Genomic DNA, 54,607 nt, shown 5'->3' on the forward strand with positions numbered 1-54,607 from the left:
CCCTGCAGGAGCAGGAGGCGGAGGAGGCGGCAGCGCGGCGCGGGAGCGGAGAGGTGCCCCTCGGGGTGTCTCCGCGGGGGAGTCCGGAGGCGCTTCTTCCCGCGCCGCCGCTCCGGCCTGAGCAAAAGTGAAGGAGGCGAGGCTGCTGCCGCAGCCCTCGGTCGGACTCGGCTTGGCGCCGGGGCTCCTCCGCCACAGGGAACGTGCCGCCCGCTTCTGCTGCGGAGAGCCGGGAAGTCTCTCTCTCTCTCCCCCTGCGCGCGTGTGTGTGGCGAGGCCGCGTTGCGTCGTGGAAAAAGAGAAGGCGGGCGGTGATTTCGAGCCCCAGCTCCAGATCTTGCTCGGGTATCTTTCTGTGTATGCACATTTGGAACACACACATCGGATCCCTCGGATCGACTCGTCACCCCTTCTCCGCCGCGCGCGCGCGCGCGCGAAAACACCCCGACAGATCACGCCGACGGCCGGGTCCTGGGAAGGCGCCCTGCCACAGGTAGCCGCGGCGGCCCCGCGCCTTCGCCGGCACGCTTGGAGGGAGAGCCGCGACGCGCGTCCACACCCGGAATCGCGCGTGTCCCCCCTCCCCTTCCCCAAAAGGGTGCGGAAGCTTCTGGCTGAGGACCCCCGCCCCGCGCGCCCACTCCCGCCGCATCGTGCGCCCCCCCCCCCGTGCTCTTCCTCGCATCCCAGGATGAATCGTCCTCCTCGCGCGCTGGGGAGGCCGGCGGAGCGAGCGGCGGCGCAGGCGAGGAGCCGATCTGCTCCCGGGTGGGCTCTTCTGCAAGGAGGAGAGCGCGCCGCCGCGAGGGTTTCGCCTGACCAACGGCGCCCAAGTGCTCGCAGGAACGGGCGCAGCGCCTGCTGAATCGCCGAGGAGCTGAAAGGCCCGGAGGAAGTCCAGAACCGAACTGTAGGGCGGTCGGGACTTGCGCCGGCACCCGGGAAAGGGGCGGCTCCCTCCGGCTGCGACCCCGGGGATACTTTTCAAGCGACTCAGTGGGTGCCCGTCGGGTTTTGGAGCGCCCTCTTTCCCAGGACGAGCGGGGAGGCTGGAGTTTGGGAGAGGGCACGTGAAAAAGAAGACATTTCTCTCCATCGCCACCCCCCACCTCGGGATCCTGTGAGAAATAAGACTTATGGCGCTTCTGGACTTCGGGATGAGAAGCGCCGGATCCTAAAAGGAGCTCGTCGGGGCCTCTGTAAAGTAGTAGTTTGAAGCTGCCCCCCCCCCCCTTCAGAAGCCTGATGCTGCTACTGCCTGTCGCTTGGCTCTGCTGTGAAGGGAATGCAGCTGTGCTCCAGGCACAGCTGGAGCCCCTCTGTGCCAGGAAAACACCCCCCTGGTAGTTGGATTGTGTGAAAGTCTGGATTTAGGGGGCGGAGAGGGGGCACCACCCTCTTTGGCCCATCTGCTGGCCCATCTGGGAAAACCTCTATAAGGATGCTGGCCGGATGGAGAGAGCTGTCTACAGGGATAAGTGCTACACTTTGTTGCCTCCTCTTCTTCTGGCTCCTGTATTCTCATCCACCCAAGGAAGGTACGTTCATACACCACTTCGCCACTTCACCTTTGCAGAGAGTGCAGGGAAGGAGCTTCCCTATTCCGCCTTCAAGGCTATGCACAAATCGGAACCCTGCAATGAGGCTGGGGTAATCTAAATAGGGATCATTGCCGCTGTCTAAGGTCCTGAGGGTTATCCTGGGGTTGCTTGGCGAGGAGAACATGTTAAAACAAATCTAAATGCCTGCCCATTTGGCCATGATCACCCCTCCTTTATTTAGGTTGGAAAGAGCAAGCAGAACCAGAAAGGCACATAGGGATTTGGACAGAAAGGCCTTTCAGGCACCCAAGACTCCTCGGATTTTATAAAAGCACCTGGTAAGCTTCAGGCCAGTTGGTATGTTGAAGCAGGGAAGATGTAGGCCACCCCACCTACCCACCCTGGCAGAATTGCTTTAAGCACATTACATATTCTACTCCCTCCCCCCTCCCCTGCCCAAAAAACCCCAGCCCAAGTATGGGCATAGAAAACAAAAGCAAGCAATTGGAAGCTAGCTGAAATGCTGTGCCATAGTGGCACCCAGGTTATCCAAGGAACACGGCCTGGGTTACCTTTTCACAGATGAGTTAGAGAGTCCTTTCAAATTAAAATCAGGACTCAAGACTCCAAGAACACATTTGGTCATTCCACTAACCTCTCCTTTTATAAAAGGCTACAAAGGCAAGAATGAGGAACTGTTGACCTCACTTCCAACCCATCCCAGGTTTTCCTTCCCTGGTTTCTGTGGGTCATTTGAAGAATTTAAATTTCAAAGGCATAAGACACAATCTATACATTTCCTACAGTTTTTCCATATAGGAGGCAGCAGGGTTGAATAAAAGAGCAAACAGCGAATTTTAAGGCTTTACTTCTGTGCAAAGTTGTGTGGGAAGAAGGCCCATTGAATAATGAGGGCCTTCAAGCTACATGTACAATAACAATCCTCCTGGAAGGAGATTTAAGTAGCAAATTTCTCATATCTGTAAACTGCTTTGAGGTGGTTTTTTGTTTTTTTTTACAATTGAGCAGTTTATAAATTTTATGAAATAATAAAATAAATATCTAAGAAGGATTCAGAACTTGAAGAGCCAATGACCAGGGCAGAAGAATGGTGGTTCTAGCCAGGAGAGAGACATTTGCACTTGACAAACACACACATGAAGGGAAACCTTCATGAAAGTAAAGATCTGGAGGACTTCAGGAAGGCTGTTTAAATCTTTATCTGAGGCTGCAACCTTTTATATCAGGGATGGGGAACCTGTGGCCCTTTAGTTGTTGGAATATCAACTCTCATTATCCCTGATATTTGGCCATGCAACAACTTTTGGAAGGCCCAATGTTTCCCATCGCAGCTCTAGATGCACAAATCTGGGAGTAAGTCCCACTTAGTTCAGTGGACTCATTTCTGAAGATCTGAGCATGGGCATGCACAATGGGCTGGATTCAACTCAGTGGCCCTCCCAAGCAGAAACTTCCTCTAGCACAATCCGACTTTCCACTCCTCCTCATGGATGCCTCCTGTGACCCTCCCCAAAATGGTTTGAGGCAGGAGAACCCCCAGAACAGGGAAAGGAGAAGGCAGATCATTCCACGAAGCAAGCAGAAATGTTTTCACTAATGGAGCCATCTGCCTAGGACTGCACTGAATTCCTCCCTGTGACTTCACATTCTCTCTGCATCAAACTCATTTTCTGTGCCCACCTTGTTTAATGGGGGCAGTTCATGGCTGCTGTGTTGCTCTTAGCACACTGGGTAATCTCCCACTGACCCTTTCTAGTGGGCTGAACAATTTTGCATAGCAAACCTTTACTGGAAGGGCTCAGGTCTGTTGGCTGCTAGCTACTTTGAGCAGTACTGTTGTGGGCGGCAAGTGACATGACCATGTTTACTGCATGGAGTTTGAAGACTGATTTAATCTGATACTTGCAGTCCAGTTGGAGAAAGTTTTAAAATTTAGGCCGAGTAGCCCAAGTAGCAAGCCTTGCATGGGAGAGAAAGCACCTCAGTCTAAGGAAGAGGGGTTTTTTTTGCATTGTTGGTTTTGATTTAGACATTTGATTTAGACATTGGCTTATTTCTAGGATTCCATTTCACTTTCACGATTAAGTACTTCAACATGCTCAACATGCACTTAATTGAGATGCTTTTGGAGAGAGAAGGAGATGAACAGAGAAAGGAGCTTCTTTGTGTAGAAAACATTAAGGATATGTGACCTTCAGGACATGCTATCTTAATATATCAACCCAGTTTCATTGAGATTTGGTTGCTGAGATGCATCATGGAGCTTGATCAGGTGATGGGAAAAGCTTCTGCTTGAGCCCATAGGGAGCCAATGCCAATTGCAGTAGACAATACTAGACCGGCAAATGGTCTGGTCTCCTTTAAGATCAGGTTCCAATCCTGTCACTAGCTTTCACTTGTGATACTGAACACATTACTTTGCCACAACTGGGTCTCTTTCTGCAGCCTAAACACAGTGACCCTCAAACTTGCCATTCTTAGCTTTCAGCAGAGCTTATTTTTTCTGGTCCTAAGACTCTTCAGTCACAGGTAGCCAATGTGGTACTACCCCCTACTTTAAGCAAAAACTACCAGTGGGGAAAGGAAGGAGGTCTGTGATGAGTGAGGTCTCCTTGAAGGTCCCAGAGTCCATTAAATTTGCAGTTTTGTTCCTGAAAGAGATTATTTTCCAAAGGCAAGAGCCACCTAGGCCTGTGTGTGGTTGGGTTGTTAATGAGAAACTAGTTGCTATGATTTTCTGCACTCAAGAGAATGATATATCACCTCTTTGACTTCCCAGCCCACTTGATTTGGTATTTGTTTACAGAAGAGTGCCCTGGAGGCAACTGGTTTCTAAAACTCTTTACAAGGCGCAAGCCCACAACTTTGGGAGAGGAAGACAAATGCTTTGTTCATTTGGCTGTCCTCCCAATGGGGAAAAGACCCACCCATGTTCACCATTAATAACTCTGTGGTTCAGTTTTGGTTCGCTCAGGGTCCCATTTTCAGATGATAGCTTCTAAGGGGAGTTCAGTTTTCCAGGTTGGCAGACATCTACCAGAAGAGGAACCCAATGTCTTTCTATTTTCTATTTTCATTTTGACTTACCACAGAAAATCCTAGCCATGTTTGTGTCTGAAACACTCCACATGAAGCACCACTGAGTGATGAATAGGAATTACACAAGGAGTAGACTATTAGAAGCAGTTGGCAATTTGCATGGGTAGCTGCTAGCCAACATTTCCTGGGTCCCCCCCCCCTCCTGTGTGTGCAAGATCCACTGAGCCCTGTTAAGTAACTGATTTGTTGCCCTTGGTTTTCCCCAACTTCCTTTCCCCCAATTTACGCTGTGTAACAAACAGCTCTGCAAGCCCAGAAGCTGCAGAAGAAATCCTGTGCTGATGTTTGCTCACCCAGAAACATAAAGAGCACTGTCAGCGTAAACGTTCCACCGAGAGCTCCCAAGACAGGCTTCCTGCAAACCAGGATGTGAGGGGCACTTTTCAGATCCATGTGGATCCATAAATAATGTCACAATTAGCAACTGCAACCAAACATTTATGCAATAATTCAGTTGATGCAGCCTCAGCCAGTCGAGCAGGAGCTATGAGTTCAGTGCTGATCACAGGCATGCAAGAGGCAAGACACTGCCAAATTACCAGCCTCCATGCCAGAGCCCTAGGTGTGTTATAGGCCACAAGGCTGGTTGCTGCACAGCTTCTTTCACTGGACAGTTTGTAAAGCAGCTAAGGTGGAGATTGCTTGCAGTTCATTGCTATGCCTCCATGGCAAGGAAAGCCAAGTGCTGGGATGTGTGAGTGTGTGTACATATCACACACACCCCAAACAGACTTGCTTTTAGATGTGCTGTATAGCGAAAATTCTAAGAAGAATCTCATAAATCCAAAACTAGCTATGTGATTTTTGCCTGGAATTCAGCAATAAATAAAACAGATGGAAGCAGCATTGATCTATAAGAAAGATTCTGAAATCCACAGTTGGGCAATAGCTTTAGGCGGACCGAGGAAAACGTCACAAAACAGAGCAAGTGTTTTGAGTTCTTCAGAACTCTTCGTTGGCTGGATGTTAAGCAAAATGGACGGAAGAGTAAAAGCAATAAGGAACCCAACTGGCTCAATGTTGTAGTTGTAAAGTCTGCATTTAGACTCAGTGGCAAGCTGAAGATTGTGGACTGTATTACATCCCATATAAAACAGTATCACAGCACATTAAACAGGGATGGCTTCTCACAAAAAATCCTGAGAATTATCATTTTTTAAGTGTGCTGAGAGACCCCTATTCCTCTCACAGAGTTACCATTCGCAGAGCGGTTTCTCCAGCAGTCCCTTTCCCCAGGGAACTCTGGGAAATTATAGGTCTGTGAAGAGAATAAGGGGACTCCTAACAACTCTCAGCACCCTTAACAAACTGCAGTTCCCAGGATGCTTTGGGTGAAGCCATGGCTGTTTAAAGTGGAATGATACTGCTTTAAATGCATAGTGCAGTTTGGGCTTTACCTGCTAGGTCATGAGAGGGGAACTGGATCTGGCGGGTGGGCTAGATTCTTCCTTGCCCCACCCCATGACCCTTCTATGACTGGTGGGCAGGGCCACCCAACTGTCAGTCACCTGACCTCATTATTATGCCAGGTATCAAGTTGAAAGGGCCTTGTCGTTGATGGACGTCAGAGGCACTGTCATTCTGTACCTCTCGATTGACGGGTGCTGAGAGATATATTTGTGAAGTCTCTGAGTGGTTTCAATACAAACCTCTTGCAAACAGGCTTCAAAGTACAGTCGTACATCGGAAGTCGAACAGAATCCGTTCCGGAAGTCCTTCCGACTTCTAAAATGTTTGACTTCCAAAATGCAGCTTCTGATTGGCTGCAGGAAGCGCCTGCAGCCAATCGGAAGCTGCAGAAGCCCTGTTGGACGTTCGGCTTCCGAAAGAACGTTTGAAAACCAGAACAACAACTTCTAGTTTTTGGTCATTTGGGAGACAAAATGTTCGACCCCAAGGCATTCGGGAGCAGAGGTACGACTGTAATGGCAGCCAGTCATGCATTTACCTCCCTTACACCTGATGTCACGTAAGATGACAGGCAAGTGGGCACTGTTTGGGGAAAATGGCTTTGTGGGCCAAATTAGGACCCCTTTGGGGCCTCATTAGGCATGTGGACAGAAAGTGTCCCACTCCTGTTTTAGGCTAAACTTAATATACTGTGACAAAGAATCAACGGCTTTGGAAACAAAATCAGGAAGAGTGACAATGACTGCTCATTTCCCTCTAATACAGTCTTGTTCAATATGTGCCATGGTTGTGTTTTTCAGGGCTTTTGAAAGTGCGCAAGACCAGGAATGCCTCCATTGCAAAAGAGGTTTGCTCTCGTAAAGTGAAATGTATGCTGTGTAAATGCTTAACTCTGCTCCAGTTTCAGTCAAGACTAAAGTTTATTAGTTTATTCCAGGAATTTATCCCCCACATTTCAGTAGCTGTCTCAAAGCAGCTCATGTACAATGTGTAACATGGAAAACGTGTATTGAAACATCAGAAAATGGAAACATTAGAACAATATTCATACTACAAAGGTCTCCTGAAATAAAACCATTTTAGCCCAGCTTTTGAAACTTAAGCAGGGATGGTGCCTGCCTGATTTCTAATGGGAGGGAATTCCACAGATGTGAAATTTAGAAGAAGAAAAAAGCAGAAAGTTCCAGTAGAATTGTCGTACATGACAAACTACACAGGGATTTAATGTCGTTTCAGCATGGTGCGGCAATGTGTGAATTAAAGCTCCTGCTTAATGCCTTTTTGCTTTGAGCAAACCATACTTCATATGTTGTTCGAGCTTCTCTTTGATCAGCCAAATAGGTGGTGGGTGGAGAGATGCCAATAAAATCTCTGAGTCAAGTGTAGACCCAAAGCTAAAATTTGCTATTTTTGGCTTGCCATTTTACCCAAGGGAGATAATAAATATTTCATGCTTGCTTTAGATGAGTTGCATGAGGGTTTGTGAGTCCAGTTTAATGCCATACTCTGCAGATGCAGAGAGATATACACAAGTGCTAACTGTTGATTATGCTTACAAATAGGGGGAAAAATATATATCCAGAGATGGAGAAATGCAGCCTCCCTTTCCCCCAGAGCTAGCACAGAGGAGGAAAACCATGAAGTGAAGAGATATTATTCCCTTCACCTCTATAAAGGATCAAGGCTTGCTTTTGTGGCCAATATGAGATCCGAACCAGGGCCTCGGAAACTCTTAACCTCTTTATCAAATCAGTACTAAACTAGTATTGAAACTCTGCAAAGCATCTTCCATAAAATGAGCAGTTCTCCACTTTCAGTTCTCCACTTGCATTATAGATTAAGTAAAGGGTGGGCAGACTTTAGGTTTGTGGGATCTGATTTCTTTTTTAATAGACCCAGAAAGCTGTCCACCAATCAGAGCCAGGTGCAAAATACCAGGAAGGCGGAGCCAGCTACAAAAGGGTGGCTCAGGCAGTGGAGCCAGTGACCTATTGCCTCCCCATGAGCCATCCAGTGGGATGATCCATGTGTCGAAGTCTGCATCTGAAATACTACAGATCAGGGATTCCTAACAAGCTAATAGGGGGGAGTCTTTTTGTTCCTTCTATTACTAAACAGCTGGAAGCCAGAAAACCTTGATCTGCCTCAAAATGGCAAATAATCTAGCAGAGCCCATCACTTGAAGCCTATGTGGTGGGACAGTACCTGACTTCTACTTTCCTGGAGCGTAGGTAAGGTTGGGCCTGCAGGTTGCATTGATGGGAGCCAATCCAGCAGTCCTGATGATGCAGCCCTGTTGCTTAACCTCACCGCCACCCCAGCCAGGTGGGCAGCAGTAACACCTGTTGCTACTGTTGCCCACCGCTGCTTTAGATGATCTGCTACTCTCTTTGGGGGCTCACGTGTGATGTGGCTGAGGGTTGGTGCATTAAGGCTCCTTTAGGACAAAGGGTTTCTATAGAACATTTTCAGATCCCTTCCAGCCCCACGATGCCAAATCAATTCATGTGAAGATAAAGAAGGATGTAAAAATGAAACGCATTAGTAGAGCGATGGTGCTGAGACTCCGAGGTGACAAAGCATTCCATTGATATTAAGCAAATTGGGAGAAAAGAGCGTTCAGCAATTAGCGTACCCAGAAAACTAGGGAACCGGGTGTTAAAAAGCAACCATTTTTATTCCAGAAAGAATTAGCTTGGAATAAATTGTACCGTCTGTTTCTACTTTTGCAATCACTGACATGGATGATAATTGCCTTTCTACACTTTAGGGCATATTTCTGAGATCACAGAACATGGCAGCTATCCCTTAATGTGCTTTAATCACCTCTTTGCTCAGGCAGTTAAAGAAGTTGAAGCGTTTCCCCCTCTTTCTTCCTTCCAATCAATATTTTCCAGAGCGGTGCCTTTCCCCTGTTTTATTTCCATTTTGATTTGTCCCTCCTCTCCCACTGTCCCTCTTTCCTCCCTCCCCCCCTTCCTTTTCTTGATTATAATACATGCCAGGGACAAATTCACTACTTCATGGATGAAGAACCTCAGGCCCACATGCAGCTCTCCACACTTAGCTTCCTGGCCTCTGAGATTCTTCCCAGGCCACATGCCCTCTTCAGCCACACCCCTCACCAGCCCTGCCATACACACTCCATGAGTGTTTCTGCCAGGCAGAGCTCTTACCTTCCTTGCCTGGACTGATGATGGATAGAGATGCATATGTGTCAAGGAACAGGTCCACGGTACAAAGGTAAAACTAGCATTTATTGATGCATCTACTTTTGCCTGTCACCCTGCCCACCACTGGCCCCCTGGAAGGCTGTCCAGAAGGCAATCTGGCCCTTAGGCCAATCTAACCCCACCCCTGCACTGCTTGAAAGATAGCAGATAGCAGGCTGGGGTGCCTAATCACAAGTAAACGTACTTTCCTGTAGGCATGCCTCCTTGTTGCTTCAAGTGGCAGTCTTAAAGGGGGCAGCATTCCTTGCAATGCCTGCATAGATATTGCAGGACACATTGCTGGTAGCTGAAGCAGCTTGCCAAGTGGGGCAGGGCTGCAACAGTAGCCTCCTGGCAGCAGCATGGCTGGGAGGCAGAGTGAGACCAGGGCTGTCTGGATGAAGTGGTGTAGCCAACCCAGCGCTCCTGCTGGCAAGCCTACCTCATTCACAATGTTACAAACAGGACGCAAACTGAAACTCAGCCATCCTTCAAAATCTGCACTTCTTTATATTTTGCCAGGCTGTTCTCCAGCCAAGTAAGGTGTACAAAAAAACCCAACAGTATGCATTAGAATAAAGTGCGGATAAAAATGCATGCATATGTGAAAATAGCATACAAAAATTATAATGTCAGGAAAAATTGTGTGCATTGCAAGGCAAATTTGCCTACATACATTAGAATTTTGCTCTGAAATTGCGCTGAAATTGCTGCATTCTCATGAGGACTTGTTTTTAAAAGATTATTCAGAAACTGATGCAGGAATATGAGGAACTGAATATGGAAAAACTGGAAACTGGGGGAAAACAAACCCTGAAATTGAGAGATTTCCCCTTCTCTATCAAGGAGACTCTCCAGCATCTGTTTGAAAAGTTGCTTAAAAGCAAACTTGTAAGATGTGATGGGCAGGTGCAGACTCCTTAAGACTTTGGGATGTCTACTGTGGGTCCATGACTGGCTGCGATACTTGGCACATACCTGCTCTGCAATCAGGAGCCTGTGTTTTGTCCATCACACTTTACATTCAGTTGGGCTGTGAGAAACACAACCGCTGTGTGAAACGGCTCCCCCAGCCACACTGGGTCACGGAAACATCCCAGTGTGAGTAACTTGTGGCACTTGGATATGCTGACGATAAGGAGTTATTTAAAGCAAAGTTACTATGAGTCTGTTCCCTGCTGATGTCAGTAGCACTGAGCAAGCCAGGCAGGATCCGTCCCCAAGTCATCATAAGCAGGAAAAGGTATAACAGAGCATGCAGCAAGGTAAATCATACCCAGTGAATGCAGTTCTAATAGAAACGTCTCAGCCGCTCACATCTACTTATTCAGATAACAAATAACTCTCTCTAGGAGAGTGAGAGAAAAGGGAGCTGGAGATTGAATGTATATATTACAGTCCAAATAAATATGAAAAGGCTGTTGCATGTGCCGGTATAAATCCCAGTGATCGCATGCACTTCCGTCACATGAATGCCACTGAAGAAGATGTGAGGAAATGAGAAAGTGGTGTTGCCCATCTAATAGGGAAGCAGAGGGGCTTTTGAACTTATTCAAAGGGGCAGGCTATAGATACAGATATGTGGAGATACATATCTTGAGTATATTATACTCAAGGCTCAGGGAGAATGTAAAAGGAATTCGGACAGACAGTAACACAAGAAGTAACAATAAGGGGCTTATGAGCCAGCAGGCCCAGTATTTGTAGATCTGCATTCTGCTTCCCTGCTCTGGATAACAGCTGATAGCGCAGCAAGCAGCAAGAAGAGTATATAGAGATTGAAGGAAATGGTTGGAACATACTGTTATCAGGGTGGCCAGGCAGGCAGGTAGGAAGGCCAGCCTGCCGGCCTGCCCAGGTAGATAGGTGGCAAAGACAAAGTGGAATCCATAGGAGCAATCTCTTGCATGCTTGCTACACAAGCAGCGAGTCTGTGTGAGGCCAACCCATTTAAATGGGAAAAGGTGAATGTGAGGCTGTTTTCCTGCTGCCCAGCCCCTGCATGGCATTCCCCGAGCTGAAAAGTGGAGAGAAGAGCAAAAGGGCTTTGGGAAGCCCCGTGCTGGCTAGAGGTGGCTCTCCAGGTAAAACACTTGGATGCATGGCTGGCGGTAGTCCCTGCTTTGAGATCTCAAGCACTTTACAGCATTTGTAAAGAAGGTAAAACCTTCTGTTGAATGTCCGGGTTCAGCTTCTCATCTGAATTTCACCCCCTGGACTGTTGGCTCGTCGTGTGTGTGATTCTTCCAAACTTCCAGATTCCATCCCCAGGGGGACTAGTGAGAGGAGGAATGGATTCAGCATATTGAGAATCTAGTGGCAGGTCACAAAGCTTAGCTATGCAGAATGGCTGAATTTGGTCCAGTGACTTGGGGCATTGCTAGCTATCCTATGGAGATAGGCTGGGTTCCTCGCAGCATCAGGATAACCAGGCTGCTGGAACTGTACAGGCCTGGTGTAATTTTTTTTAAAGCAAACAAACAATTTTTTATTGGTTTCTAAAAAAAAATACAAGAACCACTTGTAAACACTTATCCAGCAGTACATCTAATGGTGTTCATTCTGTCCATTGGCTCTAGACGTAAACATATTCAACATTGAAACATAATGCTTAACATAACCTCTTCATTGAAAATATTGGGTGACTGGTATAACTGGTCATTAACATACTTAAAGAAAGGGATTCACATTTCTTGGAAGGTGTCTCTATTCTCGGCATGATTTTTATCCTCTTTTATCCTATCCGCTGATTGCCAAAATTGGAAGATGCAAAACCAGTAGAATCATTTTTGTTTTCAGTGAAAAAAGGTCTACACATATGCACAAAAGTGTTTCACGGGGAGTGGTTGCATTTGAAATGTAGTGTGTGTGTGTGCATACTCAATTGGCGCTGAGTCATTTTAGGCTGCCTCTTTAACCCAAGAGGCCTGACTCCTCGTGTCCTGCTCTGGCAAACAGGCTGCGTGCTTCTCCTGTTCTGCTGGGATTAAGTCTGTCTCATTTCCCAATCTCTCACTGCAGGAAAGGAGCTGGAGGTGGGGACGTGTGAAATCACAGCATTGGACAGAGATATGAGCCATCCCAAGAGGATGATTGCCAGGCAGACAGCGCGGTGTGCTTGTCGGAGGGGTCAAGTGGCTGGAACAACGAAAGCAAAACCTGCATGTGTGGATGGTAAGAGAGCAAGGTCTCCTTCTCCCTCAGTTGATTGTTCCAAATATCTGTGGATCAGGTCCAACAAGGAATAAGAACATCTTTAAACGTGGAGAGAAATGTTGAGGCTTCTTGGTGCTCTCCTACTGATATTCATCACAGTCTCTGTGAACTCTCCAATGCTAGCAGGGACTGCTGTCTTTCCCCCCACTCTAAATCTATAGGTCTCTGCCAGGGGTGCTGAAACTAACCAGCTGAGGTTTTTCTAGTCAAAACTAAGATCCAATAGAGTTATAAAAAGAATAAAGTTATTACATTCAGTTTTGGTGAGGAACCTCAAGCCTGGGGGACAAATGTGGCCCCCAAGCCTCTCTGTCTGGCCTCAGGGACTCTTCCTAGGCTACAACCCATCACCAGCCGCATCTCCTACTGACCTTGCTTTGCAACCCCCTTGAGTGTTTTTGCCTGGCTGGAATGTGTCCTTGATAATGCCTCATGCTTCCCACTTTTGCTTTTGGCCCCACCCACAACTAGCCTGCTGCCTCAGGAAATTTGCCCAGAAGGGAAAGTGGGTCTCAGGCTGGAAAAGGCTCCTTACCCTTGGGTTTGGACTGATGTGCAGTGCCGCTCCATCTGCGTGCTTCAAGAGCCCCCTCTCACTCTGAGGAGATACATAAGCCCTCTTCTGATAAGCATGTTGTTGTAAAGCAGTTATCGGTGCTTAGCATTTCTAGGTGCCCGCCTGAAGAGGAAGCCCATCTCTTTAAAAAGCTCTGCAACTAAAGAAGAGTGTGCAGCTTCTCTGCTTCTCATTCTGTTGCTCCGCTTGTTCACTGTTCCCTTCTTTTCCATCCACCACTAGCAGAGTTTGGATTTGATATCCTGCTTTATCACTACCCGAAGGAGTCTCAAAGCAGCTAACATTCTCCTTTTCCCTTCCTCCCCCACAACAAACACTCTGTGAGGTGAGTGGGGCTGAGAGACTTCAGAGAAGTGTGACTGGCCCAAGGTCACCCAGCAGCTGCATGTGGAGGAGCGGAGACTCGAACCCGGTTCACCAGATTAAGAGTCTACCGCTCTTAACCACTACACCACACTGGCTAGGTAACCTCGTGGGCTGTGTGCTATAGCGGGTGGTATATCAGATTGTTTGAGCGGTTGCATTGCTTCTTCTTCTCTACTGTGAGCATCTGAGGAGACAGAGGCAATCTCTGGGAGAAGGGCCACTCTCTATCTGTGTGGAGGCTTTATTGTGACTTAAAACACTGGATGACAAAAGTTCCGAAGGAGAGAGTAAGAGAGAGGGGAGCAGAGTTTATCCACACTTACCTTTTGCCCTGCCCTTTCCAGGCGGAAGTCTGCACCTTAAGGCTCTGTGCTGAGCAAACATCAACTTGGATTGAAGTTTGCTCCAATTGAACTTTAAAGAGTGGGTTTCCATGGGGAAAGCTCTGGAGCAAAAAGAAAAGAAAAGAAGAAAGGGGGGGTGCTTGGACACAGGGCTTTAAATTGCGGGCTGTGCCTAGAAACTAGAAAGAGCAGAGGAAAGGTAAATGTGGATAAGCTGGGAGAGGGAGAGGGAAAGAGAGAGAGAGAGAGAGAGAGAGAGAGAGAGAGAGAGAGAGAGAATAGGACCTAGTGGGCAGGTCCTGAGAATACACTTGCTGTTGCTGATATCCATTAACTAGAGTGATCAGGAAAGCTTTGGCCTGTCTGGGGAGAAACAAGAAAACCTCAGGGAAATAGCCATGTGTTTTGGATTCTGAGACTGAGGGTAGCCTGGTCTTGAGCTGCACGGAAATGGTTTGGCTCCACAAAATCATTACTTTCCCATTCTAGGAATCTACTTGATCATATTTTGGGAGCTACTGTGTAAAAACAAAACAAAAATGCACTGGATTCTCTCTTGGACCTTAAGGCCTTACAAGAAGCTTCCCTGAGGCTTTGGCGTGTGGGCATGTGTTACCTTGTGTTGTAATGTCCTGAGATTGTGCAACAGTGACATGCTACCTAGTGTTGCTATGTGTGTGTGGGAAGGTGTCCCCCGCCTGTGGGTGGGTGTTTGGTACATGTGGCGAATATGAGGCTATTCTGAGCTCACAGGTGGCCTGTTTTCTCACGTTAGGGGGTGTTATGACCACATCATAAAGCTTCATAGATTTGATCCACTCTCCCCTTTCCCCTTCCCTCTTCCTTTGCTTTCATTTCCACTCTGTTCCCCCCTTTTCCTCTTCCAGTACTCTGTTTCAAAGGGCCTTTCTCTATGATGAGCAAAATATGTCTTAACAGTGCCACGTTATGTGTGCTTATATAGAAGTAAGCCTCACTCTATTTAAGTAAGTAGTTAGTATGTGCAGGCGTGCTCACCTGTTTTGTGGAATCCCACTCCCATGAAATGGAGGGGGTGGTCTCGCTGGTGGGGAGAAAACAGACTCATTTAGGAGGGCAGTTGGTTAACTGCACCTTTATCGTGGTGCAGTGTAGCACAATGGTTAGAGTGTTGGACTGCAACATGGAAGAGCAGCACCTGAATCCCCACTCAGCCATGAAGCTCATGTGTCATAATCTCTCAGCCAAACAGCAATGTGGGGAGGATAAAAATAGAGAGGGAACACCCCTTTGAGCTCCTTGGAGAAAAGGTTGGATATACCGTATTTTTCGCTCTATAACACGCACCCGACCATAACATGCACGTAGTTTTTAGAGGAGGAAAATCCATAGGCATGCCACCCGTAGGCATTCCCTCCATAACACGCACAGACATTTCCCCTTACTTTTTAGGAGGAAAAAAGTGAATGTTATGGTGCAAAAAATACGGTAAATATAAAAATAAGTAAAGATTTACACTATGAATTTGACATAGGAAAAAGCCCAAAACTCACATTTTATCTGTGGTTCTTGTTAAAACCTGTGCTTAATTTTTGTCCCTTTTTGCCTCTCTCTCTCTCTCGCCATACTTTCCTTCCTCCTTAACCTCCCTGGCTACGTTCGGCAGCCCAGATCATTGTCAACAAACAGTGGTGCGGAATGGAGCCTTGCGATGATGGGGAGCAGTGCACTTTGTTAATAAACCGTTCAGGCTGGAGCTGCACTCGGCAACTGGGGCGAATAAAAACAGTCACGGTAAGCAAACTTCCCTGGGAGTCGCCGAGCAAAAACAACTTCCTCTTTTGGGGACTGAGCTGTGGGAAGGGAGGGAGGGAAGGAGGGAGGAAGTTGCCCATAGCAGGGGCAGGATTCTTGCTAGAGGGCATCTTGTGAAAAGAGAGAAGCAGCTTGTGAGCCAAAAAAGTTCTTTTCGGACCATGGCAGATCTGTACTGGCTGCAGCAACCGTGTTCTGCCTAGAGCAATTCTGTAGGTACCAGCTGTGCAGAAATACCACAAGGCGAGGTCTGTTCCTGTTCTTTGTATCCAGACCCTGTAGTGTAGCCCTTTTCTGTCATTCTAAGATTGCATGGAGAATAGGGATGTAATCTGATTCTTGGTACCAAGGTATGGGGAAATCCTGCACGCAAGGCTACAGGCCAGTTAGAACATGGGTAGGCAAACTAAGGCCTTCTCAATCCAGCCCGCAGATGGTCCGGGAATCAGCCTGTTTTTACATGAGTAGAATATGTCCTTTTATTTAAAATGCATCTCTGGGTTATTTGTGGGGCATAGGAATTCGTTCTTCTTTCTCCCCCAAAATATAGTCTGGCCCCCCACAAGGTCTGAGAGACAATGGATCGGCCCCCTGCTGAAAAAGTTTGCTGACCCCTGAGTTAGAGGCTTGGCCAGCTCATAGCAAATTTCACCAGCACTCCTGGTAGGGAATAAATAGTGGAGGGGATATTTGACTGGCCTGCCCACAACATCTCCTTTTCTTCCCACATTGTCTGAAGGAAGACTACATATGTGTCTGGCTGAAGATGCTCAGAAGGTTTCTGTGATCCAGAACCATGCCCAGCCAGGGTTCCCAGCCACAAGGAGGGTTTATAAGCACATCCTGGCAAATAGATGAAGAATCTCCATCCATCTTGTCTTGGGTGTGGCTGGCAGGGACGAGATGTCAGAGGCGAGGCTGGGGTGCATTTATTCCCACCTGCATTCTTTGAACTAGTTAAAAAATGGGATGTGGCCTACCATCTAGATTTTTGAGAATATTAGCCTTCAAAACACCATATCCAGAGGGCTCTTTTGGAGGGAGGGGGGTCACTATATGCACAGTGGAGCAAGGGAGGAAATGCTGGGAAGCAGAGGATGCCTGAAGTGACGCTCAGCTTTGGCAGAATATGCGGTGCCATTTCTTCCCGTTTATCCTGTGAGCACAGGGAGGCATCGCCTGCCCCTTCTGCCTGTGGGGAATCAGCCTTGCTAATAGAGTTGGTACATGGGCCACGCACGAGGGCTTTGCCAGCTATTAATATAACTCACTTGCAGGGACCCACATCAAGCAATTTGTTTTGTTGACTTCACCGCAGGCGCAGGAGGGATCGTGCTCTCTGAGGGCCTTTTAAAACGACTGCTGCCTAGACAGGTAGAGATGGATTTGGGTGGATCTTAAACAAAGCTCTTGGCGGTGCAGAGAGGGAGTAATAAGGCCTGCAAAACAAAGGAGCTCCATTTTTTCCTCCATGCAAGTTGACAGCAGAATAGTAAGAGTCCCGGATTACTGCCTTGGCTTTGTGCTGGGTGTGCTGCAGTGTGGCTTCAGCAAAAATGAATGTGCATCATAGTTAAAGCCAGTTCTTCTTTATTCCTAAGGGAAACTCCAGCCACTCTCCCTCTGTTCAGTTTTCCAGGCTTCAGCCTGAAGACCGCGCCCATGCTTTAGAGTGCTTTAAGGCACCTCCCATGCCGTTGCTTTCCTGGTCTCTCTCATTAATCTCTTTCTCCGCCTGCTGGTCTAACAGGTGGGGGAAGAAGATGAAAGAAGGAGCGGGCTGTGAGTGCAACTGCTGCATCCCTCCTTCCACCTGTCTGTGTTTTATGGTGGCTGTTCCTGCTATTGCCCATGTTCAGACTGTGAGTGCTGTTCTGAATGTAGCTGCAATGGGATCAGTCATACACAAGAGGGAAAGAATAAACAGGTTCAGGGGAATAGCAGAGTTTGCAGATGTGCAAAAAAACATGGGGGGGGGGGCCTTAAGTGTGAAGGGCATTCCCCCACCTCAACAACCTAATGAAGACTAAGCATGCTAAGGTTGTGGAAGAATGACTGACCATTAGCAGGGGGGGGGGCGTGAAGGGAGGGGCAGCCAATGGAAAACCATGTGGGATGGGAGTAGAAAAAGAATGGAGTATGAGGAGGAGGCCATGACTGAAATGTGGAAAAGATTGTTCTGCACAGCAGTATCCTGTTGTAGGTCCCATCGAGGTGGATGTTAGGATTTTGTGTTGCCATTGCTTCAAGATGCATAGGGTGGCATCCATGTCTTGCTCCCTTCCACATTTTATCTTCACAACAACCTTGCAAAGGTAAGACCTAATGAGAGGGACTAGCCCAAGGTCACCCATGAAATTTGGCAACCTCTGTAGATCAGGAATGGCAGGTTTGTTTGTTTGTTTTGTAAAATTTATATACCACTTGATTGTAGAAAAAAACTCAAAGCGGTTTACAGAAAAGATAAAACAATAAAAAACTTTTAAAACTTGCAACCTTAATTTAAAGGAGACAGTGAAAGTGAGAATAGACTCAAATTAAAAACTCACACAAACTTTCTAAACATCTGGGTAGATTTGTCTAAATAAGAATGCCTTGAGCAGGCACCAAGACGAAATCAGGGATGGGTGGTTATCTTAACTGAGTTGCACAAATGTCGGTACAGACCGCCTTCTACTTCTTATTTCAGTTCATGGCAATTCAGAGCATGTCACTTCTATATCAGAAATGACACAGGAAGTGGTTCCTCCCCACCCCCACCCCATGGGGATTCAGTGCTGATGGGGAACAATGACGTGGTCAAGCCCAGGGTTGCTGCCCTTCAGAAATCTGGGGAAGCGGAGGTGTGGTGATGCTGGAGAACCTCTTCTTCATACGCCACATTCACAAAGGTGGCTTAAAGCTTAAAAACATTTTTCCTGGAACATCTGAAGCCACCCTGTTAACTACAGGAGAGTGTGTGGATTGTAATTTGGGTTATTCACCCTTTTCTAGTAGTTTTGGGGAACAGGCACATCAGAACAGCATAGCAATGCTTTTTGCGGATGTTGGGTAGTGGAGAAACTTGACGTTTCACTTGAAAACCTGTTTCCCCCCTGCTACCATTCTAGAGCTGAGGATTATCTTTGGCCTGCCAAGAAACTTGTGATGCCTCCAGGTCCACTTTCCTGCGTTTGGGGCCTTTGCAGCCATGGCTGGCCTATTTCATGCTCTCCCAGCCTCTCTGGAGCTGGCTTTTGAGCAGAGCTGCTTGGCTGTCTTCCACCACCTGACGTGGGAAGGGACGTAGGGTCAAGAGTGCACCCAGGAAGAAGAGGGGTGTGTGCCAGTTGATTTCTTATTCAAAAGGCATCGGAGCTGAATGCTCCTTTAGCAGCACCCTCCCAGATGATCACACGGATCCAGGAGCAGCTGGCAGGCTACTGGATGTGCGAGGCCCAGCAGCCCGTGCTGCAGTCAGCTCAGTAAGTGAATAACAATGAATGGGGAGCTGGAGGTTGCTTCAGAAGCGCACTGGGATTTTTATTAATGCCAGAGGCTTCGAGGTTTAGAGGGAGGTGAGCGATGCTCCCCACAGAAGAGCGGAGAAGGGCATTGCCAGGCCAAGCCCGTTTGCCTCCCATGTACGTTTTGCTCTGGGCATCAGTTGGGCTGCCAAGACCAGCTGCCAGGAGGGCCCCTGCACCTGTAAATAATGGCGCTGAAGAAATTGCACCAGATGCAACTTCCCCCGCTGGCCTCCCCCCGGCCACGTTTCACATCTGCTGAAATTCTTCCTTCCCCCAGTGCAACGCTTAGGGCAGAAGTTAGGCATCATACTTGATCCAGGGCTGCCATGGAAAATGGCAGCCCCACCTCAAGTTCTCACACACCCATATTATGATGCAAGCATGTTGTGCATTTCCCTGTTCCATGCTGCCACACACAGTGGGGGAGATGGGTGGAGAAATATATAGCACAATGATATTGCAATGTGGGTGCATGTGTCTGAACATTATGGAGATAAGAAAACAAGCTTTTGGGGTGGGGAGGGGCAAGGCTGATCGGTTGGGTCCTAAGCTGGCTCTGCTTCCATCATGTAATAATATTGGGGCTGATATGGGCCCAGTGATTTTGCCAGCTCCAGCCTAGGGCAGTGATTTGCCTGCACCCCTACCTTCCACCCTGGCTGACAAGCTGAGCAAGTCTGCAGACAGGGCAGTAAAGCCACATCGGTGCAATCAGTGCTAGGATTGCACTAAAGCCATCAGTAATGGGAGCCATTCTATGTTAAGTGTTGTATGAAGGCAGTGCATTCTTTTTGTCTGAATCGGCCACCAATCAATTCAGTTGGGTAACCTGGAGTTCTTCTATTATGTTCAATAAAGAAGAAACTCTCTCCACTTTTTCCTCCTCACACATAATTTTGTGAGCCTCTGCTGTCCCCAGACACCAGCTCCCTCAGCCTGAAAGTGGAGATGAGCGTTGCACACCATAGTCGAATTCGACTGGACTTAACCATCCAGGGGTCCTTTACCTTTTTACCTCTTACACCTCATTGCCTTTCTTCATCCTAAAAACAAAACAAAACATCGAAACACATTGCCATTTCTTTGAAGGAAATGTGCTCCAACCTGTTAATCATTTTCACTGCCTTTTGATACACTTTCCCCAGCAAATATAAAGAGACAGAGACAGAGAGAGGAAATGTGGTTTACCCCTCACAGAGCTACAGTCGCCAGTACCTATTACAAACCACATTGTCTTTGCACAGCCTAAGTATATGCAATTAAAATAATCAAATATTCCTCCTTGCCTACATGCCTGTTTTTCAATATAGTGCTTTCTTTACCCATTTCCTCTGCTGTCCCCATATATATCTCCCTTTCTAAATTTTAAGCCCGCTGGAAGCAGGGGCTTTTCAAAACCTGTTCTTGGTGAAGTGGCATGCACATTTATATTATGGTATTATATAAATAAGAACAATTATTTCACCTTTGAGGTATTTCAGAACTCTCTGGTGGATGCTGTCAATACTGTGTTTTTGATTTTGTTTAAAAAATAATGTGAATCAGCGGAAGGACTTAATCTCTTGTCGCTTCCTCTTTCCTGCCCAGGAAAAGTGTGTTTAGGTGTCTGTCCAACATCTTCCCATGAAGACCAACACAAAGAATGCATTCAGTTTCATCCTCCTCCAGTAATTCCTTTCACATCTTTGTCCTCTTAACGGCCTGACTGCCTCCTGGCTAGTTTCACGCTTCTGATGCGTTTAAAGATGTTTTAATCATTGACATATTGTTTTTAACAATATGGTGCACTAATACTTTTTTTTTTTTGCTTGCTTGCCTTATTGTCAACTTAAATTTGTTTTTTTCCAGAGAGTTTCTTTTATTCTCATTGGGCAAGACCCGCTTTTTAAAAGAAGCCTTCTTGTCTTTTAAAGCTTCCTTGACTCTGCTCATTAATTCTGCTGGCATTCTGTCGGACTTATTAGTCACTCTCATGTTCTGTGGTATACATTCTAACTGAGCTTCTATTGTTGTGGTTTTAAATAACTCCCTGAAGGGATTTGACCCTCTTGACTCTCTAATTCAACCTCCTCCTGTTTAATCTCCTTTTTTTAAAAAAAGTTTTCTCTTTTAAAATTAAATATAACTGTTGGATTTCCTGGACAACTTTCTCCTCATAACCATATCTGTTACATTTGATTGCACTGCGTTCAGTCTTCCCAGTCAGTCTGATATGCCCAGTGTCACCTCCCCTACAGTCCGTTCTATGACTAAGGCTCCTCAGGTTTGAGGAGGGAACTAAATACAATTTTGACTGCCTTAGGTCACATGACATCTGCACCGTCCATTTAAAGTACTGTCGTACTTTGGTTTTCGAACAGCTTAGTTCTCGAACGTTTTGGCTCCCAAACGCTGCAAACCTGGAAGTGACTGTTCTGTTTGCGAACTATTTTTGGAAGTCGAATGTCCGAAGGGGGTTCTGATTGGCGGCTGGAGCTTCCTGCAGCCAATCAGAAGCCGTGATTTGGTTTCCGAATGTTTTGGAAGTCGAACGGACTTCCGGAACAGATTCCGTTAGACTACTAAGGTACAACTGCAATCCACTTTTAGAGTCATATTTTCCCCCAAAGAATCCTAGGAACTGTGGCTTGTTAAGGGTGCTGAAAGGCCCCAGGAGACCTTAATAAGCTACAGTTTCCAGAAATCTCTGGGAGAAGCCACAACTCTTAAGTGATATAAGTGAGTTTTAAATGCATGGTGTGGATATAACCCCCTTCATGGATCACTGCCTTGCCGTGGCGAAGGGGCTTGAATAACTCGGAGAAGCTATGAGCTATGCCGTGCAGGGCCACCCAAGATGGACAGGTCATAGTGGAGAGTTTTGACCAAACGTGATCCACGTGGAGCAGGAACCGGCAAACCACTCCAGTATCCCTGCCAAGAAAACTCTATGGACAAAGACAAAAGGCATATAAAAGTTATAATGCTAGAAGATGTGCCCCTCAGGTCGGAAGGCGTCCAACATGCTACTGAGGAAGAGCGGAGGACAAGTACAAGTAGATTCAGAGCTGATGAAGCGGCTGGGCCAAAGCCGAAAGGACACTCAGTTGTGGATATGCCTGGAAGCGAAAGGAAAGTCCAATGCTGTAAAGAAAAATATTGCATAGGAACCTGGAATGTAAGAACCATGAACCTTGGTAAGTTGGATGTGGTCAAAAATGAGATGGCAAGAATAAATATTGACATCCTGGGCATCAGTGAACTAAAATGGACGGGAATGGGCGAATTCAGTTGTGATTACCATCATATCTACTACAGTGGGCAAGAATCCCATAAAAGAAATGGAGTGGCCCTCATAGTCAACAAAAGAGTGGCAAAAGCTGTATTGGGATGCAATCTCAAAAATGAGATACGAATCCAAGGCAGACCTTTTAACATCACAGTAATCCAAGTTTATGCACCAACCACTGGTGCTGAAGAAACTGAAATTGACCAATTCTATGAAGACTTACAACACCTTATAGAATTGACTCCAAAGAAGGGTGTTCTTCTCATTATAGGGGATTGGAATGCTAAAGTAGGGAGTCAAGAGATAAAAGGAACAACTGGCAAGTTTGGCCTTGGAGTTCAAAATGAAGCAGGGCAAAAGCTAATAGAGTTCTGCCAAGAGAACAAGCTGGTCATCACAAACACTCTTTTCCAACAACACAAGAGACGACTCTACACATGGACATCACCAGATGGGCAGCATCGAAATCAGATTGATTATATTCTCTGCAGCCAAAGATGGAGAAGCTCTATACAGTCAGCAAAAACAAGACCTGGAGCTGACTGTGGCTCAGATCATCAGCTTCTTATAGCAAAATTCAAGCCGGTAAGCCGGTAAGATACAATCTAAGTCAAATCCCTTATGAATACACAGTGGAAGTGAGGAACAGGTTTAAGGATTTAGATTTGGTGGACAGAGTGCCTGAAGAACTATGGATGGAGGCTCGTAACATTATACAGGAGGCAGCAACGAAAACCATCCCAATGAAAAGGAAATGCAAGAAAGCAAAGTGGCTGTCCAACGAGGCCTTACAAATAGCAGGGGAAAGAAGGCAAGCAAAATGCGAGGGAGATAGTGAAAGATACAGGAAATTGAATGCAGATTTCCAAAAAATAGCAAGGAGAGACAAGAAGGCCTTCTTAAACGAGCAATGCAAAGAAATAGAGGAAAACAACAGAATGGGAAGAACCAGAGATCTGTTCAAGAAAATTGGAGATATGAAAGGGACATTTTGTACAAAGATTACCATAATAAATGACAAAAGTGGTAAGGACCTAACAGACGCAGAAGACATCAAGAAGAGGTGGCAAGAATACACAGAGGAATTATACCAGAAAGATATGGATGGTGCGTACACTCCAGGTAGTGTGGTTGCTGACCTTGAGCCAGACATCCTGGAGAGTGAAGTCAAATGGGCCTTAGAAAGCACTGCAAATAACAAGGCCAGTGGAAGTGATGGTATTCCAGCTGAACTACTTAAAATTTTAAAAGATGATGCTGTTAAGGTGCTACACTCAATATGCCAGCAAGTTTGGAAAACTCAGCAGTGGCCAGAGAAGATCAGTCTACATCCCAATCCCAAAGAAGGGCAGTGCCAAAGAATGCTCCAACTACTGCACAATTGCACTCATTTCACATGCTAGCAAGGTTATGCTTAAAATTCTACAAGGAAGGCTCAAGCAGTATGTGGACCAAGAACTCCCAGAAGTGCAAGCTGGATTTAGAAGAGGCAGAGAAACCAGAGACCAAATTGCAAACATGTGCTGGATTATGGAGAAAGCTAGAGAGTTCCAGAAAGACATCTACTTCTGCTTCATTGACTATGCAAAAGCCTTTGACTGTGTCAACCACAGCAAACTATGGCAAGTTCTTAAAGAAATGGGAGTGCCTGATCACCTCATCTGTCCCCTGAGAAATCTCTGTGTGGGACAAGAAGCTACAGTTAGAACTGGATATGGAACAACTGATTGGTTCAAAATTGAGAAAGGAGTACGGTAAGGCTGTATATTGTCTCCCTGCTTATTTAACTTATATGCAGAATTCATCATGCGAAAGGCTGGGCTGGATGAATCCCAAGCCGGAATTAAGATTGCCGGAAGAAATATCAACAACCTCAGATATGCAGATGACACAACCTTGATGGCAGAAAGTGAGGAGGAATTAAAGAACCTTTTGATGAGGGTGAAAGAGAAGAGCGCAAAATATGGTCTGAAGCTCAACATCAAAAAAACGAAGATCATGGCCACTGGTCCCATCACCTCCTGGCAAATAGAAGGGGAAGAAATGGAGGCAGTGAGAGATTTTACTTTCTTGGGCTCCATGATCACTGCAGATGGTGACAGCAGCCACAAAATTAAAAGACGCCCTCTCCTTGGGAGAAAGGTGATGGCAAACCTAGACAGCATCTTAAAAAGCAGAGACATCACCTTGCCAAGAAAGGTCCGTATAGTAAAAGCTATGGTTTTCCCAGTAGTGATGTATGGAAGTGAGAGCTGGACTATAAAGAAGGCTGATCGCCGAAGAATCGATGCTTTTGCATTATGGTGCTGGAGGAGACTCTTGAGAGTCCCATGGACTGCAAGAAGATCAAACGCATCCATTCTTAAGCCCTGAGTGCTCACTGGAAGGACAGATTGTGAAGCTGAGGCTCCAATACTTTGGCCACCTCATGAGAAGAGAAGACTCCCTGGAAAAGACCCTGATGTTGGGAAAGATTGAGGGCACAAGGAGAAGGGGACGACAGAGGATGAGATGGTTGGACAGTGTTCTCGAAGCTACAAACATAAGTCTGACCAAACTGTGGGAGACAGTGGAAGACAGAAGTGCCTGGCGTGCTGTGGTCCATGGGGTCACGGAGAGTCGGACACGACTAAACGACTAAACAACAACAAGTGGATATAACCTTATTCAAAACGCTGCCAGGTTCTCAGCAGCAGGGAAGAAAGGAGATTGGAAAAGCACTCTTGTGTTCCGTCCTTTTGCCTGACTTTTTAAAACAACTTCCCTCCCATTAGAAATATGGGGGTGGAAGACTATGGATCTTTCGGAACATACCTTTTGCCGGTCCTCTCTGCCAGACCCTTCAACTGATGTTGAAGCTGGTATGTCAATAGGGCCAGTGTCCTGGATGTTTCCATGTTGGTAGGGAATCTGAGAATCTGACATCTGATCTCCCTTTCTGACTCAGAGTTCTTTTATGGCGGAAGGAGATCTGATGCATTCCCCTTAGGATGCCCTCCTATGGGACATAGGATTGCAGTGTGTTCTAAGGCTTTGTCATATTTACAAATGTTATGACTTGTATGTGCATTTGCACCCATTCCACATACGGAAAGTTTAAACCACCCAGTATTCCAACCTTTTCCTCCTTTGGCTACCTCTCTTGATTTCTTTCTCCATCAAAGATCTCTCCCAGAGCTTGCTCAGAGTTGTATGTTTACTCTCCAACACCAAATTATTTTATAGACCCTAAAGTTTCCACACACAGTGATTCAGTGGAAGAGTTTATTCCTCTTACGTTTTCTAGTTTAGTGTTAAAGTGCCCTCTTTAGTGCATAGAGGAACATCACTCCCAATACCCCCCTCCTCATTTTTTCTGCATCCTGGGACATCTGGTTTCCCTTTGTCCCACTGGGTTTCTGAAACATCCACCCTCTTTATGTTCCCATTTAGCATCAGGCCCTCCACTTCCCCCATCTTGCCCTGGAAGCCTCCAGCTAGCATTGTTTCATAAACAGAACATGATGTCCCTCTCCATACATCATTTTCATGTGCAATTTTCACCCACAACTCTTTGGTCTCGCCGGCTGTCATTTCTTCCTGTATGCCCTTTGCCAAGATCTATCTCTCCCTTACTTCCATGACCTAAAATATTGACACCATTACCCTCAAGGGACAAGTAACATCCTGAACCAGATGGTCCCCCACCTCCTGGCAGCTTCCTTTCGGATATCTTTCTAGAAGATGCTCTGCAGCCTTTTGGATATGAAAACACCTGGTTCCATTGCTGTTCAGGCGGAACCTGCCTCTCTTGTGCAGCCTCAGTCTCTCCCCAGAAGTTCCCTAGTGCCTAACAAATCTAAACCTTTCCTCCCAATGCCAATGCCTCATCCATGCATTGAGACCCCGCATGTAATTCTCCGGCTGTTAAGGGGAGATAAATCCACCTTGGGCTTTCGGGACAGGGGATGATGGAGGAGGGGTGTGTGAGGAGCGGAGAGACTCATCCATATTTATCAAACGCAATCGCAGATTTGGCAAATCCCATCCCGATCGCCCCGGCTCTTATTTTGCATTGTTAAATATTCATGCAAGCTGGTTGACAATGTGAGGTTTGCACATTTTTGCCACTGAATCATTTATGTACAAATCAGGGGAAACACAGAACCCTGCAAAAAAAGGGGGAAAAGGTGACTCATTGGGAAAGGTTCAGAAAAGGGCAGCCCCGATGATCAAGGGGATCTCTCCTATGAAGAAAGGTTGCAGCATTTGGGACTTTTTAGCTTGGAGAAAAGTCAAGTAAGTGGCAACATGAATGAAGCTCGTAAAATTATGCATGGCGCTGAGTTGCTGGGCAGAGGAACATTTCCTCCCTCATGACACTAGGACTTGCGGAGATCAGATGAAGCTACATGGTGGAAGATTTGTGACAGATAAACTATGGAACTCTCTCCTGCAGGAGGCAATGGTGACCACCAACGTATGTGGCTTTGAAAGAGGGCTGGACAAATTCATGGAGGAGGGGGCTGTCAAAGATTACTACCCATGATGGTTGTACAGTGGTACCTCGGGTTACAGACGCTTCAGGTTACAGACTCTGCTAACCCAGAAATAGTGCTTTGGGTAAAGAACTTTGCTTCAGGATAAGAACAGAAATCGTGCTCTGGTGGCGCGGCGGCAGCAGGAGGCCCCATTAGCTAAAGTGGTGCTTCAGGTTAAGAACAGTTTCAGGTTAAGTACGGACCTTTGGAACGAATTAAGTACTTAACCCGAGGTACCGCTGAACTGGGCCTCCACAGTTTGAAGCAGCAATGCTTCTGAATACTAGTTGATGGGAACCATAGGAGGGGAGACGGCTGCCATGTCCATCTTACAGGCTTGCCACAGACATCTGAGGAGCCACTGTGAGAACAGGATGCTGGAGTAGAGGGACCACTGGCCTGAGCCAGCAGGCTATTTTTATGTTCTTACTTTAAACTGTAATCCACCTGGTTGTGGCTTTTTGCAAGAAAGTTTGTAAGCAGGAGCAGTGCACCTCCCGAACCTTCCATATTGGGAGTCATGCACAGCCTCCACTCTGTAACTTGCATTCACTTTCCTTCTATAGAAACTAACATTTTATGAGGAAGCACTTTGAAAAGCTCACAGAACAGAATGAGGGCAGCATTTCTACTTCATCCTGGAACCATCCCCATAATGGGGAATTGAGGTTTCTCTTAGGGCAGGTCTGTTAGAAATGTTAATGCCCATACCAAAAAAAATCAATCGGGTTTCTACTGAACTCTGCAAAAATTTTGAATAAGTGACTCCTACTTTTCTTTCTTTCCTGTGGAAGAATTCATACTAATCTGGTCCTCTGGGGAAAACGCTTGCTCCCTCCTCCTTTTCCACAGCTCCCAAACTCTTGCATATCATTCTCCAACCCAAAGGAAAAAGCCGAGGGTGAGATTAAGGAGGAAAATCCGGAGCGAATGTGCTTAAAGCTGTTACGATCTGCCACCTGCAAGTGTGGCACATGTCAGTGGGACTTAACAGGATAATGGCAAGCTGATTAGGCACAGGTCGGTGCGTGGGCCACCTTCCACTGCAACGTCGTACACAGCTGAACATCCAGAATTCACAAGGGGCTGGGAAAGATAGGAATTTCTTAGCGGGTTTTGTCTGTGCTCTTGAGCCGAGGCTCACAAATTATTATTATTATTAATAATAATAATAATAATAATAATAATAATAATTCATTATTTATACCCCACTCATCTGGCTGGGCTTCCCCAGCCACTCTGGGCGGCTTCCAACAAAATATTAAAATGCCATAATGCATCATACATTAAAAGCTTCCCTGAACAGGGCTGCCTTCAGATGTCTTGTAAAAGTCTGGTAGCTGTTCTTCTCTTTGACATCTGGTGGGAGGGCGTTCCACAGGGAGGGTGCCACTACCGAGAAGGCCCTCTGCCTGGTTCCCTGTAACTTGGCTTCTCGCAGCAAGGGAACCACCAGAAGGCCCTCGGCGCTGGACCTCAGTGTCCGGGTAGAACAATGGGGGTGGAGACGCTCCTTCAGATATACTGGACACAAAGTGTCCGTCAAACGTCTGTCACATCTCAGTGCACCCATTCATGTGTTCCACAGTCATGTATGAATGTCACTTGTGTCACACGTCTGGGCTCGTAAAGCTGAACACCCAAAGAGCCTACTGGTGTCGGGCTGTTCGTAGTGAACAGGAGGAGGGAGTTGGCCCCATAGAACAAGAATGGGACCTAGCTACATGTTACTTCAGGGGTGAGGAACCTATTTCAAATGGAGAGCTGTGTTCTCTTCCAGGCAGCCTTCCGAGGACCACATGTCAGCGGTATGCACAATAAATGAACAGGAGGCTAGTTTTTACATGTACACTCACACAGCCCTTGGTATCTTCCATTCAGACAAGCAAAGGGCCTCAGCAGAATTCAAGGCCACAGCAGTCCAGCCAGACAAAAACTGTGTGTGAAGCAGGATCAGTGAGGGGGTGAGGGAGTGGGGCCTGAGGAGAGGTCTTAGTGCCACAACATGCTGCATTTGGCCCTTGGGCCTGAGGTGCCCGACCCCCATGCTATGCTAATGATGCACTTGGCAAGCAAGTTGTGGCCTTAAAAAATTAAATACAAGACCTGAGGGCAGGGGAGAGGGCATTGTGACACCTGTACCACAGCACACAGCCAATTTCGTCATTGATGTAATTTGACATTATGCCCTTTTTAATTTTAAATTTAGTCTAGTTTGAGGTGCAGTGTTAATCAAATGGTACATCAAAATTAAACCTTTGAGGTGGAGCATCATGCCATAGGATCTGTGGCAGGTGGAATTTACATTTGAAGAGTTGTACTACTGAATATTTGCATTCAAAGGCACATACTCTGATTTTGTTTTGCGAAACACTTGGTTTGGCTTTTGTTCAGTGGAGGGTATCAATGTTCCCCTTGAGCTCCCAGGAGCTCCCAGTTGGCTCATGGAGCTGCCTGGCTGAGGTAGAACGAAAAACTGAAAAACTGGGAATGCAAAGAGAAAAGACAATAGGTTGATCGAGAACATTATCTATGCTGACTGACTTGTACAAAGTAATGCTGTGACTTCTGATATCTCCTAGGCTTGTTCACATGTTACACTGGACACAGGTACAAGCTGTCTTTAGTACACATGTACAAGGTTTTGTGTGAAAGCCTGTTGCCTGAGGCAAACGATAACTCCAAGAGGTTATACAATATACCCAATCCCTTTATGGCTTCTTCTTCTCTAGGTCTCCTGACAGCCATGGTGCACCTGCCCATGAGAGCAGCTTCTCTACTTCCTGCATACTGATGCAGCAGTTCAGCGATCAGATCATCTTGGGGGAAAGGGAGCGACCAGCTTCTTCAACATGGATTCATCCCCATGAATTGGGGCCCATGCCAACTGTATTTCCTCTTGTGCCTGAACATGGAACACAAAGGCTACCAACAGAGTATATTGGGGTTGTACCTGTGAGATTTCCTCCACTTTTTTTCTTTCCCTTTCTTCCCCATAGCAAATATAACTATTTCTGGCTTATTTTGTGGGTTTCTAAATATGAAATGCAGTTTTCCCTAGATTTCTCCCCCCTCCCAATGACAACAGAGGATTTGTGCCACTTGGTACTCAAGATTTCTACAGGCCTCTTGGATTTGGGGAATGGCTGCCTCCTTCAGACATATGGCTGTGACAGACTGAGGCAGTTGCTAAGAGTCTGGGATGTTCTCCAGTTGCTGTGAAGAAAATGTTCTCTTTTTCCCTGTGCCTCTTCCTTTTACTTGTTCGTTCTCTCCCCCTCCCTCCCCCAAATCCAATGGAGATGAGGAGATGGGGGGGGGGAATGGTACGCGTCATGGCTGCCACTCCTGACTGTGGCCTTCTCTGCCTACATAGGAGAGGAAGTTCACCAAAGGCATGGAGCATACTGTGTGAAAGAAAGAAAGAAAGAAAGAAAGAAAGAAAGAAAGAAAGAAAGAAAGGTCCTTGTGAAATGGCAGGGTAAATAACCTGGACACACAAAAAAAAAAAATGTGTGTATTTAATGAGCTTTCCTCTTCCTTTTGTGTTTACAGCTTCTTATTTATCTCCATTTACTCATGGCACCTGCCCAAACATTGCCCTTCACCACTTAATGGGAGCAAGCTCAAAATCTGAGCAGAATTGATTTAATATGATTAGCTACATGCCATTGTTCATGCATTCTGACTGGAAAAAGTTATTCATTCATGACTGGTTTTAGAAAAGCATAAAACTCCCATCCAATTTTCCCCCTCAGACTAGTTCAACCCATTTGGACAGCCTTGGAAATCTCTGAAGTGGTTGTTTTTTGCCAGGCATATTGTGGCCCTGGGCCTTTGAAAGAGATCCCTCTTCAATGTTTGAACTTTTAACTGCAGTGCTTGCTTCTTCAAGCTATGCTATGTAGGAATTAAAGCATCCAGGTTACAGTTTCTCCCATGATTGATTTGGGCTCTAGTACTAAACTGGAAGTGGAAGAGAAACTACCACAAACCAAAGGTTGAGATTGAGGCAAAGACCTTGTCCTAATTGCTAGCCTGTGCTTTGCCATCCACACCAGTCCTGGTCCACCCCAGCCTGCCCTTTGCACTATCAACCAACAGCTAGGGGATTGGTACAGCTATTTGTGGTTTGCCAGTGTCAGGAAGAATCCAAGTCACAGGGGAGATAGATGTGGTCCACCATTCTCCAGATGCTTGTAATGCTAACCACAGCAAGACCCAGTAGCATCCTAGGGTGATTATAGCTAATGTTCCACTATACACTCCAGTTCTAATCATGGCTTTGCCTCTTTTTTGTGGTGGTGGTGGGTGTAATTTAATACCTTGAGCCTGCATGGTAAACCATGGGCTCTCCTTTCCTTGACTTTGACATATCACAGCAGTCGGGGTCAATTAGCTCAGGTCTCACCAGGCAAATGACAGCAAATTGTTCTGGCTTGTGTGTTAACCCAGCCAGCTAAATTCAGTCTTCACCTTGACTGGCAACAACTAGTAAATGCAGATGATCAAATACACAGCTGTGGGGGAGGGTGAATGGAAGGCTTAATCAGATGGACTGAGGTAAAAGAGATGGGGTGGGTGAGTTGGCAAGACAGAAGGCCAGAAGAAGACTTTCTGCAGAAAACAGGCCTAAGAAGGAATAGGAATTCTACCTAGGAACAACCAATCAACACATAATAAGAGACAATAAGGCCTGATCAGTGGTTGATACAGCAAGAAAACTAGAGCAGTTCAAAATGCAGAGACTAACAATACACGTCGAGAACCTGTGACCCTCAAGATGTCGTTGGACTCCTGTCAGTCCCAGCCAGAATAGACAATGGTCATGGATGATGGGAGTTGTAAGTGCAGTAACACCTGGAGTGCCGCAGCTTCCTCATCCCTGAATCAACACATATGCCCAGTTGGAGAAGAACAAGAGTCTCTTGCCGTTAGTTCAAGGCTGTCATTAGTTTTTACCCAGAGACTCACTGTTGGTTTTCCTTTTTTCTGAATGCACTATCTGCCCTGTTGATTTCAATTCTTCCCTTCGCCTAGAAGTGCAACATGTTGAACTTCTTCAATTCTACCATCACCCTCTTCTGGTGACTCGACAAAACATTTAAAATTTTCCAAGCCCCATTGGTTGGCACTGATCGACAATTTGAGAATTTCTCCCTCACCTGTAAATATCAAAGGTGGGGGGGGGGTCTGCTCTCATCCCAGCATCCCTCCCCACCTTTTCTGGTCTCACTGTGAGTTGGACTCTTACGTTGCAAGGGCCTTTTCCACTGTAATAAATTTCCAAAATTTGTGTTGTCAAAAAAGAGAAAAAGGTAAGGAAATAAAATTCTAACTTTATTAGTCAACGAGGACACTCCCCATCCTTCCTGGGTTTTTTGCATGTGTGTATGTTCAGTGGTAAAAACTATAACCTAGACAATAGGAGGTGTAGGGTTATCAATGTGCACATTCAGTGTTTATTTTTAAATAAAACAGTATCCAGGCATTCATTTTTGAAAGTGAAGGGCCAGCTAGTCCTGCCCTTTGATAATGAGGCAGTTGCTAGTGATGTCTCCCAGCCAACACATGATTGAAACCTGGCTGTGGGTTTCATCTTTTTACAGGAATGAGAATCCTGACCAATCTGGGTCTCTGTGCCTTTGGAGGAAATCCTACATGCTCCCATCTGTCTGAGCTGATCACATCAGCTGGGAAACATTGCTGTCATGTGTGTCATTGCGGTCCCCTTCATGTGTTACCCACACAGGTAATGAATGCTTGCAAAGGGTTAAAGGAAAAAGGAGGAAACCAGGATCTGCAGTTTTCAGAGGAGGAATTCCATGGGGGAAACATGCAACAATTTGTCGTTGGGCGCAGAAACGAAAAAATAAAATGCAAGAGTGTACCTTTCACACACCTGTGGAAGGATTGGTATATGACACACAGGAAGTGGAATCCCATGGGAGGCAACCATTGCACTTCTTTGTGGTAAATGTTCTGTTACACAGGCACTTGAGGGATCTAACGTGGAAAATGTGGAGTGTTCACCCACTTTCCTGCCATACTTGGAAGAGAGTCACTGTAAGAAAGGAATGGGGGTTCCTAGTCATCAGATTAAGGGGAGCATTCATATATGGCATGCTCTCCCTCTAGTGCAGGGAAGGAAAATAAATTTGCATATTGAGTGGTCCTGAAAGCAGTTGAAGAGAATGAGTACTCAACCCATTGGTGTTTACGCAAAGGACAGAGATCTTTGAAAACTAACTCCATTTGTGGAAGCAACCTGCATCCTGGCTCCTAGTGAGCCTACTTTCCAAGATGCCTCAAAATATCACTTTATGGGGAGCTACTACAGCGGGAGGGGCTATTCCATTCATTCCCTGCTGCTGGGAATCCCAAATGCATCTGAGGGACCATTTTAGGAGACCAGTTGTTGGTTTAGGTAGGCATTTGGTCTGATCTAACAGGTCTTTTATGTGAAGAGTGATGTAATAAAGCAAGATTTGAGCCCCATGATTTCAAGTGCCCGAGGCTCAATATATTTCTCTCCCTGCCTGTTGTGCAAAATTCATTTCTCATGGTATTGTGGATGATACTCTGCTCAGAGAAATGATTTGCATGAATACCAGCAAACATTAACACCCTACAGATTGGAAAAAGCCAAGCAATGCAATTGAAACGAACAACAACATATTTTTCTTAATCTGGGCAAATGTCCAAGTAAATGGAATATGTATGTGTCTAGCCAGCAATAGTTAAATACCTGCCTATTCTGCTTTGCCCACCTCCATGCAATCAGAGTGCAGAGAGAGACCAAGTCTCCAAGGCACTAATTCATGTCTTGGCCTAATTACCATTGATTGGATTTCCACATACAACAGTCTCTCTCATTATCACAGCACCATTTGAAGATGTTCTACGTGAGGCCCTCTTAAAGAATCCATTTAAACAACAGAGAGGCTGCTTGCAGTCTGGACACACAGGATCCTGGGAGCCATTAATTATCCATAAAACACAGTACTGGTGAGAATAGAAAGGTCCCTCGTCTGCAGAGAATACCGCTTGCAGTCCCAGTGCTCCCATGAGTTCTTTTTCAAACACAGAAGGAAATGGCTGCCTTTCTGTCAGCTATCTTAGAACAGTCTTTGCTACTTAGCTTCCTTCCCAATAAAGTCAGAAGTAGACAGTGAAGCCATCTGTGGTCATCCACCACCTTATGGGGGTCCACCACCCAAACACCCTTTAAGTTAGGTTTTGTAAGATTCACCTTTTGGTAAATCTAATGCTGCCGTGTTTGTGTTCTGTGGGTTAGCACGGCAATCCAAAGAGGTAAAGGGTTTTAGTTCAACATATTTATCCAAAGAAGGAATTGCAGGTGATAAATCCAATAAAGTGAAACCCACAAGAAACGTAATCCCCCTGTGTTTATCACAGCGGAAGGGGTCAAGTTGAGGGCCAGGAGAAACTGTGACAATGGCAGGGAAAGAGCCCGAGAAACTTGAAATGGGTGTCACATTCATCAACCGCAAGTTCCTCTTGGTGTCCCAAGGAACTGGTACTTGACATAACCTTTTAGCCCAAAGCTCTTCAGTGACTCCTTAAAAAGCCTTTAGTGGACAAATGCTCGTATTTCCAGTGACAAAGCGAGCTGAGGTAATGGAAGTATTTTCCATAAACAGGAACACATGTCAGATCAATGGATCATCTGGCTCAACACCTTCAACCTTGTCCAATGGCTCAACTTTGAAGATCGCCAGCAGAGCTCCTTCCCACTCCTGTGTCCTACTGCTGAGCTACAGGGGTCCTCCCACCCCATCAACCATCAAAGCATGCTTAAAAGCATGTCCCGGGTGCATTCTTAAGCCTTTGCACTATACTTCTTTCCACCTACAGCAGCACATATTTCATCCAAGCTTTGTTTTACGACATTAGCAGTACTAACCTTCCCTCTGCCCCCCACTCCCAGTACATGGAATCATGAATGGCACCTTGAGCAATTTGGAGCAAAGGTGGGATATAAATGCAGAAAGAAAACGCGCTTCCCAAAACAGGTGATGGTCAGCACAACATCTAAATACTTTGATGTTGATAAGAGATAAATAAATAAATAAATAAACTTTTACTTGGGATAGATTCATTGAAATTAATCATAGTCATTGGTTTCAGTGGGTCCATTCTGAGTTAAAGTTAGCTGACTACAAGCCAAATATTCACCAGGTTGAGCAGATATGAACCAAGTCTTCTCTGCTGGTGCTATACTGTAGAACCGGGGGAGCCAACATGGTGGCCCCCAGATGTTGGACTATGGATCCCATCATCCCTGACCATTGGCCATGCCCCCTGGGGCTGATGGAAACTAGCCCAACAATATCTGGAGGGCACAATGTGGCTATCCCTGGTGTGGAAAGTTCAAGTCATTTCTTGGATATCTTCATGCTGCTTTTAACTTGCTCCTTAATGCCTAGACTATGTATACATTGAGCCCAATCTCTGTCTTCCATTTAGAAATGCTCTGCTCCCTTCTGATGAGCTCTGTGCACAGAATGAAACCTGCCCATCTCTGATGCTTTCAAGGTTTTCATTAAAGAAAATTTGTACTGCAACAAGTGTAGCAGGCATGGTGGAGCTGCTCTCCAGCAACTCAAGGCACTGTCCACACACTGGACAGCAGAAGATACAATAGCATTTCTGGGCACTGCCATCTTGCTTTTCCTATCTCTGATCTTGCTGTTATTGCCCACTATGTTGCTTTGGCAGTGCCTGCCCTTCTGGCTGCAGGTGTTACTTATTGGCAAGTGTTCATTATTCAGTCTCTCCTTCTGGGCACAACTGCCAAGTCTCCAGTCACCGGCTGGTGTGGAAGGTGGCTCTGTTGTTCAGTGATGTTGCCAGCTATTTGTTGGCAGCCTCCTTAATGCCTTCCCATGTCAGCCTGTCAGATCACTCAGCTGTTGGCTTCCTGATGATGGGATTGATTGGATAATAACAATGCCACACACTGTGCACCTGGAAGCAAGCAAGGCCACACTGGCAATCCATCACATGGAAGGCAGTAATGCATCCTAGCTGAAGCATAGGGCCTTGGACCAGGAGATAAGCAGAGGTGGCTCCTGACCTCTAAGGGCAGCCTTGATGAATGAGGAGCTGTTGGCAAAGAGCAGCTGAGTTTTTCTCTCTCTCATCCCAAAGTGTTAGGCCAATTCACACGCTCAAAAGGACCCATTAGTGGAAGTAGATTTCACTCAGATACTTTTCACATTTTCACCCCACCTTTCCCACCTTTAATCCAGGAAGTGAGCAGAAAAATCCCTCTCATTGGCAGACAAGACTCTTGTCCAATGCAGGTAACCAATTCCACCTTGCAAGGCACCTAGTCTGGGCATCAGCAAGGGAGATTTACCTGCTCTTCTCAGAACCAGGAGTAGGTGAGAAAAAAACCTGCTTCACCGAGTGACAGGCTCACACAGTTATGGAGACTGGGAAATGTTTGTAAGGGTGGAGGGATGTTCTGCACCCTTCTTAGTCCCCTTCTGGTTAAAAGGTGTACCTTCCTCTTTGCTCACCTGTCAACCAGCTACAGTCATTGACACAGCTGGAGCAACATAATAACCCCACTTCTTCCTTGCCTCTCTTCAAGTCACCCATGTGGTGACAGGAGGAGGCACATCTGATGGCAGCAGCTGCAGAGATGCCTTGTCTTGATTGTAGAACAGCTGCTAATAATATAGCAAACAGCTCTTCATGTTTTGCAGCAACATGAAGGATGTACATTCCTCTCCTGCCCGCCCCCTCCCCCCCCCACTTCTTCACTGGAGGTTTTAAAGCAGAAGTTGAATGGCTACCTGCAGGGATTCTTTACTTGTGATTCCTGCATCACAGGGGGTTGGACTAAATGACCCTGGGAGTCCCTTTCAATTCTATTATTCTGTATTAAGTGTTCACATTATATTGTAACAGTATGGGATTGTGTTTTAATATTTTTATTGATGTGCCCTCCCCTGAACTCATGGTAATGAAGGGTGGCCTAAAATATTTTAAATGCATATCTAGCATTGGTATCTCATATTTAAAGCATTCAAATCACATATGTTCCTTTAGTGCAGGCATCCCCAAACTCAGCCCTCCAGCTGTTTTGGGACTACAGTTCCCATCATCCCTGACTACTGGTCCTGTTAGCTAGGGATGCTGGGAGTTGTAGTCCTAAAACAGCTGGAGGGCTAAGTTTGGGGGTGCCTGCTTTAGTGCAAGGCAATTCACCGCTATTCCTTCCAACCAACCTGTTTTGTGCATAAAGATCTGAGGCTCCGTGAGCAAGAATTTCACACAGATCTTGTAATGTTTGCCACTGCAAATGTTTGGACAAGGATAAGGGACTGGGTGTGACAATCCAAGCATCTCTAACAGTTCTTCAAGACTCTGCCCGAACCATGTTGTTTCAGAAATCCAACATTGGACCACACCAAAGTTTAGCAAATCCAGAGAGAGGACTAGGAGAGAGAAGCGAGAGTTTAGACAGGGAAGGAAAACCATGGACAGCTCTAAGTGAGGCTCCAGGATGGATCCAGGATGGATACAAACACCCAACAGTAGCAGACCAGGACGTTACTCCAGCAGGGAGACAGAGGCAACTGAGAGTTTAAATAACCCTACCTTGGGAGCCAAATAGGGGCCGAGGTCGCTTCACCATCACCCCTTGAGGAGGCTGCCCCCTGAGTTGATGAGCATTGCCATTCAAATGATGTGCATGCACTGTGCCTTGTGATTGATTATGTGGGGTGGGGCTTTTCCGATCCCCCCAATATTTTATTCACCCCTGGCACCCATGAACCCTACTGTCAAGTTTGGAGTACCTACCTCCACCCCATCACTGAGGAAACTGCTAAGGCAGGCATGGTCTAATCCAGCCTGCTGGGCCTCTTCATCCAACCCCCAGCACCCTGCTCAAGCCAGGCTCCCTCCACCAGTTCCTCAGCTGCTTCTCAGTTTATTGAGGAGAGCCTATTTTCATCCCAATCTCTTTGCACTGAGAAGGATGGTTAACCCCCTCCCGTCTTGTGTGCCACAATCAGAAAGAAAACTGCCCTCCATCACCTGAATGGAGCGGTTTTTCTCCCCACCATGAAGCACCAGGGAGGAAGGATTGGTCCTCCCTTCATGCCAGGATAGGGATGGAAATTCCTGTTCTTAAAGGGACCATGCCCTCTTCATCAAGCACAGGTTGTCCTCAGGCCATGGAGGTACTAGTGCAAAAGGTCCTAGGGGTTCTTCTCACACAGAGGCTTCTGGCAGAGTGCTGTCTTCTAGCATCCGCTATTTCATTAATATTTTTAGTTATGTATATGTCCTACTGTTCCTCTAAGGATTTAAGGGACATATACAGGATTCTTCTCTTCCCCTGTCTCTCTCAGGGTGTGCCGATTCTGAGGATAATTTGATCTTCACCCTCCGCAGAGTCCTCAGATCATAGGGGTCACAACAGCTTCATAAAAGTCTCTCTGTTTGGCCATTGTGGAGAAACAGGGTGCTGGGCCAGATGGGCCTTTGGTCTGAGGCTACCAGGCTCTTCTTATGTCTCTAGTATCTCATCCACCAAATGAAACACATCTAATAAAAGCCACCCTCAATTCTGAAGGGTTGCCATGCAGAACAAGGTGCAACCTTGGTCTCTGTTGCTCCAAAGGGCAAGACAAGCACCGATGGGTGGAAATTGTGGAAGAGCAGATTTTGACTAAACCTTAGGAGAAGCCTTCTAACACTAAGAGCTGTTTGACAGTTGAGCAGATTGCCATGGAAGGCAGTGGGCTCTCCTTCACGGGAGGTCTTTAAGCAAAGGCAGGGATGCTATAGCAATTGCATCCTGCACTGCAGATACTGCGCTGAGCTGGAGACTACGTTAGATAGCGATGTCCATTCTCTTCATTTCTCACTGTCCAGTCTTAGATTCAGTTCTCTACATAGCTGCAGCAATTTGCATATATATTTTTTAATCCTTATGAAAATTCCTCAGCAATTCAATGCAAATTTCTCCTAATAAACACAGTTTTGAATGGATTTTGATAAATATACAGTTTGGCAAGCAATTTTCCCTAATATACAGCATTTTGCATGTTATTTTCCCTAATATATGCATGCTTAACTCAAATGTATGCATTTTTGCACACATTGCACAGCTGGAGAACTGGAGTCCAATATTCAGAAAAGTGTGAAATTTGAAGGATGGCTGTGTTTCGGTTCAAATATTGTTTCAGGAGGTGGAAATTTGGTACTTTCCCCTTTATATATGATCTGAATTGCACTTCTCCACCACCCACAGAGATGGCCTCTGAGGTCCCTTCCAGTTCTAAAATTCTAATATTCTATTACACACCCACCTACACACCCACAAAACCTAGGTAAGGGAAATACATGATTGTGTATATGTATATGGAAGAAAAATGTGTATTGAGGGTTGGAATTGGTTGTCAGACAATGAATTGTAATCTAAATCTTCTTGGAAGGTACCAAAAATAATAATAATTTGCTTTGTGCTAACCAAGAATGAGAAATGAAAGTTCACGCTTCGCTGGATGCATCTGCCGGTGAAAATTTATTTTATTTAGCAATTCTAATGGGTCAATTAAAATATATTAGCATGACAATTTCATTTCTTTTCTGATCAGTTACAAAGTAAACAGGCGAATTTAAACCCTTAAGCTGTGAAACAACCTTCAAGACACCCCAAAAGGAATTTCAAGAGAGAAGCCAAGTTGCCATACATCTCAGACAACATCCCGACTAGCCTTTGCCAACTCGGAACCCTCCAAATGTTTTTGGACTACAACGCCCATCATCACCAGCCAGCACTGTGTGGGAATTGATTCATAATAAAACAGATGGCTGCGGTGTCTATCTTAACTATTTTAGGATTCGCTTCCCTGTGGAAGATCCTGTGCACGTTTCCTTGGAATGAACAGGGACTTGCAGGGAGCTGGATCATGCCTTTTCTTTAGTAGTTTTTCTTGCCACTCTGGCTGCTGCCATTTTATTCTTCTTTTACAATCTTGGGGGGGGGGGGCAGCAATCTCTGTTCTTTAGGGAGGGGAAAGGAATTTAAATAGCCAGCTACTGAACAAGCACACACTGAAACGGATGAGGAAGTTCTGAGCCTTCTTCCCCGGCTCTCTGCATTTTGTTACATATTTTGTGCATTCGTTAAACTTGCTTTGTATTCATAGGTATTCACGCTCTCTCTCTCTCTCTCTCTCTCTCTCTCTCTCTCTTTGTGTGTGTGTGTGTACATAGACCTTGAAGAATGACTGCAAAATGTGACTGTATCCCGCTAATCTGCCAGAGGGATCTACCCCACCACATGTTAGGAAGAATGAACCTTGCCAATTGTGTTTTTAAAAGAGGTATCTGGGAAATATATATTTGGCTGCTACTGAATGACCACTGAAGTGCTAAGCATCAAACAGCCTTGAATGGAATCATCACCATCACCATGTATTAACACTAATTTGAGTCTTCCCATGCTTGAGCAGCTGGAGTCAAAACCACATCACAAGAAAGAAAGAAAGAAAGAAAGAAAGAAAGAAAGAAAGAAAGAAAGAAAGAAAGAGGCAGATATGCAAGACAATCCTTATTTATATATTTATTTATTTATAACTGTTATAGCCCACTCTTTCCTCCAAGGAGCTGAAGGTGGCATGCATGGTTCTCTGTCTCCCCATTTTATCCTCACAGCAACCCTGTGAGGTAGGTTAAGCTGAAAGACAGTGACTGGTCCAAAATCAACCACTGAGCTCCATGGCTGAGTGGGGACCAGAGCCCCAGCCACACAGGTTTTCGTCCAGCATTCTAATCCAGGCATAGGCAACCTTCGGCGCTCCAGATGTTTTGGCCTACAACTCCCATGATCCCTAGCTAACAGGACCAGTGGTCAGGGATGATGGGAATTGTAGGTCAAAACATCTGGAGGGCCAAAGGTTGCCTATGCCTGTTCTAATCACTACACCATACTGGCTCTCTATAGACAAGGAAACCCCATACAACCCCATATTAGCTCGATGGCATGGGATCCTGGCTGATGGAAGGGGCCAAGGACAGAGACCTGGGTTGGGGAAAACAGAGTGCCTGCAACAGGAGAAGACACACACACTCACTCACTAGTCCTAGCAGAAAGAGTCTGGATTGTCTGGGTTGGCCCCTTTGTGGATTGGCCGCACTGGTTCAACGTGAGAACCTATTTTTGAAAGACCTGCCCACAGAAATCAAGATTTTAATGTAGTTGGGATTGGGCACTGCCTGTGTGTCCACCCAGCCACCCAGCCCCGACCCAAACAATAAACTCAGAAGCCAATAGTCCCTCCTCAGAAAGACTCAATTCTTCTTTAGTGTGATGCTTTTAAAAGCAGCCTTGCTAATGCAGATTCCAAAGCAAATACAGTTCACTGCCCCCAAACTGCAACTTCGAAGGGGCAGTTGCTGGAAGGCAGTGGCTTATGATGGTCCTGCAGTGTTATTCACACAGAATACTTCAGATCAGGCTCCAAGTGGTTTACGACAGCCCTGCAATGTTGCCCAAGAGTATTTGCTCCTTCTTTGCAGGCTGGGAGTTGAGCAGAAGTGAGAGAGTAGATTTCAACAGCACTGCAGTGTTATTTGCTGCTTTTTTCCTTGTATTACAGATTGGACTGAGAGAGTAGGATACAAAAATCACTTAGTTCACTGTTATGTTCCTATTGCAAGTTGGAAAGCTGTGCTGAGACAGTAGCTTACAACAGCCTTGCAATGTAGTCCAGTATTGCAGCCACAGGCTAGAGGGGGAGCTACCTTAGACCTCCTCCTGGGTCAAATAAACCTTAACTACTAATAGGGGCTTCGAACTCCACTGACTTGCAAACCATCTTCCCCTTTTTAAATGCTCAAAACAAGAGAAAACAAAGTAAAACAAGACTCCTGTCTTCAATGGCATATCTTGTTTTTTCCAACCCTCTAAGCCTCAAGCTCAAGTAAGATAAACACTGCAACATATTGTACAGAGCTCCTCTTGCATATAGTCACTGTAATTTTATGGGGGTTCCAATCTCTGGAGATTCTCCCAAACCTTCAGAGCAGATTTAGGGATGGAGACAGGAGAAGTTCACTTGTGTGAGTGGAAGCTGTTCTGTTTATACAATGACTTTGGTGGAGTTAATCTGGAGTTTGCAGAAGCAAACAGGGCTCATAGTGAGTAGAGGGCATGTTTGCAACAATATGAGCGACACCTTCCGGGTAGTCAGAGTCGATTGTGCATCTATAGCACAGATCCCTGTGTTTACAAGGCATGCCCCATGTTTGCTGTATGTTTCCAATCTCTTATCTCCTTCACCCTTAGTGGTGCCCCCCGGGAGATGTGCAGTGTAGACATGCAAACATGAATGCCCCCTACAGCTTAAATTGGATTGACAGAGATTAACATTGATGATTAACATCATATCCCTATATGTAAGACACCTTGAGTGTGATTTCTAGCATAGAAAGTCAGGGCATAAACGTCCAAATGCATTTTAAAATATCTGCATTCCATATAGCACAAGGCACGTGCAGTATTTTCTTCTTCTTCTAAAGGCAAGCTGGTCTAATAAAAGATTGCTTAACTGTCATAGCCACACACACGGTAGCATTATTAGGAATGGGCAGCATTAAGGGCAATTGTACAATTCTGCAATGGAGACAGGTAAGGTAGAACTAATGCACAGTCTGCTGTTAAAAAGTAAATAAACTTTAAAGCCATTATTTTCCTTTTGCATGTTCCAAAACTAGACTTTACTGTGCTAGCTGTTCCCTAGGGATCAGTGCAGTGGAGGGGAGGGGGGTGGATCTTGGAAGCAGCTCTCAAATCATACTGTCTGTTTAGACACTTCCAAAGGAGGAGGAATGGGGCTTCCAGAAGAAGGACATGTGTGATGCTTCCACAGCCTCATGGCTTCTAAAATAGAGATCCATGCCTGACTCTCAGGAAAGCAGGAAGAGAGGTGTCTCTTGTTGTTCATCCCAATCCCTTCCTCATTTCATCAGTAGCCCTTGCCACATGTCTTCCACCTCAAATATTTCTTCCACCCTTGAATGTAAAAGTTGAAAAATGCCCAGGGTACAAAAATCCCTTGATGGCTAACATGACCTCAAGGGAAAAGGTCATTCTGATGAGTCCAAGGACCTGTGGTTGAGAAACCTTAGCACCTTCATAAAACTGAATCCCAGGCTCTGAATCCCTACAAGACAGGAAGCCCAGCAAATAAACAGGTTTAGGTGTGCTTGCAGCAAAGATCCAGCTTTGGTTCCAGCAAGGCCCAGTTGCCGCCTGTTACTCGCCATTCCTTCTGGAGCTGTCATCCAGCCCTTTGCTTCAGCTTCTCCATCCCGTGCCAGAGGTCACTGCGCATGATGGATGGCAGCACGGTTTGAAGGCAGCTTGCCACGTGGACAGTGTGCTGAATGTGTTATGATCATGAATCTTGATCTATGAATAGTGACAGCTGACTGATTGGAGGACATTTCTGGCTGGCTGCGTGGAACGAAGCGGGGGCTATACGCTATAATGATGAGTATTAGGAATGTATTAAGAGGTAATGCCAGTAGAACAGAACAATGTCTCATGCTAATGCTCTCTTTCAGCCACATAAATTCCAGACAGAACCAAGACATTTCCCATTTTATCACATTCTATCACAATCCCCTTATTTCAGCTACACCTAATGATAGATAATCATTGTATCTGACAGATGCTGGCACAGTAGAATGACAGCTGCTCACTGCCCTTTTATTAAGGAGCTGTTTTCAGGCCATCTATGGAATTATTGTTAGCTTCAGCCCACGAAATGAGGACTGTGCCCATGTGTGCATGCCTTGGGAGAGAAGGTGGATTCTCCTTAAAATGCACAGCTGCACTTGGTTTGCACATTCCCTTCTGCAGAAATGAAGTAAAACATGCAGAATGTGTTTGAACAAAGCAGATGATCATATTGAAAATTCAGGATCATCAACTCAGATTAGCACCAGACTATAATCTATATACCCATCCAGTGTTGGCATCAGGATTTTGGAGGCCATATTTCGGCAATATACACTCTTAAACAAGATGTGGGGGATCTTTTGCCTTTGCAGATGTTGACCCATGCCCATCTTAAACCTACTAGAGGCAGAGCACATCATCCAAGAATTTTCTTACAATACTGTCAACTGTCTTGGATGCACTTTGCAAAATGAGATGAATGACCCACTTGGGGTTGGGTGGGACATTTGTAAAAGTCATGGTTCCCCAGCAAATGCCCACCCTTGCTGCACTCTGGAGCCAGCCTCTTCTGTGTGGTGTAGATCCACCCATTTTTCAATGGCTTCCTATGTTTTTGAACATTAGTTATCCAGCTCTCCAAAATCTAAATTCGCTATATCCCCCATGTCAGGAAGATTTTAGCAGCTTTTTGGCAGGCTAATGATTAACCAAGAACATTTAGACTCTAAACCATGCAATTAGGAAAAAGTATGATAGTCCTTGCATGATAGTTTTTCTGTATCCTGTTCACCATGAAGACAGCAATAAATCTATGCACATTGCATATGCTAGAATAGGTTTCTGCCCTGAATCAATGATGAGATGGAAGAAGCTGCATGGAAATGTCATGGGCTGGTGATTTTATCAATCAAAGCATTGAGCTTTCAGGATGGTTAGCATCTCAGTAGAAATGTCAACTTTTTAGAAAAGACAAAAATGAAGTCCTCTCATATTTAATTATAAGTGGGAAATTACCAGAGAAGAATTTCTGTTAGCACACCAATTTGTAAATCAAATCATTTTTCTATCCCAATAAGCTTTATGGAGGGACTAGATCTATGGCAAAAGACGCCAGAATGAGATGGTGTTAGGAATAAAGATATTGCAAAACAAATATGTTGTTTCCTGAGTAACCTCGAACAGTCGACTCCCTGCCAAACATCCATAGGTCAAGCGCATAAGTTTGAAAGTTGGCGTGTGATACAGAGTGAGTTTGTGGGTTATGTTGCTGCTGCTGCTTATCCTAGTCTTTTTCTGAGCAGATCAAAACAACACATTTGTGATTACCAAATGTCATAGCCCCAGACCAGGAATACTCAGAGCCAGAGTCCTCCAACAATGGCAGTCCTGAGGAGGAAATGAATCCACTCCCTGGTACGTTCCCATGTGGAACCTAAAACTCCTCCCCAGAACCTCAGGTGACAACTCTGCCACTAGACTCTGTTGACTGCTTCACAGGTTCCTCAAAGGATCAGGAGAGTCTGAAATATTGGGGTATGGAAAAAGCAAAAGAAGGCAATGGCACTTTAACTGGTCAGACTTTGGGAAGTGTGGCCTCTACTCAATGAATACCTAGCCCAGGCTATAAATACCTGCTAGTTGTACCAGGAGGTTGCTAAGTCAACTTGTATTTTCTTCCTCAACTGTAGCATCACTGGCCATGGTCCTGAAAACCACACCCAGGTCCCTCTCCAAGGTGCTGATCTTGCCTTGCCATTCCTGGAACTATTGATCACCCCTTTGCTTGGACAGGCACCTATCTGCAGGAGTATGCATCTCCATGGATCAGGACACAAGGTAGTTTCCCATCCTGATGCTGGGAAAGATGGCTAGATAAAGTGCGACCACAATTGCCAATATGGCTGCCAGCTCATTTCATGTGCAACCCAGTTCACATGACTTGTTTTCTTCATGCTTCTTTGTGCACACATAACCACATGGAGCAATTCAGCAGTGTATAAACTGGTTCTGATGTATATAACATGGAGGCTCCATTCAGTTCTTATGGCAGATATCCACCGACAGTGTTTCCTCCATGAAGTTGTCTGTATGTTTTCAGTGCTATTGAATATGCTGGTCATCATTACATGTCATGCTAAGGATTGCAATAAGTTAATTCAGTGCTATGGAAAGAAATGCAACCATTTGCTTGTTCTGAATTTGCTGCCAAAGAACTCTATTGAATTACTGGGGGTGGGTGGGTGGTAATCTGTCTATCCACTATTTCTGCACTGCTCATAATTTTACATATCTCCATCATACACACCCTAATTTTGTCAGCCTCCCCCCGCAAGTAAAATATGTTTAAGCAAGTGTCTAATCACTGAACTTAGACTGCAGTCTTACACATTAGGAGTGGGCAATAGGCCAATCAGAATCTAATGGGAGATCTCAACATGATTTGTAGTAGATTGACAAGCATTTCTGGCACCCAATGGTTTAACATTAGCACAACAAAAAGACCACCCCCTAAAAAAACACACCACATGGTTTCTGAAGTGAAGAAAGAGGAGAGTGCGAAATGAAATGTGGCAGAGGAGAAAGCAGGACTGATTTGTGTGTGAGAAGACTGTGAGATTAGATCTGCTCCCTAAAACAAATTATGGGGCTGAGCAACTGCTCAGAGGCCCCCTGATCCTTAATTATACATTTACATAAAGTCTCCTGTGACATAACGTTGTATCTAGCCCTCACTAGTGGATCGTAAAGTTGGTTATTCTAAAAAGCAAAGTAGACCCATCAAGTCTGTTCACCCCTGCTCTCCATCTGTACCTGGAAATAAACCCAAGCGAAATCAGTGGGACCTGCTTCTGAGTAACATGCCTTAGATGGCACTTAGTGAGTGTATTTATTATTGCTACTGTTTATTACATTTCTGTAATACCCTTCAACAGCGTGGTTTACAAAATAAAAACACAAAATGCACAACATAGTAACAAGCAAAGACAAACCCCAGAGAGTGCTTAAAAGGCCATAGTTTGTTTAATTAGCCAAAGGCCTGGGAGAAGAGGGATGTTTTTGTCTGGCACATAAATTTGTGTAATGAAGGCACCAGGGGAGCCTCCTTGAGGAGAGCATTTCACAAGCTAGGAGCCACTACAGCAGGCTTCCTCAAACTTAGCCCTCCAGATATTTTATTGGCCTACAACTCCCATGATCCCTAGCTAGCAGGACCAGTGGTCAGGGATGATGGGAACTGTAGTCTCAAAACATCTGGAGGGCCGAGTTTGAGGAAGCCTGCACTACAGAAAAGGCTCGTTCTCATGTTGCCACCCTGTGGACCTCTCATGGAGGAAGCACGCAAAGAAGGGCCTCAGATGATGATTGCAGGGTCCAGGTGGGTTCATATATGGAAAGGCGATCCATGAGGTATAGCGGTCCTGAGCCGTGTTTAGGATTGCAACCCAACTGTGCAACCTTCTAGACGTCTTCTCAGAAGGAAGCCCCATTGAGTTCAATGGGACTTAGCTGGTGAATGGTAATAGCAGCCTTTATTTAGTGCGAGAAAGAACGCTCCCACCCCGCCCCATTTATCCTGCCCTTCCACATACACATTTTGCCTTGAAGCTGGCATTACAGAGTCCAAGTGAATAGATCTCACCTTGTGGAGCCTAGTTATTCACTTTGTACCCTTGGAATTAACAGTCCCCAAGCCATTTGCTCTCACTTCTCTAGTGCTCATTGCCTCCTGGAGAGCAGCCAAAGCTAAACGACATGACCTGATTCTCAAACGACAAAAAAAGGCTGGCCTGGGGCTTGTTGCTGTCTGTGCCATAAACGAAGGGAGTTCCTGGAGGTGTCAGAAAATCTTTGATCCCCTATCTAGACAGACTACTCTGTACAACGAGGTTCATCCCCATGGCCGTGCTGTGTGTGTGTGTGTGTGTGTGTGTGTGTGTGTGTGTGTGTGTCTACCCCCAGTGTACTTGGCCTGCTTACCAACAAGGTTCAGGTGTCAGACTGCTACCTGCACACCTGCTTGCCTGCTCAGGTCCCTAGTGGGTCAGGAGGGTAGTCCACAGACCTGCCTGACTGCTGCGTCCGCCAATCCACCCAAGAGGGCCTGGGTTCGCGTGCTGAAGGGTGTGCATAGCGGCGGCAGCTGGGTTCCAGGAGCAGCTGATGCACCTTGGATCTCCTTCACCCGAGGCGTTCCATTTCAGTTGCTGTGCTTCATGGCGTGTTTTAATTGTGGGTGCTTATATTTTAATGCTTTAATAAGATTGCTTTATTGAGCAGTTTAATCGTGGCGGGTTTTAAATTGTTTTGCATTTTAAACCATGCTGTGCAATGGGTTGCCCTGTTTTGTAAACCTATGAGAAGCCATCTACGGCATTAAGAGGCAGATAGATAGATAGATAGATAGATAGATAGATGATAGATGATAGATAGATAGATAGATAGATAGATAGATAGATAGATAGATGATAGATATAGAGGCTGGCACCCCTGTTGCTGCAGTCAGTATTGCATGTGGTCCTTCTGTCCTCTCCCCTTGGCACAACTGGGTGTGGAGTTTGCTTGCCTGCCTGCCTGAGCCATTCCATGGGTGCCTGCTGTTGCTGCTGCTGGGATACCTGATAATAAGAGGAGGCAGAGGCAGCACTCTGCTTACTGGTGAGCAGTGGCAAAGAAGTGAGCTGGGCATGATTGTGCCCAGCACAATTTTACCAACTGATGCACACAATCTCAGAGTGTCCCTTTTGGTTGTTATTCCTGCATTGCACGAGTTTGGACTAGATGGCCCTTGGGGTCCCTTCCAACTCGACAATTCTAGGATTCTATTTTACGGTTCTTCTCCTTGCTCCTGTCTTGGAGGATGCCTTGTTAATACTCTTCATGCTAACACTGTCATTATTTTGGGTTTTGCTTTCTCCCCTGAGACTCTAGAAGGTAAACACTGCTTTTCTCTAGGATACAGTCAGTCAGAGGATGGCACAGCTCTAACCTGCCATACTGTGCACAGCCTGAACAAGGCAGAATGGAATGCTACAAGGACGTTCCTATTTTCATCTGCGAAACGTAGGAGAATGTTGCTGACAGAATCAGGGGACTAGTATTTGAGTGATAGCTACTGCACCTACTGATGAGCTGGAATCTAGCTGGTAGATGGACTAAGAGTCTGATAGCTCCATTGGTTTCATGTGCATGCCAGCCTTCAGAGAGCTAAAAATATGATGATGATGATGATGATGATGATGATGATGATGATGATGTTGATGATGATGTTGATGATGAATGAAGTGTCAAGATATTACTGCAAGAACAGCAGCTAGCCTTGTTGATGCATTTGCTACTTTTTTGTCCTTGTCAAAAGTCTAGATTAAAAAAAAACCTGCTGTGACACATGTCAGGAGCCCTTGACAGGCAAGCCAGAGTTGGGATTGGGGAGCACCTCAAACCTCAAACACTGAACACAGCTCTTTCTTAGTCCCCCACAATCTTCTCTTCTCACTTCCTTCAACTTTTTCTTATGGGACTTGTTTTCCTGAGCCCATTCCACTTTGCCTATATATGTAGAGAGAGAGTGTGCACACAATCCCATTCATATCTAGTCAGTGAAGTCCTATTGAAATAATGGGGTTCACTCTGGGGTAGGATTGCAGCCACGCTTCCAAGATTATGGCACCCAGAATCAGACAGCAGTCTAGGCAGGGATTTTCCCCCCAGCCAGAACTCACTGGAACTCAGTTATGGCACCTCTCAGGTGTGCACCATTGCCATTCTAAGAGAACGAGAGAGGTGTTCATGGTGAGTTCCGGCACCTCTTTTTCTAGAAAAATAACACTGAGTCTAAGTGAAGCAGGGGAGCCGACCTGGGCCCCAGTGCGTGTGACATCATGACATCATATTGCAATGTGACATCATGACATCACACACACACACACCCAGCCTCAGAACCTCACTTCCAGTGGTACCAAAAGTCGGGTTTCAAGGTCACGCGAGGCCTCAAACATGACTTCTGGTGCTTTGCAAGGCACTGGAAGTTGCATTGGGGGTCCTGGGGTGTGACTGATGAGCACCTACAACAAAATTGTTGTGGGTGCTAGGGTACCCAGAGCCCCTATAGGTGGCTCCCCTGAGGTGAAGTCAAACTAATCCTTCAAACATGAAACTCATCCTTCTGTCTATACCTTCTCCACTGTCCTTTTTTTTTTTTACCCATTATGGTCCACCAGTTTCCCATCCCCAAACCAGCACATACTCAAAAGGTATGAGGCACAGCTGCAAAGGTTAGATTGGATTCAGTCTTTATTGAGCATTCATTCTGATTCATTAATGGACTGGTTATATGACAATGAGCATGGATCCTAATTTGTACATGGGGAGGGTTGCATGTCTTCTCAGTAATTGTTCATTCACCCACATTTTCCAGTGCATTTCCCCATCACTTTCCTTACCATGAAAATCCTTTTTAAAAAATGGATTTGTTGTGCAAGGGCAACAGAGAAGTTTAATCCACTTTAATTGTACAAACGTTTTTCAGGATTCACCTAAACCTCTCCCACAAAATACTGGCAGTCTGGAGGTACCCAAAGAGGCATGCTTCCAATTTGTAACCTCTTTTTGTTTTGTATTTTCCAGGGGAAGAGGGGAGAGTAAAGGTGCTGTTGTTTTCTAGCTCTGGCCCTGAGGCCACCCGCTGGGCTGCTGCCGGTCATCTCCCACCTTCCCACCCCTTCTTCTGGCCACCCGCAGCAATCCTAATTGAGGTGTCCGTCCTGCTGAAGAGCTGCTCTTCTTGGGCCTTCAAGGTCACTCTAATTGCTCCCTGGTGCCTCAAGCCACCTCTGTTTCAACCCATTTTTGCAAGAATGATAGAATTTCTCAGTTCACTGATTCAGATAATCCCTCTGGTCTCAGAAACAAACAGCAGTAATAAGGGACTGTAATGCCCTGGAAACTTATTTCAGATTTCTCAAACTTTCAGCAGGTTTCTCATCTCAGGGAGCAGAAATGAGAAGCAAACTAACCTTGAAGGACATTCTTTCTGCATAATCCCGTCTGTGTTTTGCTGCTGGAGGAGGCTTCTGGGAGCGGGATGGGGGCGGGGGTGGGAGAGCTATGACTTCAGTCATGCCTCCCTATCAGAGCTGATACTGGCATGGGAAAAAGTGGACTAAGATTCACCACCCCACTTTGGTCAGGGACCAGTCACATCAGCTTCAGCTGAAGAGCAAAATGGGGTATAATGGACCAGCATCAAGCGAGCTGAGGTTGCAGAGGCAGCAAAGGAAGTGGGTGGCGCTGTGGTCAAAACCACTGAGCCTCTTGGGCTTGCTGATCAGAAGGTTGGCAGTCTGAGTCCACGTGAAGGGGTGAGCTCCCGTTGTTCTGTCCCAGCTCCTGCCAACCTAGCAGTTCGGAAGCATAGCAGTGCGAGTAGATAAATAGGTACTACTGTGACGGGAAGGGAAATGGCATGTGCTCTGGCACTCATCACAGTGTCCCATTGCACCAGAAGCAATTTAGTCATGCTGGCCACATGATCTGGAAAGCTGTCTGCGGACAAAAACTGGCTCCCTCAGTCTGAAGCAAGATGTGCGCTGCACTCCATAGTCATCTTTGACTTGGTCTCAACCATTCAAGGGTCCTTTACCTTTACCCAAGGCTTCTTCCATTTGGCTCTGCCATGCTGGCTCTGAGGCAGATCTATCAGCTGCTGGGAATCAACTTCACATCAAAACAAAGTCAAGTGATTTACACCTTCTGACTCCAAGGTGACTCTTACAAGGGACCACACAATGATGAAAACTTTCCAGCAGTTTGCCGTTCACTTTTTTGAACAGCTTGGCTTCCATTTTAAAGGAAGAGAAGCTGACCTACAAGTTGCTCTGGTCCAGGAATGGGGAACCTGTGCAAGACTCCAGGTGCTGTTCTGTTGCAGCACCCATCACGATAGGCATCCAATGATGTCTACAGGGCCACAGATGTCTCATCTCTGCTCTGGTGAATATCAGTGCTTTTTAACCAGTGCTTTTCTTCTAGAAAAAAAGGTGCATACCCTTGAATACCCCCAGAAAAAAGCACTGCTCAAAGGGTTGTTTAATGAAAATCTGGGAGATTGAGGCAAAGGGACCAAGGGCTTCAAGTGCTCTTCAATACAAAACAAGGGTGTTGAAAGATTTTTCTTTTGCTCTGTAGTTACATTCATTTTCACTCTTGAAGATCTCTTGTATTTACTTTGCTAAAATCACAGTTGGTTTGTCAAACATTTGCTACAGACACATTTGTTTCATTAATCACAATCATGTCATCCCCCCTCAGTTTGTGGTGATAGCAGCAGAAGATCTGGTGTCAGTAACTGCCTCATTCCCACCCATGCCCCAGCATGTTGCATCATCTGGGGCAGCCTCTCCCCACCTAGTAGGTGCATTTGCAGAGCCCCCCCGTTCATCTGCCAAGTGAGGCTCCGGACTCCTGCCCTGAAGTCCTGACCAGATGGTGCCACGGCTCAATGGGATCTTCTGCAGGTCTCCTCTTTCTTCCTGGCAGCTCTTCCTCCCCACAGTCCAGGCCCTGTGCAATGGCGCTTCAGCTTAGGGCTGACTGCCCATGCAGATCAAACCTTCCCAGTGACTAAACTTTGTGCCCAGGGCCTCTAGACAGAACAGAAGCCCCTTTTCTCTCTTGCACCGACATTTTTGTTTATGTCATATGGAGGGAGCAAGATGTCTTGGGGAGAGGCACTCCCTCTGCCAAAAGAATGGGGGTGAGGAGGCCACATCTCACATGAGCCCATCTCCTCGGCAAGGCTGCCAAAAGAAGATTAATGATTCTGTGAAATGAGAATCATATTCCACCTGCCTGTGCCTGACACCTGGGTGGAACTCCAGCTGGTGCCTCTGACAGGCTTGGGAGCTAGTGCAGAACAGCGAGATTCTCTCTCGCCTCCACCCCCCGCTGGTCACAACCACCCCCACCACCCCCACGCAGCCTGCTGGCCCAGCATCCAGAAATTATCCTAACCATTTCCACATGGCCAGTTTGCGATGCACAACTTGCATAGGCAATATGGGAACTCCCACGGACATGCATTTCTATGTTCGCCATGTGAAAATATGGTAAAATAGGCTGATTTGTCACAAGTGGAGAGCTACGCATGGGGTACATGCATGGAAAGTCCTGCTGAGAAGCAATGGCTTTGTCAGAAAGGCACTGCAAGTTTTAATGAAGGCTGCGAGCTTCTTATACTACATTAATCAGCGAAAGCTTTAGCTGATTAATTGGCAGAGGCAAATCTTAATGGGCAAGGCTTGGAGTTTTTAGGGCACCCGAGTTTATATACTGAGGCTATTTTGGTTTGGTAATGGTATTGTGTTACTGCAATAGGAAATGAAAAAGGAATTATAATATAATAAGTGGGGCCTTTCCTTCTCACAACACGTTGCAGCTTTTCTTTATTAAATTGTTAAGTTATCTTAATAGTCCTTTCAATAGCCCAAGAGGTTCTGGTGACAGGAAAATTTGTTTAAATTTAATTAATTACTTCAAAGGCAGGATATCCATCAACCAAACCCTCTTTAGTTTTAATACAAGTCTTATTATAAACAACACAGAAGCAGTGCACGGATCTTGGGTTGGTACTATTTCTGTACAGGACCTTTAAAGAAGGCATTACTTTGTGCCATGCAAATATAATGCTAGAATTAAGGCTTGCCTCCACAAGGTCTCAGGCTGCAACCCTAAGCACACATATAAGCCCAATAACATAGGGGAATCTACTCCCAAGCAAATATGCGTAGGACCACATGGCCAATATGCTTACAATAAAATAATATAGAAATGGCTTAAAATGTATTCCATCAGAAAGCAGCCCCTGGAATCCATTTGCAAGATCCATGCTCAGCCTTAGTACACATTAAGTAAAAGATATTTTGGAGCCTATGCAGAGTTCCTTTTCCTTTCCACTGATACATCTGGATTAGAATAAAGCTTAGACTCCAGCATGTTTCATTTGAGCAGATACAATCCTATTACTTAATGTTGGAGCAGGAATAATAAACACATTCTTCTGGGGTTTAAGACCTATAATATTTGGCTTTCCCCCCCTCCCTGTGTGTCACCTTTGTTGTTCAGACAAGACAAATGTTCTTGCAAACTGTGGGCACCTACCTCCTGTGGGTCAGATTACAAAGCCTGCCATCATGATGTTTAAGCCAGCATGGCACTAGATACTTTGGACTACAGCTTCCATCAGTACCAGCCAGCATGGCACCAGGTTGGGGAAGGCGGGCATAGGAAAATAGGAAGCTGCCATTGGTCTTTCTAGCTCAGTATCATCTATGCTGACTGGCAGCAGCTCTCCAGGGATTCAGACAGCAAGTCTTCTCCCAGCCCTACCTGGATATGCAAGGGATTGAATGTGGGACCTTCTGTATGCAAGACACATGACCCTTCCCCATTGAACAAACAAAAACAGCCATTTCTTTCATCATCTGAAAAGGCTCCTAAGGCCAGAGCAGTCCACATCAGAGATCTCTCTTTGCTATCTGTCTCTATTCTCTTTCTCTCTATCTCCAAGTAGGAGGCCCAGGGTTCGCTCTGATTGTCTAGAAATACACAATCACTTTGAGGTCCTCTCCCCTAGCATGGAAGACGAAGAGCAGACTCCATTTGAGGATCTCTCCCTCATTACAGTCGATCACGTATATGAAGATGAGCAGCAAAGTCAGTCCTCAGGGAATGTGCAGGCGACCTTGGAACGGACCGCTCACGGAAGAACCCTGACCAAACCTAAGAGAAGGCGTGTAGTGGTGATAGGGGATTCCCTACTGAGGGGAACAGAAGCAGTGATCTGTGGGCCTGACAAGATGTCTCGGGAAGTGTGCTGTCTCCCCGGGGCTAAGATCCAAGATGTAACTGAACGACTGCAAGGAATCATAAAACCCACTGACAAATACCCCTTCCTCTTGGTTCATGTGGGAACCAATGACACTGCAAGCAATAGCC

The 54,607-nt window shown here is 45.9% G+C and overlaps 1 protein-coding gene across 1 annotated transcript; it reads left to right on the forward strand.

The window, feature by feature from the left end:
- Window positions 1-969: 969 nt before the first annotated feature.
- On the forward strand, window positions 970-32,231 carry LOC310679972 (chemokine-like protein TAFA-5). The gene is made up of 6 exons (XM_083446004.1): window positions 970-1,538; window positions 1,783-1,879; window positions 6,872-6,918; window positions 12,305-12,457; window positions 15,432-15,559; window positions 29,610-32,231. The coding sequence occupies exons 1-6, from the start codon at window positions 1,442-1,444 to the stop codon at window positions 29,616-29,618; spliced, it is 531 nt and encodes a 176-aa protein (XP_083302130.1). The 5' UTR covers window positions 970-1,441; the 3' UTR covers window positions 29,619-32,231.
- The last annotated feature ends 22,376 nt before the right edge of the window (window positions 32,232-54,607 follow it).

This window comes from Podarcis tiliguerta, assembly GCF_965153285.1.
Source record: "Podarcis tiliguerta genome assembly, chromosome: 6".
In the NCBI taxonomy this organism is placed as follows: domain Eukaryota; kingdom Metazoa; phylum Chordata; class Lepidosauria; order Squamata; family Lacertidae; genus Podarcis; species Podarcis tiliguerta.

Coding starts and splice junctions, on each gene's coding strand:
- LOC310679972 (XM_083446004.1), top strand. CDS start 1,442: ATGCTGGCCGGATGGAGAGAGCTGTCTACAGGGATAAGTGCTACACTT. Junction 1,880..6,871: donor GGATTTTATAAAAGCACCTG/GTAAGCTTCAGG, acceptor TGTGTTTTTCAG/GGCTTTTGAAAGTGCGCAAG. Junction 6,919..12,304: donor ATGCCTCCATTGCAAAAGAG/GTTTGCTCTCGT, acceptor CTCTCACTGCAG/GAAAGGAGCTGGAGGTGGGG.